This window comes from Lissotriton helveticus, chromosome 9, assembly GCF_964261635.1.
Source record: "Lissotriton helveticus chromosome 9, aLisHel1.1, whole genome shotgun sequence".
Taxonomy (NCBI): Eukaryota; Metazoa; Chordata; class Amphibia; order Caudata; family Salamandridae; genus Lissotriton; species Lissotriton helveticus.
In genome coordinates, this window is record NC_136070.1 from 1,226,060,203 (window position 1) to 1,226,121,150 (window position 60,948).

A 60,948-nucleotide genomic window follows, 5' to 3' on the forward strand; every position below is an offset into this window, starting at 1 on the left:
AGTGTTTCCAGTGCCACTGTATAAAGTGGGTGTTCCCATTTGACTTAACTGTAATGGAAGAGGAATAGCCTCTAGTGGCTCCTCCCCTAGCATCCAAAAATGGTCCACCATAAGTAAATTTGTGTGACTGTTCTTACTGTCCTGCTGGCATCGTTTTAAAGTAATGTTCTGTCTGTACTCTGATAAAGGGTATTCCCATTTCGCCTGAGAGCATTGATAAGGATCGCCACTGTCTCACCTGAGTATATAATAGTCACTGAAATGCATAGGAGCCCTGAAGGTGTTTACTAGATAATTTTAGGATTTGCTTTTGCTTAGGACTAGGAAAATGATAATTCTATAGTGGTCATTACTTTCTACTGCTATCTGAATGTTAATGATGACTAAATGCTCTGTTCCCCTTGTATTCCTGCTCATACAAGCTTAATTAAATGTTTAGAATGGAAAATGCCCACCTAGCAATGAATTAGGAAATTGATAATTGTATGAAAAATTAATGTACAAATATTTTCTATGTTCCTACTGGATCATGGGAATGTCTTCAGCTAATGCTAAAACGGTTGTCTGGCGTAAATTGACAGCAATGGGTTAGCATTTAGCTAAAGCCATCTTGTATTTAGAAGTTATCTTATCCGCTTTGTTGAAAGCCATTTTGTATTTCTGGCAGCCATTTTGTCTGCCATGTGCTCTGTCCTACCTTTCTGTTAACTGCTCTTGTAGTCTGCCTAGAGATAAACTATATTCAGCATCCTCCACTTCGCTCATGCCCAGAAGGGCCTAGCTAGTAGAATGCACCTGCTTCTCTAGTATAACTGCCAGGCTATTTTTGCTGCTGCATGGAGAAGTAACTCTCCTCCCACTTTGTTGAGCAAGTAGATCTTGTATGCCCAACTTAGTCATTTTGCATGCTTACATGAGCTGGACTGCCCCTTGCATTTATGCTTACTATGTAACTCTAAAGCATATATAAAGCCCCAGTTTTCTGTACTCTTTAGACTGCCTCATTCAGTTGCTAAGGCTTCTGTGTGACGTAGTCTCAACTCATTTGAGTTTAATAAAAATGATCTTTTATATTTCCGCTTCTGCGCCAATTTCTTCTTTGTTGGTTTAAAAGGACTAAGTATCAGTGAGACCTCTGAGAAGGATTTTGATTACTTCAGGACCATAACATTTTCTTACGTTCGCCATCAATATTTTTCCTGTTTCGATTAGCCATTTGCAACACACCCTTAATAATGCGGTTCACCCTTTCCACAGCACCATTACCCCAAGAGTGATAAAGTCCAGTGAATTTATGTGAAATCCCTGCAACCTCTAGGAATTCCTTAATTTCAACAGACTTGAATTAACCCCGTTGTCTGTAAGAATAGTTTTGGGGATACTTTCACACAGAAATACACTGTCTAGAAATGTGATGACACAGCTAGTGTCAACTTTATTGACAACCATAAGTTCAATCCACCTAGAAAATAAATCCACAAACACCAGAATATACTTTTTTTTTTTTTTTTTTAAAAACCTTTATTGTACAGAGAAGGCTCACAAATACGGGCCTACAACCCAGCGGGCCGGCCACCACAAATAAGGAACATAGTCAACAATACAGAAACGCATACAGAATATCACAACAAATCATACAGGAAATAAGGGCTAAAAGCCATATAGCAACCAGCAGAGACAGGATACGAGAAGGTTGATTTTCTAATATATAGAAACGGGTACAACAGGATAATAAACAGGTAGGAAGTCTCGGAGGGCCGTGGTGGGCCGCGAACAGCCACGGTAAAAGATACAGGAGAACTCCATAATGACAAACACCTATCGGTAAGGGCAGAATATGAGTCGCACCAGAAAAACAGTGACAACCGCCGTTCAACGCCACCCACCACAATAAGAACGTATCATATCAAACTGAGTCGAAAAAAGTTTATCAAATAAAGCCCTCCGTCACACAACCCAGGGAATAAGGAAAAAACCCCCCCACGAGAGGGGGGAGGAAGGGAGGAAAAAGAGGGAAAAGGGGACAAAAAGCGAAAGGAAGAACGCCACCTCAAGCACGCGCCCCATGGCAAACGAGGCCAGAAACCACAAATCGGTATACAGAACCGGTAGTAACCAGAGCAAAATTAAATAGTGAGCCAAAGTCACAGTAAGACCAAATGGCCAGCGCATCAATAACAACCCACCCAGGGGGACACATGCTGAGACCGCGTCCCGAAAAAGAGGACACACAAGAGCCATAGAACCAAAAAATAAGAAAAAGGAGGGGAGAAAAAACCCCCAAAGAAATGACAGACCCCCCCCCACCCCGCAAGCCCACCCTGCACCCCTGCAGAAGGCTATGGCCCACCCCCCAGCAGCGTGCCTGTCGCCCTAATCAGAACCCGAAATATAGAAGAGCTAAAGCAAGATAGAACGATAAAGACAAAACAAGGGGGGGAAAAGAAGGAATAAGGGAGAAAAGAACACGGGAGAGGGCCATATAACAGAATCATCGGCTCCCACCCTCCCGTCCGAAACATCAGTGTCCACGGGAAGACGAAGAATTGAAGGATACAGACCAGGAATACGACAAAAATCCGACATGGTCATACCGTACTAATCGATCATCAAACCATTGCAAGACACCAGTCCACAAATGCAAGATCGTCTCATCCCTGTCCTTTTCTTTCCAAATCTGTAGCAGTCCGCCTCACGAAGAACCAGACCACAAGGAACAGGAGGCAGAGAACAGGGAGGTCAAACTTCAATCCGCATAAGATGTTCCGTGCACCACTCGAATGATCCGGAGCAGTCAGAAACCATTGTACACAAGGCAGGCACAGTTCCGAAGATGATCTGAGGAAAGTCGACCCAGCGGAGTCAGCACAGGATCTACGATCGGCCATTCGAGGAGATGAAGAACAGGAAGAACCACCAAGACCGGCCCGGACAGGACCCGGCCCACCGACCCACAGCACAGGAGAGGACACATCACGATGGAGGGCAGCGGAACTCCGCACATCAGCAGAAACGGCAGCCACCGGGTCCATAATTTCCAGGATAGAACCAGCCGCACCTAGCAGCGACGTAGCCGCACACGCCAGGGGGGGCTCAAACGGTCCAGCGAAACGAGCCTCCTCCAGGTTAACAGCGGGTGCGGCCACAGGAGTACCCCAGGAGCGCAGGGCGGCGAGGATGTACGCAAGTGTAGGAACACCTTTACAGTATCCGGTTTCTGTGCCACATCGTGGACCACCGCCGCCCATCTCGGCCCGGCTGAGATATACAGGGTCGGCCGCCATCTTGGAAGCCCGGCGGGGTCGCAGCGATCCCCGACCCCCGACCGGGCCACAGCAAGGCAAGCGGAATTCAGTCAACCACCAGCAGAGGCACGTCCAGGGCAGGAAGGGGGGCCACCAGAAGAAGGAGGATCGCGGCCCCCCCAATGCCGCCGGCCCCGTTCTCCGAGTCCGGGCGGAGGCACTCAAAATGGCCGGACCGGAGAACAAAGGGGGGGACAAGCCACAATTACGGTCAGTCCCGTCAACAGAAGGCAGCGCCTCCACCCCAGGCCGCGGGACCGCCTGATCAAACCAGAAAGCCGCGACCGGCCTCTCTGCACAACCGCCTCGTCGGTCGAGTCCACTGCGCCATCAAGGGCAGGCCATAGCGTAGCGCCCCGTCCGGGCGCCGCCAAGGAGACTCAGGCCAGTCCGCTCCGGAGGTCCCGAAGCGAGCGAAGGCACAGTTCCGGAACCACGGCACCCTGAGACAACCGGAACAGACGGTAAGTGTCTATAAATCGCCGTAGATCCACAGCGTAGCAGAAATTGTCTTCCCGGGGCAGGATAAAGGCAGGATTTATGTTTCGAACAGGAAAGTTGACGGAGCCGAGCTAAAGCGCGGCCATCTCGGACGCGAGCTTGGCTCCTCCCCCTCCAGAATATACTTTTTTGAGACTCATCAGACCATATGATAGGACCCATAATGTCCAAAGCAACATCATCCCAAGGTAGAGAAGGGCAACCTAAGACACAAAGAAGGGTTGAAGGTTTTCTGAGATTTATCAGAACTCTCACATTCCATGCACAATCTCACAAATCTTTATTTCAATATCCATTTTAGGCCACCAATACAATGAGTTAATGTTCTTCTTAGTACATGCGATACCTATGTAGCCCTATTGACAAAGAGAAATAATTATACTGCTCAAGCAACCTGGAGGAACCATCCGCACCTAGCTCATTTCTAACTTCCCAAAATGCATTTAACTCACCAAGCAGTTTAGATTTAATACAACTCCAATCACACAGAATTTTGTCTTTGACCAAGTTAAGAATTTTATCTTACTCGTGAGCCTTTTCCCACTCCTCTTTTTTTAAACTGTTTATCATTATTCGAAAAAATACTCGTGATACAAACATCATTCTAAGGACTGGCACCTACTTGTGTCAGGGGAAGAGACATTTTACTTAAAAAATCAACAGTGACATTCTTTTTCCCTGAAACATACTGTACATTGTAAATAAAATATTTTAAGTGCATAGAGAGTCTAGCAATTCTAGCAGACGCCCTTGATAACCCATCAGTAGTAAGTAAATTGGCTAACGGTTTATGATCAGTACGAACAGTAAACCTCCTTTCCCACAAGACTTCCAAAAGTGTTCTAAAGCCCAAACACAGGCCAATGTTTCTCTTTCAATACCAGAGTACTTCTGTTCAGTGGGAGAAAGTGACCTAGAGATAAACGCTATGACAATTTCGCCGCCATGGTCATCAATTTGAGTGAGTACATTGCCCAAACCCTTGCCACTTGCATCAGTGGTGGTAAAGATTGTTGCAGAAGGATTAAAAGCTTGTAACGTAGGAGCTTCACTAATGGCACTCAATGTTGAGAAAAGCATTTTGATATAAGTTAAAACATTCAAACTTGGACTTGTTCTTTAACAAAGAACGCATTTCATAAGTTCGTTCTGAAAAATTATCAACAAATTTCTAGTTAAATTCTACCAAGCCAAGGAATAAGCATAGCTCATACCTGGGAGAAAGAGCCTTGTTGATTGCTTCAACAAGTTTCTCCTTGGATTTTATACCTTCCTCACTGATCTCATGATCCAGGTAAGTAACTTTTTTACAGCAAACTTACAATTAGTCATTTCAGCAGTTAAACACTTTGTACAAAGAATGTTAAGAACCTCCCTCAAAATTTCATTGTGATGTTTAGTTTTACCCATAATCAAGATGTTATCTTGAAGAAATGTTACCACTTAAGTCACCAAATAAATCAAACAAAAGCCTTTGGAAGACGACAGCGGCAGAAGCTAAACCATGCAGCATAGGCTTGAACTGGAAGCAACCAAAAGGTGTGCAAAAGGCCGTAAGATGTTTACATTTTTTTAATCAACACAACCGGATGATAAGCAGCAAACAAGTCTAAGATGGAGAACCATTTTGCGTTTCTAGTCAAAGTAAGCATCTCGTTGATGCGTGGAAGAGGAAATTGATCTACGATGATGTTTTCATTAGGACCTCTGAAATCCACACAGACGCACCTTGCCATTGGCACGTCTAGCCACCACTAAAGGAAAAACCCATTCAGAGGCTTCTAGGGGCTCAATAATACCAGCTTCCAACAATTTGTTTAATTCTAACTTAACTTCATCTCTGACAATGAAGGGAATGTTGCGTGCTTTGTGAATTTTTGGAGTGATGACCTGTTTTACCCTAATAACATGGGCAAACCCCTTCAATTTACCGATTTTACCATTGAAGACATCTGGGACTTTTTGTAAATCCAGTTCTTAGTATTTTCTACTTCACAAGCTACTAAAAAACTTGCTCTGTGCTGTTGGGGTCTAGGATATCCTTAAGCTTTTTCTGATCCTTCCATCCCAAAACTGAGGGTCCTTCTTTAGCTACATACAACTTACATAAAGCATGTCTTCCCTTAAATCTAAAAACAAGTTGCCCAAAACCAATGACATCAATCTTCTTCCCAGTGATTTTCTCTGGGCAATGTCTGGAAGTTCTAACTGATCCCTCACCACATCCACAAAATGTTTAAGCCAAATCATCTCTGCAAATATTGTGTAGGGAGAGCCAGAATCTGCAGCCACCTGTAGAGAAACACCACCGAAGGAGACTCAACGAAAAGGTTTGCTTCTACTTTGACTAGCGATGTTTAAAATTGTCTTTTTCTTGTTATACTTAGTGTTGCTCTCATCAATACTTTCTTCAGAACTAGAATGCTCATCATCACTCTCTTTAACCACTTGGCTGCTAAGGGTGTTCGATGAGCTCCATTGACTTTCCATTGAAATCAATGGAAAGTCCATGACGAGTTACCCTTGTCATTAGCGCTGAAGGGGTTAATGCATGCAACTTTGCCTTTACGTTTCTTTTTCCCTTTGCGCATGCATGCTCTAGCAAAATGCCCTATTAGACCGCATTCAATACATTTGGCATACGTAGCAGGGTATTTGTCGAAATGAGCAGAATGAGCAGAGCTCCCACATCTTTAACATGCATAGTTTGGGTTCCTGGCGTGGTCCATGTGAACAGACTTTTTAAAATCCTTCTTGCTGTTACGTTGCACAGGGTTAAAGGAATTCTGTTGTGACCCGAATGTAGAATTGTATCACGACACCAGAGATAAGTCCAAGTATTTATTTGTGGGAACAACGAGCCACCGCTCCTCTCACAACGGGCAAGAGGCACCAACTGACATGAATAGAAACCCCCACACACCAGTACTATAGCAACACATGGGGTTCTAGGTAAAACCATAAGAAGCACTTGTAAGTATAACAAATTCTTTTTTTTTCTTCAGAAATTTTATTGACAGAATACGCATCTCAGTTTTTTCATGACCTAACCTTGGCACAAAGTTCAGACAACTTTGCTTTTTTCACGATAGCCATAATGTCTTTTTGACTTGAATCACCACCTACCCATGACCGGTCTTGGATATACCTGTTCTTGGTATACATTATAATTTGGTTTAACACAAAACCTTCATGAAGGTTAAAAAATGTAAAAGTAGGGGGGCGTGGCCTGACGGCGGCTAAGATGGCCGCGTAGTCCCGAAGCTCGTCCGAGGGTCGACAAAAGGCCCCAGAAATCCAGCTATTATCCTGCTACCTCTCCTTCCTCTTCGCAGGTCCCAACGGCGGAGGAGCTCTGGAGCCAGTAGAGACCACTCAAGTCTCCCTCCGCCCCGGAATACCGTAGCGACGAGGCCCGGCGGACGGGGCCTTGCAGGGGCGTAGAACCGGCCGGAAACACGAGAACAGCCCCGGCCTTGCGTGTCGGCGGGACCGGGTCAGAGGCGAGCGCGTCGGCGACGCGCAGAAGAGATAGCCGGCGGCCCGAGAGAAACGCAGAAAGGAGGCCCCCCTGGGTCCGGGCCCGCCGCCTCCCGCTGGGGCCCTGGTGAATCACCTGACATCGTGGGGGATCCCGCTGTGTGTGAAGCGGAGAAAGAGCGGCTCGAGGAACCGGTGGGTCCCGGCTGGGCCCCCGGGGGCGGGGAGCAGCGTGTGACAGCCTAAAGGTACAGGTGGCGGTCTGCAGTGGGGGAACGGTGGGGGAAGGTGAGAGATTGATCCTTGGTGAGGCCCCCCTCGATGACGCTGGTGGCGGCCCCCCGCGCCTAGCACACAAGTGGAAGAGAGCACATGGGTGGACCTTGGCCGGTGGAGACGGTGAGAGAGGGCGGCGAGCACCCTGAGGGCCCGACATAATCCTGGAAGAGGTACCGGCCGGCTGAGGGGACTGGATCCTGGTGCTGGGACCTGCCGGAGCTGCTTAGATCCTGGAACAGAAGTCAGTGGACGTTGGAACGGGGGAGGACACGGGGCCCCACGGGCAGATGGCTGCGACAGATAGGGCTGTAGGGCCCTAGGAGTGATACGCAGCAGAACTCCCAGTGTGGTGCTACAAATCAGCGGCAGGGCCCCGGAACCTTGGCACCGGGAGCGTGGAGCCGGATTAGTGGAAGCAAGATCGAGGGCTCCGGAATACGGGGCTGCACAGCTGACGCCCCTGGGCCCAAATTCAAAAACTTCGTCAAATCCAAATCCTCCACCGCCACCCAGGGCAACACCATTGACAAGTATTTATTTATTTATGGGCTTGTATCGCGCTAGAATCCACTCCCGAAGGAGGTACGGCCCCGACGGGCGGAGGGGGTGACACCCTTGCCGGGAAGGTAGCTGAGGGGTCGGAGCTGTCCTTGACCGCTATTATGCAGGCCATACAGACTTTGGGCACAATGCTGGAGTCCAAAATTGACAAGGTGGCCATCGAGTTGGAACTACAGCAGGCGGACCTAAATATGACGTCGGAGAAAGCCACTCGGAATGCCACAGACATTGCACCACCAAACAGCTGCAGCAGCAGGTCCAGCATCTGACCCACCAGCAGAAGCTGACAACGGCTCGGCTGGAGGACCAGGAAGGAAGGGCCCGAAGGAACAATATGCGGGTGGTAGGCGTCCCAGAGAAAATGGAAGGGCCAAGCGTGGATCTATTCTTGGAGTACCTCATCCTAAAACATCTTCAACCAAAGCGACTCTCCAAGTTCTTTGTCATCGAGCGTGCGCACCGAGCACCGGTCCAACCCCCCCCCCCTCCCCCCCAAGGACTATCATCGCCCGGATCCTCAACTTCCGAGATAGGGACGCCATTTTGCAGGCGGCACGCCAACATGGAGACCTTCAGATCGATAATGCAGTGATCCGGTTCTTTCCTGATTTCACTTTCAAGGTCCAGCAGGAGCGCCGCTCGTTTGCAGGAGTTAAAAAGGAGCTCCGAGCACGTGGCCTCAAATACATGATGTTCTTCCCAGCATGCCTCAAGATCTTGGCCAATGGCAAATCCTTCTTCTTTACATCCCCGGAGGAAGCCATGACATGAATCGAAGAAACTGAGCAACCCTCGAATGGCCCGCGGCAGGAGGGAGGATGGAGAAACACGGGGGCTCAGTCCCCAGCATCGCCGCTGGTTTCAGTGGGAGGCGAACTTCGGGCGCATGGTGTTCCCCGAACGCCGGACAGGGATGGAACACGCAGCTTGTCGGGCTCGCCGGACATGGGTTGATTCGGATGGGTGAGGCCTAACGAGAGAGTATAGTAGGTCAACACGCCTGTTTGATGGACTCCTATACGGGACTGATAGCTGCTACACAATGGACATGCAGGGACTTGCCGCGATCATGGACTGAGAGGGGGGGGCGCCATGCCCATGGCGGCTATGTGGTAAAGTGCTGGGGGTGTGGTGGGGAGGGGCTTCCGTTGGTGGGAACTGCATATTGTATCATGTTTGCATCTGAACACGCAGGTATGGGAGGGTCTGACCCTAAATATTTGTTCACTCTATGTTCCACCGAGGTTACATGGCACCACCCTTCCTGATATTGGGAAACTGCTCCTAGATATACCGACTGGTATCCTGCTCCTATGGGGTGACATGAATGATGTTATGGTAGAGGACATCGATAGGTAACCGGGTCCGTCACCCAGGGGGAGGGTGAGCCACCTCAGAGATTTTGTGCAGGCGATGGGTTTGGTAGACCTCTGGAGGGCACACAACCCCCACACTCTACAATATACACATATCTGCGGCACAAGGGTCGGGATCCAGACTAGATTATTTATTCAAACAGGTAGGGGGCATGAACTCCTTCTACGGTGGGTGCCATAAGGCTAGAGGCATCTCGGACCATTCAGTGCAGTTACATGGCCCTGGGAGAAATTGGAGTGCTCCCCTCAGACTGGATACTTTCTTGTTCAGAGACCAAGAGTTTCAGGCACAGTTCCGCGAGCGGGTGGACCAATACTTTACGGACAACGTCGGCTCAGTTCAGTCGCACAGCATAGTCTGGGAGGCCTACAAGACTGTAGTCAGGGACTTCGTGCAAACGGTGGAAGGAGAAAAGTGCGCAGATCGATAGACTGGATTTGGAGTATCAGGAATTAGAGAAGGAAAGGGAGGAAACGCGAGAGTAACAGCAGGATAGGCGACATAAATTGTGACTCCTGGAGAAAGAAAAAATGATGTGCTGGCTGATCAGGCGAGATCGCGAGCACTAGCTACCCAGCGGCGGGTGTATGATCTAGGGGACAAGGCCAATAAAATGATAGCCTGGCTGGAGAGGAGTGACAGGGAGCGAAACTGGGTACCTGGCATTCGAACACAAACTGGGAGGATACAGTCCACGAGTGTGGGCATAGCGGAAGAGTTCGCTTGCTATTACTAAACACTCTATCGGTCCCACATTCAGCGGACTGAACGGGAATGTGAGGATTTTCTGGCCCCCTTGCAGATGCCCACATTGGAGCCAGCAGACAGGGACATTCTAGACTCCGACATCACAGTGGCAGAAATAGAAAATGCCATGGGTGACTTACAGGCGGAGGCGTTTAAATGTGTTTCTAGCAAAATCGCGCCCCATATGCTGTGCATATATAATGAAGCCCAACAGGAGGGACGGCTGACAAAGGATCTCAGATCAGCTACAATTGTAGTGATCCACAAATCCGGTAAGCCACAGGACTTGTGCAGCTCTTACAGGCCCATATCTCTGCTCAATTTTGAAACGAAACTCCTGGGCAAGATTCTAGCCACCAGGCTGGGGGCGGTGGTACAATCCCTGATTCACCCGGACCAGTCGGGCTTTATGCCACACAGAAGCACGCGGCTCAATTTGTGATGTCTGTATGGGGTGATACAGATGACATCGGCCAGACCAAACAAACCGGCGGCCCTACTATCGCTAGATGCCCATATGGCCTTCGATAGCATGGAATGGCATTACATCAACGCAGTCTTGGCCAGGATGGGGTTTGGAGACAAATTCCGAGCATGGGTAAGACTGCTATACACCGAACCACTGGTGAGGGTCAGAGTTAACGGTGCCTTGTCCAGGGAGTTTCAACTAGAGCGAGGAACGAGGCAGGGCTTCCCACTCTCCCCAACCCTCTTCGCCTTGGCCCTGGAGCCATTGGCAACATGGGTGCGAACGGACCCACTAGTGTGTGGCATAGATCTGGGGGAAGCTGGGAGGAGCGTTTTTCATTATATGCTGACGATGTTCTACTGTACGTCCAACAACCAGAGGCTTCCATCCAGAGATTGTTGGAGATTCTCCATAGGTTTGGCACCTTCTCAGGTTATCGAATCAACTGGGATAAGTCCCTGGGCCATGTGTTGGCAGGCACAACGCCGAGCTTGGCGAATGAGTGCGGAGGAGTTCTTTCGGTACCTGGGGATCTGGATAACTAAGACAGAGTATATGCGTCTGAACGTAACGGTTCAGTTGGAGCGACTGCTTGGCGATGTCGTACACTGGAGACCCTCCCACTTTCCCTAATGGGCCATGCGGTCTTATTTAAGATGATGGCCCTCCCCCGTCTGCTTTATGCGCTGCAAAGCGCGCCATTCATGATACCGGAGCAGTTCTTTCGAGCGGTTGAATCGGAGCAGATCTCTTTGTTATGGAGTGGGGGTTGTCCGAGGATAGCTCAAGAAGCTACAGAGAGGGGTGTACGAGGGCGGGCTCGCAGTCCCGGATGTTCGCCTGTATTATTGGGCGACCCAGCTAGTCAATGTTAATGGGTGGGTGTTCGCTCCTGTGGAGGAGCCGGCGTACCGGGTGGACCGCATGGTCTTCGGGGATGAGACCTACCTGGCTGCCCTCTACAACAGAGGCAGACGCCTCAAACGACTGTAGTGGTGGGGGTGTGGAAAAGAGCAACGAAATTGCTGGGATGGGGGACGAAGTTCACAGCCCAGACCCCCTTATGGGCCGGGAACTTTCTTCCGGCGGTGGCCAAGTTGCAAGGCCTTCGTGCATGGAACCTTATAGGTATAGATAGACTGGGGGACCTCTGGAAGAGAGGAGACATGGTGGAATTCGCATCCCTACAGGCGGAATTTCAGATGAGGAACGGAGCGTTCCTACACTATCGACAGCTTCGTCATGCCATCTATGAACATTTGAAGACGGGGGAACAACTACCGGACTATGCCCCACTTGAGGACAGGTTGTTGATGGACCCAATGATAGATAAAGCAATCTCCCTCACGTACAAAAAACTTATCAATAATCTGACTGATCCCCTGGGTCCTCTAAGGGAGAAATGGGAGACGATGACTGGAGGGAGGCACTGCAAGGCCCACAGGAGGTGGCGATTCGAGCTAGGTTCAGGCTAATCCAACTTCACATTTTACATCGCTCTTACACCCCGCGCACAACACAATATCGGATAGGTTACGTAGATTCAAAATTTTGCTTGAGGGGGTGTGGGGAAGAGGGCTCGTTTTTCCACATATTGTGGGATTGCACCATGATTAGGGCCTATTGGTCCAGATTGTCTGATATCATGGCGGAGGTGGTGTGGGCAGGGGTCCCGCTAGATGCTCGATGGCATATCCTAGGGGTTACGAGTGATATTACATGGCCGAAAGGTGATAAGATTTGGTTGGCACTAGCAAGCATGGTTGCAAAACGAAATATAGCAAGACTCTGGGGGAGTGAGGTTGTGCCCACAGTGGAGGAATGGGAACGGGACCTTGATTGGTGCCAAAGGGCTGAGAGAGTCATTTATAAGAGTAGAGGGTGCCCTGCATGGAGACAGTACAGAGGGGAATCAGTGGACACCCTGGCAGTGTCTGAGTTAGATTAGCAGTTGAAATATGCCCGGATACATGTTCTCTACTTGAGGGGGAGGGGGGATTGATGGGCTGTGCGGTGGGGGGAGGACAGGTATGGGTGGGGTGTTGTAAATCTGCTCGCCAGGATATCCATTCAATAAAGTCTCACCGGCGAAGAACCCAGAGGTATCATTGTTAGCGTTGGGAGGTATACAGGGGGTTTGATATTTCTATGCAGGCCGTATTGTTGACATGTAAACGTAAATTGTGGTGTCTTTTATGTATCAATGTCTTACTGCTGCTGACCACTGTGCGATTTTCTAGAGCATGTTTTTACAATAAAAAGATTTTTCTTTTTTTTTTAAATGTACAAGTAATGGCAAATTTTGTGCGGAGATATAATCTTCAATGGATTCATGTTTTTCTTGCTTCCTTTGAAATAAAGCATATCTTATAACAGCTTCACAAACAGTAGGAGAAAAACACTCATCCAAGTCCATTAAAGTGAATTTAAATACATCCAAATCACCAGGTCTATCACGTTTCTGAAGTGGATTGCAAATTCTTAAACCTTCTGGGCCCAAGCACTACATTAAAATCCCTTTTTTCATTTCTGGTGAAAAAGAACCACTGCAATCCTCCAGGTTAGCAAGTGTAATTTAAAAAATACTCTTTCCATTCAAGCTATATTGGGATTACTAGGTGATGAAAAAAATTCTTTGGGTGAGTTAAGATTGAATGCTGAATTATTTCTGTGTGGTTCTTCCGGTGTGGACATATTGTTATTGGGATATTTTCAATACAACGCAAACAAAAATTATTAATGAATAAATATAGAACTTACACAATATCATGTAAGAGCACTGTGTTGTATCCGGAAACGATCGTTATCACCCAGAATCTATATCTTCCTAGTACTAGTTTGATGCCGGAAGCAATCGTCATCGCTAAGATTTACAATTGTTTTATTTTATTAAAAATTATCTCAAACGAACAAACTTGCCAATTGCTGAGAGCGTTGGTGAAAATTGACCGTGGAGATCCAAGATGGCGACACATCGAAGTCACGCTCTGCTTGCCTACGTATACGTGCAGCCGTTGATGCGGAATGACGAGAGGAATCAGTGTTCCGTATGTGTGCGTAGGGGCTCACCAGGAACGTCGAATGCAGCTCCACGAGGATGATTCTGAGGAATCCTCGCGGGTGAGCGTTGACAGCATGGCGCGAGCAGGAAAGTTTAAATAACTTATCTCAACAGTCCTCATGTCTGATCCTTGAAATAGATGAACATGTAGAAACGCACCAGGTTGTCGCAGGATTCACGGGGTACCTCGTAACAGCGTAGTATGTTGTCTAGCTTAAACTGTTTCAGCAATAAAGGCACAATTTCGAACAGGTGTTCACAGTGTTGATGCACCAACAACAAAGTGCATGAAAATACAAATGGCCACTCAGTGGGTTCACGAGGTTGCCAAGCTCATTGTCCAAATTTTCTTAGTAAATAATCCAGGAGTCGCAAAGTAGTTCTACATTTCTTCTTTAATTGGCAACCCCGAGCAAGGCCCAGGCAACCAGCACCAGCGAATCTCACAACATGCTAATACCAATAAATAAATACAGAGAACATTCTAATTGTTCAGAATCTTAATTCCACAGAATCAGGACAATTCTCAAAGATACACAACAACAATAAAACCCCAATACTACAAAGCCATTCTGTTTTTTGTGCACCAACTTATTTACCAATAGGTCAGTTCTCAAAAACCTGATTCGTAGTGGGTCGCAATTCAACCTACCTCATGAATAATAATAATGTAGGTCGCAAACTGCGACCACTTTGATTTGCAGCCATCAAAGGGAAGGTGGTCTGCGGAGGTTAGCAGACTACCATGTGTTTAATTGCTTTTAAATAAGGCATTTTGTTTTAATGCAACCGGATTTCCTTAAAGGAAAACAGGAATTTAACAACAACAACAAAAAAAGGAAAAGTTTCAGTAACCCAGAGACTACTTTTTTTTGTAAATGGGCTACCACATGTGTAGTTGGTAAAATATTAATGATTTACAAAACATTAATACACCCCAATCCAAATCTGTAGTTGGAAGGAAGGCCCTACACATAAGCTCCAAATACAGATTTGGTATGTAGTCAAACCCAAATTTCAATTAGTTAAGTGTTACAAAATTGCAATTTGGGTTTCATACATAACAAGAAGCCTTTTTGCGGTCTCAAACCTCCCAATTCTGGAAACTGAGGGCCATATGTATCAAGGAACCATTTTGCGATTCTGTAATAGCGATTTATAAGAAATCGCTATTTCAGAATCGCAAAATGGTATGTATCAAGAAAAACACAATTTTTTAGCGATTTCTTGATATTCCTTAATTGCGAATTTGCAAATTGCGAATTCGCAATTAAGGAATACTTTCCCATTCATTTCTATGGGCCAGGAGGCCCATAGGAAGGAATGGGAATTTTCTCTCAATTTGCGATTCGCAATTTGCTAATCGCAAATTGAGAATAATTTCAAGGGTGCAGGGGTGTCCACAGGACACCCTGTTGCACCCCTGAAATAAGCATAGGTGCACATGTGGTGCACATACATGCCCTAAGGGCATGTATGTGCGTCACATGGCACTTTGAAAAATGCAAAAATGTCAATTTTTCAAGGAATTTGCAACTTACCATCAACTAGAAGTTGGTGGTAATTTGCGATTCCTTAAGGCCATTTAGCAAATTTTTTTGGCTTCTTACATTGCATTTAAGGAATCGCAAAATTTGCGATTCTTTAAATGCAATCGCAAAATAAGGAATCGCAAATTTTGCGATTCCTTATTTTGGATCGGGATTTCCTTCATACATATCATTTCGCGAATTTGCATTCACAAAAGCCAAAATTCTGCGAATTTCGGCCTTTGCGAATGCGAATTTCAATGATACATATGGCCCTGAATCTTTTGCAAACACAAACAACCTTTGCACATCTAGCCCTTAAAGACTATGAATTTGGCACAGGCTTCTACCCTCAGATCAAGCATGGATCTGGAAGTGTTTCTTTGCAATGGTTCCCTGTGTACCTTTATGCTGCCTGGCATGCAAAATGGCAATGAAGGCTGGTGGGCTCTGTTTCATTCATCTAGACCCAGCAATTGATAGAGTCTACTGGACTAAATTATAGTCAAGGGAGTCGATGCAGATATTGATTTTATCTTGTTGAAAGTCACAGTAAAGTTAGTTACTCGCCCAACTTACTAGACACCTCCACAAACTCAGAATCAGACTCAGGCCATACAGAGGTGCTAGAACGTCATATCGTGGACTACCGTGGGGTCTTTCTCCACACGAATTGTAGACTGGGCACTATTCAATTGCAAAATAACATTAACACGTGGACATATTTTAAAAGATTAGTCTGGGCTTACATACACAGGTGTATGCTAAAAACAGTCCCATAAAAATAAAAGGAGATGAAGTGTTTTCCACTCAAAGCAGATGGGAGAACTGGAAACCTGTGTTAGGGGCCAGTTTGCTACACCATTCACCAGCCAGTGAACATTATCTGAAGGGGATGCTTCAGAGCACAGTTCCCCTAAATAGCTGTAGAGTTGTTTGCACTCATTTACTCAATAAAACATGGTAATGGTCAGGGCACGAGTCGGGATCCGTGCGGGTGGACGGTGTCCACCCACTTTTTTCACAGGGTGTAAGCCGTCCACCCTGCCAAGAATTTGGGCCCCACTGAATAATGTGCTGAACTCGTCCCGGTGTAACTTCCAAACACTGAGACACTTTTAGCAGCGACTGCACGTTGTATGCTTTCCATCTGCAACAAGCAACAACGTGCAGGGGGAGGGGGCTTTGTTATTTAAGACTCCTACTTGGACCATAACAAAGGCCGAATATCAGGGGTCATCAGTGGTGGAGTGGTGTGGCTCACTGGTTAGAGGCGGCAGACCCGGAAGCAGGAGTCGGCCCGGGACCAGGGTTCAATTCCCGACGCGGCAGGGTCGTGGACCAGGGTCAGCGGACTCGATAATTCTCGTCTCGGTGCGTACTCTAACCAGGGGTCCCACTCGGCAACTCTGGGCATTAGCTTGCCTAATCTCCACAACGGCCCCATCAATGCCGGGGATGCCTGGCTTCACCTTGGGGACTCCCAGTAGGGACCATCCCACAGGGAAAGCCAGGACGGGTTCCCCAGCGGTATACCGCGCCAGGATACTCCGGTAGTAATTGAGCGCGTTACAAAACAGCTTATAACATAACATATATATAACATAACATCAGGCCTCCTTTTGTTCGAGTCTCTTGGCTGGGAGCAGTCAGGAGCCTCATACCTGATGCAAATGAAGCAGAGGGGAAACAAAAGCTCACACCTGGTTAGCACTTCACACATAATTAAGAGAGACAGCTTTTCACTTTGTTCAGTCCCCGCTTAGGAGATATGCATGCACTGTAAGAATATCAGATGTGTTTGTCTTACCCAGTATTTACACAAAGCAAATTGCATTGATATAGAGCTTACTTCCCCTGAGGAGGCGTTGAAATAATTTACGTACCACTATTTTATCTTGTATAGCCCTACTCATTCCAATGCAGGGTGTCGGAGCGCTTTTCATCAACATGTGCATATTACCCGTACAATAAATGATATAAGTTTGTAAATGAATGTACAGAATGTGTTACATAAAACGGGGGGATTGCAAGGTATAGAAGTCACGTACCATCTTCTATAGCGCACTGTGCTATTATCCTCGCAATGCGTTCCAATGTACACATGATAGACCTGCTAAACATATATGTGAGGGCTTTGGATCTGATGGCACTTCTTGTGATGCCACTGCCTGTAAAGTCGTGGCTTGTGATGCCACTTTCTATGATGTCAATTCCTGTGATGCTATGTGTGATTTTGTGCGTTGTGATGTTGTGCGCCGCGTCATGATGTCACTTGCGTACTGTCAAACTAGGACAGTCCCCCTACTTCTTTTTTCAGGACTTGTGCCCTGGTACTGGTATTATGATGTTTTCTGGGAGGCTCTTAACTTATACATAAGACTCCCAGTTTTCAGTTTTTACTGATTTTAAAGGTGCGTTTAGCCAAAAAGACACAAGCTGTTTTCCTGACTTTTTATTTTTAAACATGAAAAATACAGAAAATAGGTTTTCTTTTGGACGATTCTCATTAATGTCAATCATGCGTGATGGGTCAATAGCTGTGCAGAGACACAGGTGGGACACAAAACAGGAAAAAGATTTCCTAATAAAGTTTAAATAACTGCAGCAGTACCCCCGTTTAAGGTGTTCTACAATGCAACTGATATCAGATGACTACTGTACGGTAATTGGCTAAGACACACTGGGCGTTCAAACATGAGTAAACCTTTCTCGGTTAAATGTACGTGGAAATGTTTCTTTTTCTTTTTTTTAAGCAATAAGCACAAACTAAATGTGGATAAACACAGATAAAATTAGCAACAACAAAAAAAGAAGTCTAGACAAATACAGACGGAAATTTCCAAAAAATGGGGAGCCCTACTTTTAGGCCAGCTCCGATAAGGATTGCAAAACTTTCAAAATGCAACTGGATGAATGAACTAGAATATAGCAAGGAGCTAGCATCAATGGTGCATGTAGAAACTAGAGGGGATTGTGAATAGATACACCTGAACAAATAAAGGAGAGAATTTATGAATTCCCACAGAATTTCATCTAAACTGAGACCGAGTACAAAATTTGATCCAGAGGTGTGCGCTGGGATGTAACTTCTCCCGGGCCAAAATACCTCAACTACAGAATCAACTCACACAGGCCCTGGGATGGGAAGTTCCACATGATCTGCTACGTTTGCTGCTGGGGGTGTTTGATGGCCTGGATGGCTCCAGGGTGGACAAACGCCTGTTGGGGACAGCCTTGGAGGTGGCCAAGAGAGATATAGCGGTGGACTGGTCCCAGGTTAAGGCGCCTACTGTAAAAGGTTGGAGGAGAGGAGTGGACTGGTGTGGGACCCAGGAGGAGGCCCTATTCGAACCACGGGGGTGCCCTGATTTTTTCAGTAAAGTGAGGGGTAAATGGTTCAATATGCTTCCACCCTGATGTGCTGCCTGTCTTTTCTTCTCTCATATATGTACCTCTGCCTATCGTATTGACTGCCGCAGTATACCCCGATAGATCGTCCTTTTCTGTCAACTGTATGTACTGTCATGCTTCCCTGATGAATATTGAACTGCAACCAATGAAATTGTCCGATGTGAAAAATTTTAATAAAATTGATTATCAAAAAAATAAACATAAGACAGAAAGAGGAACAGTGGAACCCATCAGACAACCCTCTTGTCAAAACAGCAATAGGGTAATGAAATTAAGAGGACATAGTTGAGAAGTGGGGAGGAATGTCAAATCTTTTTTGATAATGCAGAACTAGAAAGTGGCTAACCAGAAATCTAGGAGTGTGGCAGAGACGTAGGTTTTCGCCGGATTCTCCAAGTGCAACCTGAGAAAGATTGTGTTGCATGTTTTTCTTCATATTGCTGAGCATCTCTAAAGTGTCCGTAAGCGCCGTAATATATCAATAGACGTCCAGTTTCTGTGCTAGACGAATGAGGCAGGAGTCTGTTCACTTTCAGGTGGTGTGTTACTAAAAAGTGGATTTGCCAACTATTGAGGAGCCTGTCGAGTGCCGCAGCGTTTAGTCTGTATATAGGAAATATGAGACACCCAATCGGCCATGTCATAAATAGGTTTTAGAGAAAGATTAAAGAGCATGGACGAAAGTATGGAATAGGGGGGTATACTTTGCATGAGGGACCATGGTGAAAGATAGATTCTTCTGTCTTTTCCAGCTGTGCTTGGTTGGACACATGGTGTGAGAAGCAGCACATTTTTAAATACTGTATTTAATTCACAAACAGATATACATAAATCAAAATTTTTAAAAGGGAAGGTTGAAGCTCTAGTTCTAAAAGACCAAGTGATTTGCTAGACTCTAGTTAATCCCTGCATTTTCTTTTTCTCCTAGCTAGCATACACATTTTTTTAAACAAAATAAAGTTATTATTTTTTAAATCGACATATACCTGTGATTCAATTGAGGTCACTAATCGACTATTTTTGCTTGCAGCACCTGTGCTGCTCCCTTATATCAAGGTAAGGGCAACACACCTTACTTTTTGCTCTCAATTTTAAATTCTTTCAGTTATAATACAACTTATAATTTTCAATTTTAAACAGTTGCGGACCCCCTGAGCAGGTGTTGCGGAAACTTAGTGGTTCAGGGACCCCGGGTTGAGACTCGCTGTACTAAAATACACCACAGAAATCCATTAGATGATTTTACAAACTCTTCCATAAAAACATTTCTTAGGAGTCAGGATGTGATGTATTCCTATAGGTTCTGAATCGATCCCCCTATTCCTGACCCTATTCTGGTTAAACAAACCAACAAGTTAACTAGCAGTCAGCCCATGAGGCAGAAAACCCCCATGATGCAGATACCGTTATCTGACGCAGTCACACTACGGCAAAGGAACGTGTTATCTGATTAGGTCATAACGCTTGCGATCTAATTAGACAAGCGATATTCCTCCAGCCCCTGATAAGGCATACGGAGTTCTCATAACAAATCAAACCTATGACAACCTGGGCAAAACCCTGCGGCCATTGTTTTGATTTCACCGAGAACTTCAGTAAAAGAATGTGCTAACGAGCAAGTCGTATGACATCCTTATTGACGTATCTATGTCCATCCTTACGTCAATCTCGGCACCGTAAAGGTATAAATATTACCGATATTGCCCTATGCAAACACACGCGTGGTGACGAGACGGAGCAGCCATACTTGCCGAAGCGAAGAGCAGAGCAGACCCCGCTGGCGCAGCCCCGCCTTCCTGACGCGCTGAGAACGAGACGCGCTGATTTCTCCTGCCGAGAGATCCAGCACCGGCGCTTTCGGGTAGCCCTCGCAGGCAGCCTGGAAGAGAGATACCATCCCTCATTCAACCTAGATTCCAGGTACAGAACTGAATAACCCCTCACAGAGAATTCTTTAGTTATTCACTTGGCAAAAACAAACTTAACTTAAACTGTAACTTTCTATTCCCGCCCACGTATTAGACTTAGGTCAGGTACACGGGGTAGGCGTATTTAGAAACACCAGTTGAGTACGTTTAGTCAAATGTATATGTGTATGTAATATATTTTATTCATTTTAAACATCTTATGGCTTAGAAACCATATCAATGTTTTTACAGTATTATTTTATACTATTGCTTTTAATGTATGCACTTTACTTAACTATAAGTATTGCAATAATATCGATCCATTTCTCTTGTATGAGAAAAGAGACTGATCAATAAATAACACCTTTTTATTGAACACGCCCGTCTCTTCCTTTTCTCTACAATCTGATGAGACTAAGAATGCACGTACTGACTGAGTAAAATAAATTGCCTTTTGTTCACACGACTCTCGAGATATACTCTTGATTAGGGGAGAGCAAAGTTGTCATGTTCTATGGTTGTCAGAAACTAAATCCCTTCTTGTCTAATCAGGGAAGTTAAGTCCTCCTTGAACATTCGAGAAAGTTTCTAGTGAACTCTGAGCTACGCTGGCAAACCCAAAACTTTAAGTCTAGTATCGACAGTAGTAGACCTAGTTAACGTCTGGTCTAGCCCTTTACTGCTGTAGGTATTATTCCAATGCGCAGAGCCTATTGGGATGATAGGAACTACACTACATGGCGCCCAACGCGTTTGGAAAGGGCAATAAAACTAACGTAAGACATTTAGAGTAACTCAGTCGTGCTTTCTCATTCAGACCCCTTTTCCCAAATACTCCAAAGACGTCTGGAGTGGGTGAAAGGTTATATCCGCCAGACCTCGCAGGAGGGAACTCCTATGTATGGTTCTTGGTACAAGTCAACGTTGAAGGATACACGGTTCCAAAATATTGTGCATCTAATCTTTGTTTCCATAAGAAACCTGATCTGCAAACAAACAAAATAACCTTTTGGACAGTAAAATGTCAGACAATGAGGATGAAAGAGGCAGTTAGATTAGCAACTGAACTCGCAGCAGCTGATGCTACCATGCAAGACGCAGACCCGGATATAATACTCATCCCGGTCATCAAAAGGAAATCTATAACCATAAAACTTATAGAAAATGGACTGACACCTAGAGGCGGTACAGTCATATTCGTAATTGAGGCACACGAATATCGGCAGACAGAGGTATACTATTCATGGATAAATTTTCCAGCAGCAAATACTGTAACAAAGTACTTCCACTATTACAAAATAGAGGAACGTCCTGAAAATTACACTCTTTTCGAGGAGGTGGAAGTACCACTCAAATTTCAAGAGCATTTGCTCTTATTTGATGGCGCCCTAAAACATAACAATCACATCACCAGGCTCGGTCCTTTAGGTAGACCAGGAGCAACGTGGCCGGTCCTAGCCGGATACACACCACATCCAGACATCTATGGGATGTCTGCAGCAGAGCTGTTAACACAGCTAAAACAACTAATAAAAATACACAGACAATTAGTCCAATATGTGATGCGGACTTCAACAATTCAGCCAGCGATTAAACTCCCACAGCTGACCCCTCACCAGGGGAACACAAATAAAATGACACCACAGAACATCCAGTCCTGCCTAGGTAAAGTACCGGCTAAACGGGAACAAATACCATTCTGGCTAGCGCAGAAAATCACCCAAATAGAGGCGGTGTTTCCAGACACCACCCTGCTAGAAAAGCACAGGATTCTGACTATCTGTCTTCCAATGGGAATCGCACCACACATTGAGGACTGTGACACTTGGGGTACAGTCTTTGCTTCCATCTACACAAAAACGCACGGTGTTCCATCCATTTCGGTAATACCAGATGTGCTAAAACAAATTCAAGACGAATACGGTCCTGAACCCGCTTTAACTCTTGGTATGAAATTACTAAAAGACTTCAAGCAGGTCTCGGCTATACTATTAGCCAACATAAAAGGAGAAGCAGCAAACGTGGCGATCCGCCAGAGGTTAAAAGAGACAGATATAGCAGACCAACCAGCTGAAATTGCCAGAATCATAGAAAAATCCTATGAGGAACTAGGTAGAGATAGTTTAGGTGGAATACCAGTAAAACCGCAACTAATTGAAAGTCCTGAAAAAATATTTTTTAATAATAATTCTACATCACCAAAAAAGAACTGGGATGGAAACAAACAATCCAATCCTAAAGAAAAGAAATTCCAGTCCCGAGGAAGGTCTCCTAGGCGAAGAGAAAAATCTCCGAACCAAAGACACAGGTCAACTCAGAGTGACCCCTCTGGGAAAAGATATAACCTTAGAAATAGGGATAATATTAAAAAGCCTGATAGATATCAAGACATTGATACACGTCCCTCTCAATCTTTTCAGACTTCCTCGCAGAAATCGGAAAGAAGAGGACGATCAGAACAAAGAGAAGAGCACACCAAGTCCAAAGACAAGGAACCTGCTCAGCTAAAAAAGAAATTACAATTTCCAAAAAAGAAGGTAGCCAGTATCAAGGTAGTTAACAATGCCGAGAATACTGAGGACACAACTGAAAAACGGAGAATGGGCTCAGACAATGCTAGACAGCGCAGCAGAAGTGAGCATAGCTCGCAAAGTCCTTATGAATCATCTGGAGACAGTGGACACGAATGAATATCTTCAAGTGGAAACTGCGGACACCAGAATTAGCAAACCTCACAAAATATACGAAATAACATTGCGTATAGAGGGAGATAAGACTAGGAAAATAAGGGGACTATTTTGGGATAATCTCTCCAAGGGCTATGATATCCTTCTAGCTGAAAAAGACTGGCCACCAGAGTTTGTCAGGGAGTGCCCTCATGGCGAAGAAGTAATTATGCCTGCCTTCTCAAATCATATCCCAATTCATAAAAAATACACACTTGCCAGAAAGTGGGCAGTAGCTCTAGCTCCTGCTTTATATAAAAATCACGTGGGATGGGATGAGGACTCTCCTCCTCACAAAATCCAGTTAAAATCACAACCTACTGCACAAAGGCAGTACCCAATTAAGCAAGAAGTTAAAAAACAGGTAAATGAAATACTAGATCAGCTAGAATACCAGGGGGTGATTGAAACTTGCACCTCACAAATGAACAACCCTTTGTTTCCGGTCTCCAAACCAGACAATTCATATCGTCTAGTTTTGGATTACCGACACCTTAACACATGTTGCAAAACTTTTGCAGTGCAAAACTCACATAGTGCTGCACTAATGAATAACATAGTGCGCAAAAAATATAAAACAACATTAGACATCTCTAATGGATTCTTTTGTCAAAACATAGCACCAGAGGGCAGATATTTAACTGCATTTTCAATAAATGGCACTCAAAAACAATTCTGTCGGTTAGCCCAGGGGTACAAGAACAGCCCGGGAGTATTCTCAGCGAGAGTAACAGAATTACTACAACTATATGATGATGAAGCATTATCTTATGTCGATGACATTTACTTAACAGATGATGACTTGGAGACTCACATGAAAAGAGTGAACACCATAATACTTGGGTTCGCTGCAGAGGGTTACAAATTCAACTTTAAAAAATCCAGAATCGCCCATCTGACAGTCCTGTTCTTAGGATATGAATTATCAAGTGAAGGCAAAAGCCTGGCTGACAATTTCCTAGAGAAATGTGCCGTAATCCAAGCACCTAGAACACTAAAAAACTTACAGTCAATTCTAGGCTTCCTAAATTTCGGAAGAACATGCATTGCAAATTACGCAGAAAGGGTCAAACCCCTTTATGATCTGATAAAACCAGATTTTAAAAGATCCAATTGGACTCAAATACACACAGAAATTTTGAGATCCCTACAAACAGACATGCTAATTAACACAAAATTAGAAACACGTGATAACACACGCAATCTTGTGATTCGAGTCATCCCTGGGAGATGCGGATTCACATACCTGACCTCTAATGAGGGAGAAAAGCTACCAATTGCATTCAAATCACACTTGTACACAGAAGCTGAACAGAAATTCAGCAACAAAGAAAAAATTGTTCATGCAGTTCAAACCGCAATAGCTAGAGAAAAAGATCAAGCTGACGGAAGACATATCACAGTCAGAACAGCAGAATCAGCCTTTGAGGCACTAACAACACCGTGTAATTTACCAACAACAACATTGAATCCGGAATGGATACAATGGGTGAATTCAATCACAACGGACAAAGTGTACTACTACTTTGATCCAGAACTAGAAGAATTAAAAAATCTAGAATATGAAAAAACATATCCTCTGCCAATCGACATTCTGCCTTTACGACATTACGCCTGTGTAATTTATACAGACGGGCATGCTCAACCCCCCGTTTGGGGCGAACAGGCATACAACCCCACATGTGGGATTACAAAAGAAGTGTGGCGCGGAGGTAAACTAAAACCTCTATTAAAAAAAACACACTCAGTAGAAACTAATTCAGAACAACAAACTGAAATATTAGGTTTGAAAATGGCGCTAGATAATGCGGATCGCGAATTCCCGACACTTATAGTGTCAGATTCATATTACTGCGTCAAATCATATAACAAGGATTTGCAGACATGGATTCGAAACGGTTACAAAGATGACACAGATGCACCAATAAAGCAGAAAATGCTCTGGGAACAAGTAGTTCTTTTACAAAAAGAACTACCAAAGACTCACGTGATACATACGCTGAGTCATCAGCGGGATGGCGTTCACGCTGCAGGGAATTCATTGGCTGAAACAGCCACAGCGGCAGCCACAAAATCGGCTCCCGTAGTTCGAAAAAAGCGTACATTAAAATACATTGACGGTGAAACAGTGCTGGCAGTGAAAACGTCATCAAAAGGCGACTGCTCAGCGTTACCGATCAACTATCCACTCAATTATACATACATAATCGATGCAAACTCCGTCCCTTTTGCTCGAATCCCTGGAGTGGGGGATAGGGTGATTCCAAACATGGACAGGAGAAACTTGTTAATCGCAGACGCACATATGGGCGAGGGTCTCAGACACCTCAAACTAAAAGATTCTCTGGAAGAATTACAATCACGGTACTGGTGGCCAGGCATGAGCCTGCGTCACACCATGTTTGTAAAAAACTGCCCAAACTGCAACAGAGATCGCAGTGGGGAGAAAAACAGTTTAATACCTCGTCGGTTTACTCCAGGAAAAATCAGGAGTAAAAGGAAGGGTTGCGATTAACATATACAGGCTAGTTCCACTTATAATGTAGATCACCAGCACTCGGCTGACGTCTGGACTGTTATACAAAGATTTGCGAGTCTAAATGGCATATACGCTAAGAGCATGCTACGTTTGACCATTGTCTTCACTCTAGCCCAACAGCCTGAGGGGAAACATGACCAAATGAGCATAGCCCAGCGGGAATCTTCTCACTTCCTTACTGAGGGTACGGGATGGTGTAAAGAAAAAACCAAGGCATAAAGCAATCTATAGCGGAAAGGATATTAGGTTCGGGAGCTGGGTGGGTCAAACATCTAATAAGTGTCCAACGTAGTCTAAATAACTTGCCAAGAAATTCTCTGAAGGGATTCAGTGCGTACGAATTATTATTTGGAACTAGGATGTTGATCTCTGACATTGATAGTCAGACTTCAGTGGTGAAAGAAAAAAGCTTTGATATCAAAGACCGTTTGGCTATTTTGCAGGACTTAAACAAAACAAGAAAAGACCTGAGCAACATAAAGTTGAAACAACAGCCAACAACCACTGAAGAACCACCACCTGTCCCAGCAAGACCTGTCTGGATTCCAAAAGTCGGGGATCTAGTCAGGGAAAAGATCGCGGTAAAGAAGGCATTTGGGCCTTCTTACAGAAAAGCAGTTCCTGTCTTGTCTGTCAACGGGACAAGATCAGTTGTACTACCGCCACTTGCTGGAAAAAAGGAGAACCGAGTTGTATCCATACACCTGGTAAAACCACAACATGTGGCCGATAACAAACAGTAGGCCAAGTGGACTCCCAATAAGTAGCAGAACACCAAGGTTTGCTACCAGTACAGAGGTCCTAACGAAGAGGCTCATCACATTCGAAACGCCTACAGAAGAACAACAAGGACTATGCAACAATGCAATAGAACTCAGACCTCTGAAAACCCAAATAAAAACATTTAGCAGAGACACACCAATCTATAATGAAGTACCAAGTGAAAATGCAAGAAACAGTAATCCTGAAGCAATTGGAACAATTGACAGAACAGCATCTGGCTACTTCATAAACTTCGATGATTCCTCTGAAGGCTTCAGTGAATCAAAGACACAGCCATCATCAAAAAGCTTTAAAGATAAAGCTAAAGAACTTTTGAAACAACTGAAAGAAACATATCTGATTTCCCCATGGATTGAATTTTGGGTGGGTTTTGGTGCATTTATCCTCATACTTTGGCTCATCATGATACTAACTTTGGGAAGCTTCATTGAGGGAAAATATGCAAAAATGGACACAGCAAGTCAGAAAATCAACTTGATCCTCAAACCACACACATCTTCACACATCGAGAAAAGAGAACTTTCTTCAGTCAACTTCACAGCCAATCCGATACCGGGTGGGGTAGCCTGGGACAACACTGACTATTAAATTTATGGTCCGGTCGAAATCCTGAAATATCCACACCAAATTAAGATCTCCTTGAGTGACTTTGCAAAACCAAGCTCATTTGCTGATGATTGGGACTTCGAAAGCATTAATAATATGATGTCTGACTTAGTAATGTCTGCTAAATTTACCAAACATGATTATTTGCAGGGTTCTACAAATGATAGTATGTACTGTTATAACCACTATGGTAACCATTTTTTACATAGATCTGCACAACCTAGAAATGTTTTAAATTATAATCAATGGGAACATTGTGCAACCCCTCCAAAAGGAAGCTCAAGGACCTTCTATGACAAATATTCATACTTTTCAGGTTTTAACACAAGTAATGCTGAAGCATTCTATTTTAAATTGTCAAACAAGACAGGGACAAAGACCATGATAACCAACACAAAATTGATATATTCAGACTCATTTTTTGAACAAATGAATACTTTTGGTTTTGATTATTGGGACAAAAATGTTGAATTGAAAAGTGTTTGGGGTACAAAAGAATGGCAAATGCAGGGTATAGAATCTTTGTTTAGAGCCTGCATGATCCCAGAACAAATGATATTTTTAAATGACACTGTTCAACAAACTACCTGTCTTGGCCTAGCCAAAATCAAAGACTTAAATAAACCGTCTATTCCAAAGCCAACAATGCTCAGCAATAGCTCTACAGATGAAGAGATAGACGTAAATTATGTATTAAACCAAAACAGAACACATCCTGATTGGAAACAATGGTTGATCTGGCCCACAGATACTAATAACTGTCAAGACAGATTCCTGAACAAAACACAGGGGTTCAAAATGACCAGGCCAGACCCTAGATATCCCCAAAGACATCACCCAGGGATAATAACAACCTACAGTGTGGGCAAATTATGCCTTCAATGGCTACAAACTTCCACACTGGCAGAAATTAAACAACACCTGACTTTACTTACTGATGGTGCTGACTTGCGTGATTTCATTATGGGACCGCGCAAACAGCGTCAAAAACGTTTCATAGCAGCCTCTGTATATGCAGCATACAATGAGGCCTGGAAGGTTACTCAAATTGAAACAGCAGAGAGAATACGGGAAATTGACCGTATTAATTTGGAAAAATCACTTTCTGTAGTGGACAATGGGTTAATGACTCTGTCCTCCAGAATTTTTTCTTTGGACAGCATTGTGTCTTCAGCAATCGACATATTGTCGCAAGACTTACTGTTATTACAACACGGTCAGTCACAATTGCGCTCTATTGTACAGCTTGGCTGGACGTTACAAAATCTACGTTCAGGCTATGTGCCTTGGCGTTTAATCAACACAACGTCACTATTCCAAATCTTTAACCTTACTGATAGACAAATCAGTATGGCGCAAAAGGGTGCGGATTATACAATCTTGAGCATTGAAAAACTCGAAAGATTACCAGTGACAATGTCAGAACGACCTGTCAGTGAATGGATAATACATGGGATAATAAATATTCCAATCTCAACCTTCAGGTTTCAATACTGCCAAAAATATATACAGGCTGGCATGTACGAGAAATTGGGAAAGGGGTACCTTAAAACAACATGGAACCTGCCCTATTCACATGCATGTGTCAGTAATAAAGGACAGAAAGTGTTTCTTAGTGGCAACAATTGTGCGATGTCACTAAGTGGCACACTTCTGTGTAACGGAATTAGTTTGCATGGAACCTGTGAAGGGAATTCATACAACCTTTCATGTCACCAGCAAGGCACACCTGCAACAGAAATAGAACCATTCTTTCAAAGACTCTATAATGGGAGTTACATTCTAATTGTAGATCGCAGATGTTGTAGTCTTATGCCCGGGACTCCTTATCTAGTAACTACGACTGCGAAGGTCAAGTGCTGTGGACGCTCATTGTTCCCCAGCTCCTTTCCAGACAGGGAGGCAAGGGCATGGCCCAATTTCAAAATTACTTCTATTCGAATAGATACTTTAAGCAGAATGAAAACAGTGCTTCTTCAGACGCCTACAAGGCTCACGTCATCAAAAGAAACGTATGATCTACAAGTCGCAAGGACGACTGCAGAGATACATTCATTGTTATCAACTAATTCCCCCATACATTTCGCGGAAATTCTGAACGAAATCTTAAATATTTCTGATACCAATGGGGTCTCAAAGGTATTTAAGACAGTATTTTCGATGGCATTAACACCATTCAAAGCCATACTGGGTATTTTTCCAGATTTCGTCCATTCGATTTTTGGCGGACTTCCCCTGATCTTGGGACTAATTGCAGGAATCCTATTCTTAGTCCTTATTTTTCGTTATGGCAACCCATGTCACAGACAAAACTCTTGCGACAAGGGAAGAAACAATCCTAGCCATTGGATACCGGGACCGGATATCAAAAATCCTGGGACTCTCCCGGCTTAGAGACCTGAACATGACTTGGTTTCTATCATTTCGACCAATGTGGCAAAGATGTGTTTTACCTGTATTAAGGTGTCTGCTATGCGGAGAAGAATGCGTGTTAGACACCTGTCTGACGCTACAATCGGATGCGCCAATGGATGCAGAAACATTGTTGAGCCCGATCAAGGTTCATGCTTTGTGCTGCCCTCAAAGGCTACCAATCCTGATGACGGCATTCGTGGAAGCTTCACCACTACGATTGATGGGTAGTGAAGTTCAAGATGAAAGCAGCATCGATCAGGTACGACCTTCTGTCAGCAATGCGAATCAGAATGTCAATGGAGACAATCATGCGCACGAATGCATGATTACACCTATTTCCGAGTTAGTGGAACTTTCCCAGGAAGCTGTTGACAGTTTTTTCGAAAGCCTAAATGATATGATGTTCTCGCCAGAACAGAAAGAGACTTTTGAACAAGCTCGCACACGGCGTTCCCTGAATTCGGCCTTCAACTTTAAAAATAAAGTCACATGAACAATTTTCCCTCCAGTTCACGGACAGCAATTTTTCAGCAGCCCCAAAATATTTTTGCATATTTTTCGGGACACTATCTTCTGCTTAAAGTAAGAACTATTCTTAAAGAACTAAGGTTTCTAAATTTTAGATAGCTTATAGACATAGCTTATAGACATGAGCTGCCCGCTGGTATGTTCATAAATATTTTATTCTGTGATGGAATGGTCTCGAACTTTTTTTCTGTATTAAGAGCCATTTCATGTGTAATTCTCATATACGAAATAGCAATAATGTATACAAATGCGATTACTTTGGCATTTTTCTACAGCTTGAGTGCATACAATACATATGACTGCAATTTTTCCGTATATTTGAAAATTTCAAAATGCATTTATGTATTTTGGGGTGGTAAGGTATACACTATACTCTATAGTATGTTGTACTATGTTATACTATGCATAGATTAGTAAATATGACCATAGTTAGCGTGGAGTGGGTGTGATGTATTCCTATAGGTTCTGAATCGATCCCCCTATTCCTGACCCTATTCTGGTTAAACAAACCAACAAGTTAACTAGCAGTCAGCCCATGAGGCAGAAAACCCCCATGATGCAGATACCGTTATCTGACGCAGTCACACTACGGCACAGGAACGTGTTATCTGATTAGGTCATAACGCTTGCGATCTAATTAGACAAGCGATATTCCTCCAGCCCCTGATAAGGCATACGGAGTTCTCATAACAAATCAAACCTATGACAACCTGGGCAAAACCCTGCGGCCATTGTTTTGATTTCACCGAGAACTTCAGTAAAAGAATGTGCTAACGAGCAAGTCGTATGACATCCTTATTGACGTATCTATGTCCATCCTTACGTCAATCTCGGCACCGTAAAGGTATAAATATTACCGATATTGCCCTATGCAAACACACGCGTGGTGACGAGACGGAGCAGCCATACTTGCCGAAGCGAAGAGCAGAGCAGACCCCGCTGGCGCAGCCCCGCCTTCCTGACGCGCTGAGAACGAGACGCGCTGATTTCTCCTGCCGAGAGATCCAGCACCGGCGCTTTCGGGTAGCCCTCGCAGGCAGCCTGGAATATCGAGACCAGAGAGAGAGAGATACCATCCCTCATTCAACCTAGATTCCAGGTACAGAACTGAATAACCCCTCACAGAGAATTCTTTAGTTATTCACTTGGCAAAAACAAACTTAACTTAAACTGTAACTTTCTATTCCCGCCCACGTATTAGACTTAGGTCAGGTACACGGGGTAGGCGTATTTAGAAACACCAGTTGAGTACGTTTAGTCAAATGTATATGTGTATGTAATATATTTTATTCATTTTAAACATCTTATGGCTTAGAAACCATATCAATGTTTTTACAGTATTATTTTATACTATTGCTTTTAATGTATGCACTTTACTTAACTATAAGTATTGCAATAATATCGATCCATTTCTCTTGTATGAGAAAAGAGACTGATCAATAAATAACACCTTTTTATTGAACACGCCCGTCTCTTCCTTTTCTCTACAATCTGATGAGACTAAGAATGCACGTACTGACTGAGTAAAATAAATTGCCTTTTGTTCACACGACTCTCGAGATATACTCTTGATTAGGGGAGAGCAAAGTTGTCATGTTCTATGGTTGTCAGAAACTAAATCCCTTCTTGTCTAATCAGGGAAGTTAAGTCCTCCTTGAACATTCGAGAAAGTTTCTAGTGAACAATGAGCTACGCTGGCAAACCCAAAACTTTAAGTCTAGTATCGACAGTAGTAGACCTAGTTAACGTCTGGTCTAGGCCTTTACTGCTGTAGGTATTATTCCAATGCGCAGAGCCTATTGGGATGATAGGAACTACACTACAAGGAAGTTTCAGAACTAAATTTGAACATACTTTACGATTTAATATGAACAAAGAGGAAGAAAAAAGAGACTGGAAAATAAGTGAAAGCCAATAGTTTTATTTACATTTAGCAAGGGCTGGCTTATTTAAATTAAAACATGACAGACCTTTCAGAATTATCGATAGGAATAAAAAAAAAAAAAAGCTCTCCTATTTGGTTTCTATCTTTCTCCATACTACAATGCAAGCACATTTGAACAAATTCCAAATTTAAAAAACAAATAAACCCAAAACAAAGCAACCAGCCCATTTGGATTCATGAAGACCTATAAAAATAAGAGCAGTATACTTGAACATAAGAGTAAACTGGATCATTTATAGAAGACAGTACATTGAAGCATCAGCCGACCCTCAGAGGTGGAGCAACGAGTACAACACCATCACCTCGTACAAATAACATGGGTATGTTGCGCTTTGTAGACTGAAAGAAAACAAAGGGAAAACTTAGAAAAATTCCATTGACATCCAGGGAAACAAATAATTTACAAACAGCATTCTTTAGGGGCGTCTAAAATGTGCACTCTGCAATGAGTCGTGCAAAATTATAAATTAAGAGGAATTATTTCAAATGGAGGCGCACTGCTAATTAAAAGATTTGTTACAGCTATGGTTGAGGTGTTTGCAAGATATGGATGGGATGGAGAAAGAGGTGAAGAAATGCTGAAAGGAAAAAACTTTCAGAATAAAGGGAATACATTTCACATTAAGCACCTTTACCTTTAAGTATCATCAAATGTAGCTTATTTTCAGTTTTAAATACTACACTTTAATCCGTACATCCATTTTTAAAAAATCCTATAAATCATAAACCGACATTCACTAATACACAATGAGGTAAAGATCCATCAAATAACCCAAATCACATTTCATTATTTAATGGACATATGCTTAACTCAAGCTTGTGTCAATTTAAAATAAAAAAACAACAAAAAAAACAATGACTCTAAAGACATATCTATATGTTGATCTCGCTCTTCCCCACATCTGTCAAAAGTGGACGTCCATTTGCACACTGTAAGGTTTATCGCTTGTCTCACATGAACAGGTTTATTGAACGTTTGTGACAAAAATAACTGAACATGCAAACTTTAGAAGCAATGGAAATTCAACATATACCAAGAATGTCTCCCGTGTGTAGTTCGAGTGTAATACATTGGACGACTTTCATAAGCATTCCTTAAGAAGGTGAAACACTTAAATACTGATAATCTGGTTTTACCATGTATTCAATGTGTTAATGAAAAAAGATGTATGAAGAGATTTTACAAGACTTTCCTCTGACAAATAGAAACATAAAATAATGAGGATCTTACCTTATATATCTCTTCATAGGTTTCTTCATCGATCTCTATTGTGGTTACGGTCTCCTCAACATCTCCCAAAATCATGTTCAAATGCTGATCATAAGCCTACGAATAAGCAAAAAACAGTTCATTTTCAACAATGTGAAATATGCAAGAACCATTAAGAAGGTCTTACGAACTAGCTGAAGTTGTCTATACCAACTGTTCTTTATTACGTAACCCCACGTTTGTTTAAATGTTGCACAAAGCCCAACTGTATCTGCCATGTAACTTAGTCAAGAAAAGCTGAGCTTCATTCAGTGGACTAATTAAACCTTGGTAGAAAATCTATAGCATAGCAAGGCAATGTGTGTCAACTTTACATTTAACTGACAGTTACAAACATGGCAGAGAGAAGAGATTGCAGGAGTGTTCTAAAGTAAGTAAGCAATATTCCAGAAAAGGTAGAGTACGTCACCTCCCCAAAAGATTACAACTTTAACCTTCATGCCGTTATATGAATATGGTTGATTATATGAATTTTGTCAGAACGAGAAAAAAACTTTGAATGTCTTGTTGCTGGGAGAGTCGTTTGTGCACCTCAGCAGAAGCTGGACTATTTGGCATGCAAAAATGTAATGCACATATTATTGTCCCGGGATGCAAAAGTGAGTCTGTAATGTGACTGACATTATCATACTCATGTGCACCTTGAAAGCACACACTGCTGCAGGAATATGTGTTCATTGTATAATAGAAAGGAAAAAGGAAAAAACATGATTCAACAGTATAGGCTCTGATCCACTGTTGGAGACGAAATTGAATCTGGTCAGATTTTCAAAGACAATGCTTGACCTAGCCCATTAACAATACTGCTGAATAAAGTTATGTCGAAGGGGCAGGCCTTAAAGACAAAAAGGTTACAGCAAATGAATGGAATTATTTCTCAATGACACAAGGAGTGCACTCATCTGAGTAAGATTTACTCTATTAAATTCTACAAATATAACTATATAGAAGAAAAAAAGAGCACATCTAAAGAACACAGCAAAACTCATATACCACAATGCCTGTTTACACACAGACATGCACTGTTTAAAATCAATGCATTTCTAAATTTAGAGAGGATAAACATAAAAACGCAAGTGAGTTTTTGAAAACAAGAAAATACATGCCAACCTCAACTACTGAGGTCGGTACATGAAATAAACAAAAAGAATAATCAAAAATACAAATCAACAATATTCAAGTATATGAATATTTGTCAATGAAAGGCGATCATCAAAAACCCTCAGTTGACTGTTCCTTCAGTGCATTTATTAAGAATGTATGCTACTAGGAAGACAAACTTGCCGAAAAGTATTAGGGAGTATTAGTGAGGATACAAGTTTTTGTTGAGGTGCTTTTAAGGGAGATATATAATTCATTTGCCTCCCATTTTCTCGACTGCAAAGTCTTTCTAGGTGTCTCCTTGTCTGCCACTTCATCAAGGAGGCATACCTTTATTTTTGTCATTTTGTCTTGTACACCGCTTAATGCCTTACATTTTTTAGAGATTAATTTTAAAGTAAGGTTATGTAATTCTTTACTAACCTCTTACTACTAAACTCTTTAGTTTGTTAAATATTGGTGTGTGTGATTGTATTTTACATTAATTAAATAAGCGTATCTAATTTTATCCATAACAATAAGCCTAATAGTATTGCCATCATTCACAAGGCAGCCCTAATCCAGATTCCGATATAAACAGTAGGTTATACCCCAAAACACTTAACTAGGTGTGCCCACACTTTGTAGACCTGGTAGTATTTTCACTAGGTAAAACCTGGGGAAACATTGTGAGCTGGAAAAAATACAACATTCTGAGATTTGCACCTCAGTATTCAACAAAGAAATGAAGCACCACTACATTATCCCCATTCCAATCTAAGGAACTTAATGGTGCAGTGACACTACTCCAGGGAAAAACCAAAAACCTGTTGTAGCGGCGATTTCCAGCCCAGTATTCACTTATTTTACCAGAAACTCAGAAAAAAACCTTGGTGTTACTTTTAAATACATGTACTTTTATTTCCATTGTGCATCGTCAGACAGGTGGACTCAATACTTCTCCCCTAAGGTCTAACACTTGAAGACACGCTGGATTTCCACTATTCCAATTTGTAATGAGCACAAGCTTGTAGCATACACCTTTTATGTGATGCAATATACACACAGTATGCTATACATCAATTTTATGTTTTAAGAATTCAACATAGGTTTATAAAAACTATTTGTGCAACCTATGCAGTTAATTGTAAAAATGTATTTCCTCAAGAGTGTTGTGTGTGGCTGGAACTCGGAAGCACTAGTATAACTGGATGTTTGAAAATGTTAACACTAACCACTATTTCCTTACTATAGTAAAGCATACAGATAATATTGTATTTAGAGTTGAGCGTAACACTTAAACATTCAAGAAGTAAATATGTTCAACTGGAACACCGGTCACTTGAAGTTTTTAGTTATAAATCCATTTCTGACTTGTGTGTTTCAAATTTTGATAAGCAACCGAGATAAGCATTTCGACATCGAAGATACCGCACTACTTTGAAATATTGACTCTCATGAAGCGCCAGCTTGTAATTTCAACCCCCCCCAAAAAAAAACTCAACCTTTCATTCAACTGCATCTAATTGAGTTATTGAAATTCTGTGAATGCATAACTTTATTTAGATGATTTGAAAATAAATGATAAGTGTTTAAATATGAATATAGTACAAATTGGAGGCATTTGAGGCTTTAGAAGTGGATATATCTATATTTGCAACTCTATAAAAGGTGGTAGCATGACTGTAATTAAGGATTATGAGAACAAGCCAACTAAGTGATAGGAGCACCTGCATTCTTTAGATTGAAGAGAGCTGGTGCAAAACGTGGCTAGATTCTTCAATACAGTCTGATCATTCCAAATTCATGAAAATAGACCACTTACTTGCTGCTGCTCCATTATATCAGGGATTAATTCACTAACTGAAAACATATCTGATTTTGTGGGGTCTACTAAATTTTGTGCTGTAGGCCTTATATTTTAGTTACCATGGGTGTACTTAATTTATATACTATAATAGATCACGAGCAAGGTTAGCAGATGATGAGAAAATATCTAGAGACAATACCAGCTACCTATTTGAATCATACTAATATGATTCTGGGAATGATCAACTATAACATGTACAGTATTTTTTCTATTTCAGTATCAGTTATACAAGCAACGCAAAGGGTTTAAAATAGCATACCTTCATATCCAAATCTCTTCTTTGGTGCCTTTGAACACGATATCCTTAGGAATATAAACCTATGTCTTGTTGCTTCATAGATTATATAATGGTAACCTGGAAAGGCATTTATTAAAGCTTGATAGAATTCGATATTCTTTTGAATCAAAATGACCAATATTAGTCTTACTACAGAATAAAGTAATAAGATAATATTTTTGGATGTAGATATCTTTATACATGGAGGGAAACAGAAAAGCAGCCTGTGCAGAAAACTGCCCTCTACTGACTGTACCTTTCATGTTATGTCTAATCATCCTTACAAACGAAAATAAAATATGGCTTTTGGGAAAATGCGGAGAGCTAGGAGACTATGTTGTAGGGAATCTGACTTTGAGCAGGAATTATAAAAAATGAAAAACAAATTAGACGAAACCGGATATAATTCTAGACCATTAGACAAAACAATTTCTATTGCAAGGTCTCACAAGGAAAATGTTAAATAAAACAATCACTAGACCTCTGAATAAATAATATGAAACATGATTAATAACCAATTACAATCCGGGAAGTAATGTGACCTTTTAAATATTAAACAGACATTGGCATCTCCCTAAACTAGATCCAGATATTTCTGCCCCAATCTCAGATTAACCTACTATAACCTCAGAAAATTCAAACTCTTAAGAATATATTGGGTATGAGTGATGCTGTGAGTTGCCAAAATGTAAAAGAACCACCATCATTAATACCTAGTAAACCAAAAGATTTCTATAAATGTGGTAATTGTGCTTAGTTTTTATAACACAACTACCAGCTTTAGAGATCTTATTTTTAAGAATACTAAATTTCACAGCTTATTTGTAAAATCATGTATTGTGTATATACTATCGGATGTGTATGTGAGCAAATATGGTGATTCTTCCATTACATTGCTAAAAATAATCACAGTAGAATCACAAAGCGATAACAATTAAGGATAAAAGATACCTCTTAGTAGTTCATGTTAATGAGACTCGCCTATTAGGGAATATTAATAGCTAAAATGTGTAGGAATTTAATATATACCACTTCAAAGAAGGAGAGAGATTGTGATGTTAAAACAAAGGTTGGGCTAGGCAGACTCCAAAGTATCACTCATGGTTTCAATGTTGAAAATGAATATCCTAATTTCTTATAAAGTACAGGACCTCTGTATCAATATTTGAAACATATTCTATTGATAAATTAATTGTCAGAGTATTTCTATACGTAGAACAGAACACAGATGTTTGTTAAATTATATACTCAAATCTATATAGAACACAATCAACTTGCTTTAATATGGTAATCAAATAGTGTACGGTTAGAGTGATGACACTGTCAAACATTTAAATTATTCTAGTGCTCTGGGGGTTCAATCTACACTCAATACACTTGAGAAAATAATTGTTGCTGTTAACTGCATAGACTGAGGAAATTGTTAAACATATTTTGGATTCTTGCAAGATAGAAAGTTGTATATTGCCGTATAACGTAAACGTTTATATTGCATCACATAAAATAATGTGGGCTACAAGCCTGCAATCATCTCGAAATGGGACTGCAGAAATTCAAAATGGAGCCTAGTTCTAAACTTTAGGGGAGAAGTATTAAGCACACCAGAGTGCTAACACACAATGAAGATTGAGACGTTGGTTGTTCAAAAAAAATTAATATGGCAAGTGAAGGAAGCTGGCTCTTTATATACCAGACCAAAAAGGAGGTACACTGTGTAAAGAGTCCAAGCACACCCCAGAGGAATTACGGAGGCAAAAATCACACTCCAAATGCTCTCTTATGTGGTAGTGTAGGCGAGCAGTTAGACATATCAGAGGATAGTGCTAAGCATTTATTACACACACAAAGGCAGTAAGTGAGACCACACTCAAAGAAACCAGACACAAATTTATGAAAATAGCAAGTACTTTTATATAAATTTAAATACCAAGATCATCGGAATCGGGCAAGGACTTTGAGATATTAATTTTTACAGTTTTCAAAAGTGGACGCAGTGCATTTTCTGATTGGTACGGTTATTCTAAGGAAGAAAAACAAGTATTACATCCGGGCACTTGTCAGCGACTTACGGGACTGATCTTCTGGGCTTAAATGTGAGTTTGGGGCAAGGTCCAAGGCCACATCAACAGGTCGCCTCGGGAGGCTCTGGTGCATCCAGGTGCAGAGGTATATCACGGCCTTGGGTGTCCCATTCACTTCAATTGCAGACTGACCCGGTTCAAAGAAGCTGCTAGCTGGAAATGGGGGACCAGTCCGTGGGAACCCACAAGGGTGATCGACCCTTGTGATCCTCGGGCACACAGGGACATCCTCAGTCCACTTCTCCTCAGGCTGTGGGGCTCGGGTGCCGTGACACCGTCACCTCCCTTAGACGCGGACACATGGATACATAGGTGCGTTAAAGCATCAGCGATCACAGACTCACTTCTTTGTCTCCGGCAGGAGGAGCAAACAGGACAGCTGAGACGCTCACAATGTGGGTCTCAGTCAGTCCTTCGACATGCAGGTCGGTCTTCCTCAGAATCTGTGTCCAGACTGGACACAACAAGCCTTTGCTGCTGCAAGGGTCCGGTCATCTGGTATTGATCCTGAGTTGGTTCTGGTGTCCTCCCACTCAGTGGGGAGACAGACCTTACCTTCAGGAGCACAGGGTCCTTTTCCTGGGGAGCTGCTGCGTTGGGCTGACCTGGGAGTGACAACTTGGGGGACAGCACCTTGGGTCTTTGGTGCCTGAGGCTGCAGCAGACTAGCTCCTCTACTCTAAGGGAGTTTCTTCAGGCAATTAGCAAAGCAGTGGCAGCCCTTTGGGCTTCTTGGAGACTGCACAGTGGCAGGACAAGCTTACTTTTTTCACGACTGTTGGGGACAGCAGTCAGGCTGGCAGAGTTCGCGCTAAGTCAGTTGTTTCGCCTCAGTTCTTGTGACAGAACTCTTCCTTGTCCACTCCTCCTCTCATCGGAATCTGATGTTTTGGTATCTGGGGCCCCCTAAAAACTCAATTTAAGGGAGTGAGGAGCAGCAGCCAATGGGTTACTTAACCTAGGGTCACTACACCCCATAGAGGACCACTATAAGTGGAGAGTGGGCATCACCCTGTGCCATAAATCCTAATTCCACCCAGGCCAATATGGTGGAAGTTTCTAAAGTTGTGTTCATGTCAGACTGAGTCACCGTAGAGGTGGCTCAACCTGGCAGTGCAATACACTTCCTGCATAGTTATTTTTCCTGCCTGTCCAAGTGCCACAGGGTTCTGGACAACAGGGGTCTCCTGTGAGAGAAGCAATTTTTGTATTTAAAAGGCGGTGGGCTCTTTGAAGACCCCTCCCTTGAAATGCTACTTTACCAGCCTTTGAGCAGGTATTGTTCCCAACCTCCTGAGCGCGAAGATTCTCACCCCTTGGGGGTCAGAAACTCGTCTGTGGCAGCAGGCTGGACTGAAGCAGTCAGCTGGCACACTAGAGGGCTAGTAGGTTTCAGGGGGTACCCTCTTAATAAATCCATCACTGGAATCAGTGTGGGTTTATTAACATGAGGTGTCCGATACCAAACACCATATGTTTCAGTGAAGCTATTATGCAGCTCGGGAAATAGTTTTGATCAGTGCACAGTACATACCTTAAGAAGGCTTCCCTGCTCACTTGCAATACCTACCAAGAGACATGACCGGGCCATATCTTCTCATGCAGATTATGTCTGCACATAAAATATAATGCACCCTACCTTTGGGCTCGAGGCCTGCTGTAGAGGTGACTTACATATATTAGATGAAGTGACTTTGGCATGACACACACAGCTGTCTCATGTCGTGTTTCCACTCATGGTTTGCACCAAGTCACGCAGACTGTGTGGAATTTGTATGTGGGTCCTTTAGGGTGGCATAGGATATGCTGCAGCCCTTATGGACCCTCTTTTGCACCCCTGCCATAGGTACCTGGAGAACCATCTACTAGGGACTTACAGGGGTGCTAAAGTCCTTAACTTAATGTAGTACAAATAGACTTCACTTTGTTTCAGGGAATGAGCACTGAGGTCTAGTTAGCAGGCGTCAGTGCGCGGTCTGTCAAAAATCAGCACCTAGTCGCTTAAAAGGGAAAAAAATGTGGGGAGAGGGGGGTTAACTGCAACAAAAGCCAAGTTCCCTACAGTGAGAAAACCAACTTTTTGTCTAAGGGGATTGCAAGTGTGCTGGAAATGCAGACTTCTATTTTTCCAGATGTGAATAATAAAGCAGCAACTAAACAATGCTTGTATTTTAAGTGATCTGAATAGAAACTTATTCTTAAAAAATGATTATTAGGTAACCAGTAATATAGAGATAAGTACTAGTGGAGCGTTTTATTAACCAAATTTGGGGATATAAAAATATAAGAAAGAAAAAAATGAAGTTTTAAATTATTACACTCAATATTAAAGTAAGCTGCATTAAGTGCGAAGAAATCTCCCATTCATTAGAAGGAAGGAAACTATAATGAACAATCTCAATTGCTATACTCTATTGTGTCCCATAAATTTCCTAGAAAGCTGTTACTCATTTAAACTTTCTTAACTTAAGAAATATATTTAAAAAGTACAACTTATTATTTTGTAAATATTTACATATGGAAAGCTTACGGTAAACAAAAAGACTAGTGCCTTTGGGTAGGTTTCTAAAATTGAATAATATTTTACAATTCTGATTTTTAACAACCAAATAAGTCACACAACACATGCAGGCTGGATTGCAAAGTATATTTGTGTTATTAGAGAATTAAATTAAGGCAATGCCTGCTTTTCATATACGAATTATGCTTCCAAGCTGGTGGTTTTAGGTCTAAGCCTACCAGAAAGAGCAGCTGTCTGGGTTCCTACAGACATCTTGGGGACATTTAAAAAAGCTTCCTGGGAATGCATTGCTTACCATCGGCTTTGTGTTTTGTAACTCATATTTTCCATCTTTCCATTTGCTGGCTTTATTTGTTTAAGGCTGTCCAGCTTGAGCTCGTCCCTTTCGTTGCCCAAACCCACTTTCTGTATTCTTGCCCCAGTACTGGATTTCTATAAACGGGCCTTTAAATCTTGTTCTTATTTGGTCAAATCTACTGTGCGTTCCAAGACAGAGGTTAGATGTCATGATCTGTCTTCCAGAGAGCTTGGTATTTACTTTTCGTCCTCTGAGGGGATTTTTGTGACAATCATGCTGGCTAATGCTGAGCGTAACGCTTGAGGAAGGCTGTACGATTTATTTATTTTTTCTAGTGCACAACAAAATGTAAATGTCTGTAAATGAACTATGCAGATACTTCAGAAAATATCAGAATTAGGACAGCACAAATGCAGCACATGTTTTGGTAATTCTGAAGTCAGGTGGAGACAAATATTTAACCGCTTCGCTGCGGCGGCTTTTCCCGCGGTATGCGGCATTTTCGTAAATACCCCGTTACATGACGAGCTCAGCTCGTCATCAGCTCACGGCAGGTAACGCGGATGACGAGCTGAGCTCGTCATCAGCATCGAAGGGGTTAATACAATCAAAACAAAATCAATAGACTAAGTGATAACATTTCTAAACATTATCGTTTGTGCCCTGTATACTTTTATCAGTAAAACTGTATCTCTGAGCAAATGTAATATTAATTTCAATTAAAGACGAGTTGTGGGTACTCTACTCTGCGCCATTCCATGCCTCTCTACTCTTCAGTAATCTACTCTATGTGAATGCACTATATACCATACTATGCACCACTGCACTCTTCGCCACTCAATTCTGTTACACTCCACTCTACGCCACTCTACTATGCCACTGCACTCTACTCTGTACCACTCCACTCTACACCAGTGCACCCTAATAATCTACTCTGCACCAGTGACCTGGACTCTACGTGCACTGCTCCACTCTACTACAAAACAATCTACTCTACACCACTGCACCGTACGGCACTGCACCATACGCCACCGCACCGTATGCCACTCTACGCCACGGGCTGGACTGTTCCCATGACGCACAGGGTCAGACTGATTTGCATATGGCCATGTCCGAACTGGGGTGGCAGAGTAGGCTAAAGAACTGTGATGGATTAAACCCAGATCTGTTGACTGGGTGTGAGTGTTTGATTGGTTCAGATGCTCCGTCCATCACCACCCCATTTTGTACCACTCTACGCCACCGCACTGTACGCCACTCTACACAACCGCACAACAGTCTACTCTGCCAATGCACTCCACTCGGCGCCACTCCCCTTTACTCTGTGCCACTCTACGTCAATGTGCTGTACACCACTACATACCACGCCATTCTACGTCACTGAACTCTACGTCAATCTATTATAAACCACTGTAATCTATCTGAACCACTGCACTCTACACCACTCTGCGCCATTCCACTCCATCCTGCGCCACTCAAGCCCTCTATTCTTTGCCACTTCACAACTCTACTGTATGCTCTCTATGTCACTACACTCTATGTCACACTTATCTACTGTGCACCATAGTACTCTGTGGCACTACACTCTATACTCTACAGCACTCTACGCCATTCCACTCTCCTACACTACTCCACTCTACGGCAATCTACTCAACTCTACGTATCACCCTCTATGCCACTCTGTTCTACATCACTCAATGAAACTACATTCCACTCCACTCTATGACACTCTACTCAACTCTGCCACTTAACTCTACACCCTACCACTCTAGGACATTTCACTCCTTCCACAACACTTTACACCCCTCCGCTCTACGCTACTCCATAACACTTCACTCAACACCACTCCATGCAACTATGCCACTCCACAACACTTCACGGTACTCCCTTTACCCCATGAACTTTTAGCCATGCTGAACAGGAGCCACACTGGTGAACAACATGGCTAAAACATATTGGCAAAGCCAAAAGTTCTTGCATAGGCGCAACCTATTGGCCTTGCCAATACTTTGTCTTTATATTCACCCTCGAGGGACCAGATTGCATATTTTGTGGATGCACCAGATTCATCAATAGGTGCTGCGATTTATATTCCATAAAGGCCTTCTCTTTTCCCAACATTAATCAAGCTGTTTTTTTTAAAACATTTAATTATGTTTAATTAAGGGCTGTTTAACTTCGTCTTAACTATTAACCTAAGTTTAGTTTGCTCATTTTAACTATTTTCAATGTTGATAGTACACGGAGTGGGGCTCTGCTGTATTCCCTCCCCCCCCCACACTTTTCTAATAACTTTAATAAGGGAAGGTAATTCAGTAGTTATGGGCTTGAGTTCAATTTAGAAACAAATTCACCTGCTTAGTGCTCTCAACTTGCCACTTGTCGAATATGAGTAGCTCATTTAATTTGAGTTTTTAATTTACATTCAGGTATAGCTTTTCATAATATAAATGCAAGACTACAAATGCGAGAATGGACAGGGAACACATGGACTGGACGGAATATTCTTGCCTACCATGGGCAACACAAGGTATATACAATAGTTAATTGAGGTTTATTCGGATGAAAGTTACATTGTAAAAGATGGAGAAGCATATCAAAATGTTTAACGGAGTACAGCATATTGCGGTGGCATAGGAGGTGGAACATGCATACTAGTCAAATGGAACCATCATGTCCTGAGTGACAATTTTAGCTAGCTGTGGTGTTTGAGCCTGTAGCACTTTGCATACTGGTATTTTTAGGTCAAAGCCTACCCTACGGGACACAGATGTCTTGTTGTTAAAGGTTTCTTGGGGACATTCTAAAAACTGAACAAAGAATGCATTCCGCCCATTGCTTACTATTGTCTTTGTGGTTTGTAACTCATATGTGATTGGCTTTTATTTACTGGCTTTATTTGTTTTAGGCTGCCAGCATGTCCCTTCCGTGGAACAAAGCCGGTTTACTGTATTCTTCCACAAGTGCTCACTTTTGTAAGAAGGCCTTTCAAGTTTGTTCTTATCGTGCCACACTTGCTGTGCATTCAAAGACAGAGGTCAAATGTCAGGCTCTGTCTTTCGGGGCAGCTTAATGTTTACTTTTCTTTGTCGGACTTCAAAGTGAGAGGATTAATCTGATAATCTGGGTATGTGAAAGCTATGGCTTGTTTGTAGCACACAACACAATTTAAATGTCTGTAAATTAACTGTGCAAATATTTCAGAATATATTTGAAATAGAAAGCCCAAATGAAGCAAATGTTTTTGTAATTCAGAAGTGTGGTGGAAACAAATAATGTATTTTGATCAAAACAAAGTCAATACGCTAGGTGACACCATTTCCACACATTATCGTTTGTGCTTTATATAGTTTTATCAGTAAAACTGTCTGTGCAAATGTAATGGTCATTTCAATTGAAAATGTGTTATCTGTAATGGCAGTGCACTACCACACCACGCATACTCCATGCCAATCTGCACCGCTGTATCCTAGGCCACTACACTCCATTCTAGGCCACTCCATGGCATTCTCCTCCACGACACAATACTCTATGCCACCCAATTCTATTATTCGTAATGCCAACCAAATTTACTATACTCTATGCCAGTCCACGACACAACATGACACTCCGCTAACTTTTAGACATGCTGAACAGCAGCCACACTGGTGTACATCAAGGCTAAAAATATTGACAAAGCCAAAAGCTCTTGATTCAGATGAAAGAAAAAACAAACATTCAAGACATACAGCAGCTTAAGACTTGATGCACAAAGGGCTGTAATTTATATACTATTGCATTCTCAAACCTGTACTCAACATGGGTTAATAAAAAATAATTCTTAGGAGTAAGCTAACCTACACAACAAGATGCAAGAGAGGTATTTACACTGCAAGCCTTTTCATGGAGTCTGTGAGCTAGTCAGTGTCAGGGAAATGGCAAGGCAAGGTTGGCATTATCAAGTGTAATTGTCAAAAGTAGGTGTCCATAATCATACACAGATTAACATACTGCAAGTGGAAACACACTTTTACCAACAGACACACATGGGCTGACATACACACGAATAATCTTCTAACACTAATACATGCAGACATCTGCACATACATAGTATGCATCCCTATTCACATGCAGGCCCAAGGCAAAACACCAACCATCCCACTATGGCTTCCTATAACCATCACACATGATATGACACAAAACAGTAGTCCATGCTAGGGCTCAGGTAACACAGAAGAGTGAGCAAAGAAAACCCCACTAAGGACGTGCGACAATACCAAACATGCTTGAACGCCCAGTTCTACCGATAAGGCAGATGATTGTAGAGTTATGGTATCACTTGTCACTTACATTTAATCTGCCCCGAAGTTCTCTGTCATTTCTCATTTTCACGTAGATTCGCTCATCTAAACTGAGCCTGATAAGATCAAGAGGCTCTTCTACTGTATTTGTTGCTTGTTGCTAAAAAAATAAAAAGACATCTAATTATAAAAGAAACTGCATGATTTCAAGTACAAAGAACATACAACAAAAAAGACATTTTATACAGCTCGGGCAAATTCAAATAATTTACCAGCCTGAGCTTTGTTTTGTTCATTTTTTTGATCTGGTAATTCTGGTTGGCAAAGTTTGATATCAGCCAATGGAACTAGTTACCTACCAGATGTTTAGTCCAACTGGTAGAGAACTAGCCCCACTGCAATCAACATGCTTGGAATGAATAAACCACTTTCAGAAAGAGAAAAACATGGCAGCACTTTTCAACACTTCATAGGTTTATAATAGTCACACAGATAGGCTTCACATATTTACAAATCGATTGATGGAGCAGACACAAGATATACTTTTTCAAGTAGTCTTCATAAGGGTAAGAAATACTGAAGATTAATATAAGCTAAACTGCTTTGGTAGAAAATAAAGAAAGGTATACAGCCAGGGTGATCCCATGTTCCAAAGAGATCCATGTTCTATAGACAATCTTGACAGGAATGGAAACCAAGACTATGTGCAGTATAGATATCATTTGTAACAGTTTGGGTATAATTTACACTCGATCATAAGAGAGTGTTCTGACATCAAAAGCAGGGCTGGAATCAGGAATTTTTGAAGAAAAGAAAACACCTGCTCAAGCTCTAAGTAAGCCGATTTAATTAACAAGCACTGGCGAAAATTCAAAAAATGGCCACTGGTATGTGATAATGTACGCAGGTACATGGGCAGCCATTTTGAAATGGGCTTTTGAATAAAGAAAAGCAAATGAGAATGGTGCAGATGCATGTGCATACGTCATAATGCACATAAAGCCATTTTTGGCATTTTTAATATAACGTTCAAATATGAAAGATTGCCATTTTAGATTGATAAATTATAACAAGCATTGGCAAAGAAACTGGCCTTGCTTTAAAGTTCTAATGCATTTAAGCAGAGGAACAGGAAAAAATTAGGGCAAAGTAAATAAGAGGCACAGAAAGAGGCAGGATGCATATGGCACAAACATGTTTTGCACATGCCATTATGTGCATACAGCAGTACATCAGAGTTGACTTTGTCAGTACTTGCTTTAGAGTTTTATGGGGGTGAACCTCCACATCAACTCCTGAAAGGCAGGCTCACTTGCTTCACTCATTCAGTATAATACAGAGGCAACTTTCTGTGTTCACAGCCAACAATAAAAAAAAGGTAAAGCTGGAAAGAAGAGAGGACAACACAGTATCACCAAACAAGGGGAGGATACAGAAGCATAGTAACCAAATAGGAAGAAATAAGAGCAGGGGTGTTGAATTTCATAACATTCAAGGAATCTATTTGTCCTGTAAAATAAAAATAAAACACTTCTCCATTTTGGTGTCATACAGAGATTAACCTAGTTATGACAGCATTCCAATTATCATATTCACAACAAGGAGTGAGATGCCAGACTCTGTTCCTTCCTCCTAAAAGATAACATACAAATCACAAACACGAGTAGTGAAATAACAGTAGCTAATAATTTTAGGCTGCTTTATCTTTGTAAAGGAGCTCCTTTTTGGAAAAAGAAGCCCTCGCCCACATTTTGAGGCTAGCTTCATTATGAGGCCTTTCCTTTATCCTCGAAGTGCCATTACTTTAAAGTGGACACAACCGCAAAGGGGGAGCTCAGGATTTATAATTGGGGATCAGTTTTCTTTGAAGACACAAAATGAGATTAAAACTGCCTGGGGCATTAGCCAAATAAATGAGTTCACTGTCGGATGCCCGGGCAAGATTATGTAGTAGGATTGTACTATGGTTACATCGACTCTCAATCCATCAGCATTAGACTGTCAATATGTTTCGAGCAATTGTGGATGCTCAACCTAAGGTCAGCGACCTTCGTCAGAACTTTGAGATCCCTGCATGAGGTCCTGTCCCTACTTTAAGTCAGTCAAATACATGGATGAACATACAAACATATACACAACAATGGAGAGAAATGAAGGCGCAATGGGCATATGTAAAACCTTTCCATGACGACTGTGTGATCACAGGGAGATGTTCCCCTATTTATAAAATTCCGCCAAAAACCCATGACAGTTCCTCTGACAGAGATACATGTGAATATCACACACACACACACACACACGCGCGCACACACACACACACACACACGCGCGCGCACACACACACACACACACGCACCGGACTCTGCGCTCATCTGGGGCCTGCCGTTTAGCTTACCCAGGTACATCTCTAAATCTAAAGAGGGTAGAGCGTTCTCAGTTTCCCTCCTGCAAATCTGGAATGATTTACCCAAGCACCTACACAGGGAACTGGTTCTTCTCACCTTTAGGGAACATTTTAAAACGTTCCTATTTAGAGAGGTGTTAACAACTGCGTAACTTCTGCCACCGCTGCTGCTATTCCATTCTGCTCTGGTTTCTTTGTTTGCTGTTCGTGTTTAGAGTGTGTGTTTTACAACTTTTATTTCATCTTGTGTCTATCAACGCTAAGCACTCTTTGAGAGTGCCTGTTTTACAACTTTCATATCCGGTTTACTCCAGCCTGCAACAGCGCATGTTTTCTTTCACACTGTTACTGCGTTAAGTCCCACCAACACTATATTTTTTTACAGGTACTTATTAGCTGAAACTTCGTCTGTCGATTTATCTTCCTGTGGCTCCCCTTCACCTTTCCTCAGGGTTCGAGTCGGGGTACCATGCGGGTGGACGACGTCCCCCTACTTATTTTACCGGGAGCTCAATAACTGGAGGAAATGGAGCCACACTGTCACTCTTTGGCCTCTCTGGGGCGAGATCGGAGCTAATTCAGAATGCTGCTCACGCGCTGGCTTCTGTGATGCAATCATATCTAAGGGGTGAGCGAGGGGAGGCAATGAGTCCGATGGTGCCAGCCACCTGTCGTGACGTCAGCGTCCCCCCCACTTCTTTTTAGGTCTCGTCCTTTTCCATTGCGAAGCAATGGGAAATGGGGGAGAATTCAAGTGCTCCATCGGATAGTCAAACCACCGCTTTTTTCCGTGGCGTTTTCTTCGAGTGCACGTACAGGCACGCGCATTTGGCCCATACACTTTCATGGCCATCTGTTCCTGTTCCTAATGGCCCTCCCCAGCACAGAGCGCGCATCGCGGCCGCACAGCACATCAAAGGGCTTCTCCCAGCGTGTGCTGTGCGGCTTCTCCTCTCCTAATTATGTGGCCGGCCGTACTTGTGTTTCCTGGCCGCTTCCCGGCCGATCAACTTGTATCAGTTTGCTTACATTACCATGGTTTAAGGCACACATAATTTCCTGTATCATGCCTTGCACTCCCTACCTTCTCGGGACATTCTTTGCACTTGTAATCATAGCAAACAAGGCAACTTTCGGATCAGCTACGGTCAGACAGCTATCTTGTTCGCTGTCCTTGTTTTCGACGTTTTATGTTCTCTTCCTAAGCCTTACATCAGTGACGGCCCTTCGCTAGCCTTGCACACCAAAGGCTGTGATGTCACTTATATCACAGTTGCTTGAACTAGATTACCTACCCATGCCACCTGAATTTGGCACACATTTTATATTCTCTTGCTGGACATCTCATGCCGTATCGTTATTTTTACTCCTCAATTTCCACACCTGGCATTAGTTTCTTTTCATGCCTTGCACCATTTTGTCATGCTTTACTCTACTCATGCCTTGCAAGCCCTGAACTAATTATCTTCCCTACCCAATCTTTCCACCTGATATCTTCACATGCCATATACCTGTATTCTCCTCCTATGCATATGCACCCGTTATCGTCTCTCACATCAGGAAGGTTTTGTTTCCCATGCCTGCTCCTTGAATCAATCTCATGCTCTGCACCTGAAATGTCACATCAAAGGCTCTGTGCCACTTTCACCCACACAGCAACACTTACAGACACACAACGCCACTCACACCCACGCAAACCCACTATCATCCACGCAACACCACACTCACCCACGCAACGCCACTCACCCAAGCAACACCACTCACACACGCAACGCCACTCATCCACGCAACCCCACTCATACTCATCCACGCAACCCCACTCATCCACGCAACGCCACTCACCCACGCAACGCCACTCACACGCGCAACGCCACTCACACGCGCAACGCCACTCACACGCGCAACGCCACTCACACGCGCAACGCCACTCACACGCGCAACGCCACTCACACGCGCAACGCCACTCACACGCGCAACGCCACTCACACACGCAACGCCACTCACACACGCAACGCCACTCACACACGCAACGCCACTCACACACGCAACGCCACTCACACACGGGTGCAGATTGTGGGTGCAGATTCAGAGAAAACTCAGCAGCACCACCACCATTGCAATGCAATAGGTCTCGTTTTAACGCAAATTTAAGCTATAGGCCTTGTAAATGGCTAAGCCTTTTATTTATGTTCCAAAAACCAGAACGCAAAAATAAAGGGCATAATCATTTACAATGCTAATAGTTCAGACTCGCGTTATTGCGAGACCTATTGCATTTTCAATGCTTGTTTAGGTCGTGACATGATCCAGCACCTGCGCTGGATGGCGAGACATTTAGTAGCTGCTTGAAAAGTGCTACCAAAGCGGCGACCAGCTTGCTATCATGCGCACAAGAGCGCGTGTGACATGCACAGCTGCCATTTGCCACTCGCTAGTATGCGCGCGCCGTCCCTTTCAGAGCCCCAACATCCCGCCCCAGCAGAACACTAAGTAACAATAGCTGCCGCACGGGTATGCGCAGCTTGCAAAATCCTTGCTGCTTTGTCGTGTATTAGCAACTCAGTGCGGCGCCGCTTAATGGATGTCGCGCTATAACTTATTTATGCATGCAGACCTCTGCGTTTTCTCCCTTTTAAATTAACAGAAGTAGTGCACAGTCAACACTGGTGCCCGCGACCCCGCCCACCCCCAGGCGCCACGCTTTAGGCTTCAGCACATCACCCGCTTTTACATTAATATAAGCAAACAGTCAACAATGGCGCCTGCAGCCTGCCTTCCGGCCGCCTTGAGCCTATCTATAGGCCACCTCGCTGTATTGCGCTCCATGTCCTGCTATTACTTTACCAGTGGCCGTGCCCCGTTCTTTAGCCGAACTACATGTAAAGAAAGGGGCGTGGCCGCCATTTAAGTATAAGCGCACATGTGGTGCTTTTTCTTGTAAAAGTGCCACATGCCGAACTTTTATTTTAATGGCTGCCACGCTCCTTTTACATGCAGCTCTTCTTAAGAATGGCGCACAGCCGCCAGTAAAGTAAAAGCAGGACATGAAGCGCAATACAGCGAGCTCGGTACACTCACTCGGCTCAGTTCTTCTCTCACCCCACACTATTTACGCGTTAATGAAGGCTGCTCTTGATGCACTTAATTCGATGGCAGTCCCTATCCCACGCGCCTCTATCCTGTGTCCTCCCTCATTTTGCTCTCTTTATCATACCGTCTCTCCAGTTCCTAGCAAGCATCGCACTTGCTGAGCGGCTACCATTGAGCCAGTCTCTTCTGCTTATTTTTGCGTACTTATTGTGCGTCTCACCTGACGTTTTCACCCTGTACAATCTCAATCCTCACTGTGCTGTTGTGTGCGCCTGCTGTCACGTTCAACACTTGTCTCCTCTCTAATCTTTCTGTGTTTTTATTGTGCATTTCTCAGATTCCCGCTTTACTACGGTCCACGGTCCCTTCACCGTTTATTCAACAACTCTTTAAAGCAGTCTGCGCCCTCTTTCTGATTAAGTTTCACTTCTGTTGGCCATGGAAGCGTCACCCCTTGCCTATTAAAAATTTAAAGAGACCTTTCTTCCGGCACGTCTTTGACTGGCAGCTCCACACAAAGGGTCTTAATCCTACGAAAAAGTAGTTTTGCTTGTAGTTCCTACATTGTGCTAAGGTAGACATACTTCCAGCCTGATGAGAGGGCATGGCTGTCACCTCAGAGGTGATCTACACGCGTCCAATACGTGCATTGACAGTCTTCATTAAGGTCAAGCTAAAGAACCTCAGTCATGAACCATATTTTCGAAATATTTCCTAAAGGTAGAGGATTCAAATACCACAATTAAACTTTGTTTATCCCTCGGATGTTGATTATTGTGTGATTGGTTCAGTGACCCAGGAGACTTTTCTTTATTTTTTATTGCTGCTTCGTGACAGCTGTGCTCCCTGCAGCTCGCCACAACATTAAACAAGCATTGGCATAGCCAATAGGTCTCTATTTTGGGACCTTATAAGTGTTTAGCCAAGCAACAGTTGGTGTTGTGGCACCAAGGATATTGTGCTGCATAACTCATAACTTATAAGGTCCCAAAACCGAGACCTATTGGCTATGCCAATGCTTGTTTAGGACTTGTGCCCTGCCCTTCCCACAACACTGCTTGCAAGCCCCTTGCCTTCCTTAATCTCCCGTGCACCCCCCTCACCTCTCCCACAACACCACACCTCCAAGGCTAACTGTCCTGTTTACATATGGTGTTTATGTTGTGAAGGGTCGGGGCCTCTCCTCTTTCCCTGAATATCTTCTATGCTGTCCATGACTGCCTCTTGCCTGGCCCTTCACCTCCATTCGGGAGCCAATTACTGCTTTTGCTATAACGTAATGAGAGGTACTCTCTAATTCTAATAGGCAACATCTGTGATTTTAAAGAAAAAATATTTAAGATTGTTTCATTTACTGTGCTCACACCGGGTCACCAGTTTTAAAGGATGGCTAAATTGGGTTTTGTGACATTGTGTTGTTAAAAACCTGGGCTTGTCAGTTCTTTGGCACAAGTTAAAAATCTGTAACATCGCATGAAACCGATAGTATATTTTCGCATGTGCATCTTTTTTGTGTAAAATCTGAGACTGCGTTCATGTACATTTAACTTGCTTTTGCAGACAGTTGTCCTAATATATAACGTCAGCTGCAGCCATTTTGATTTTCGACAAAGTGCGTGGATGGTGTTAAATTTGGATGTTTCAGTGTGTGCATCCGATGTGTTTGTAAAAGCATGTGCATTTTGTCTCCATGCTGTGCGTGCAACCAGCGTTTCTTTGTATTGGACTCTTATGTGTATGTTCCCTAGGTGTTACCATCTTACATTGAATGCGTTAGTGTTCATCGTACGTGTACATAATGAGAATACTGTGCACTCTGTGTATGCGCCACGTGCGTGTGTCACTATCATCACCTTTTGTGTGGCACTGTCAATACCTTCTGTGTGTCATTATAATGGCTATGTTTGCAACAAGTTCTCCAATCATGTATTTTCCTTTAACCATCAATTTATTTCAGGTATGTTACCTTAGTTGGGGTATTCGGGTCAAAAACAATCTCCCAGCCACAATGCACCAATCTGATTAAATAAATCACTGTACTGAAAACCTTTCGTTCAGGTGGCATCGATTCTTCTGGTCTGCCAAATCTTGATATCGTACCATGTCTTTGGCAGTATGGGCATGCAAACTGAGGCTCTCTGCACATATTGTTTAGCCGTATGTGTAATTGCTGTGCAGTTTATGGCTTTGCTATTCTTCAATCAGTGAGATGTTTTGTATATCATTATATACACCGTGTGTTACTTGTTATAAATGTAGTTTTAATGTATGCTCCCATTTGCGTGTCATTGTCTTTATTCTCTGTGTGTTACTATTTTCACCCTGTGTGTCACAATCACTAGCCAGTGTGTCAGTGTTCCTTTTCAGTTTCTCTGTTTCCAGTCTCAACTGAGAGCGTGCATCTTCTGCAGTCTTGGTGTAAGACAATCTTTGCATCCTTTGCGTGTCACTGCATGCAGCCTGAGTGTCACTGTCCGCTTTCTGTTTCATTATCTTCTTAATTAGTGTTTTTTTGTATTTTATTGTTGTGTGTCAGTTGTGCATGTTGTGTGTCACTGTCTGCGTTATGTTACTATGTTGTACTTTCTATGTGTCTGCTGTACTCTGTGGGATCCTATCATTTTATACAGGCTATGTGTCAATTTGTTTGTGCTCTTTGTGTCTGCTGTGCACCCTGAGTGTATTTGTGTATTTGTTGTATATGTTTTTATGTATTTATTAATGAAGAATCTCTACTGGAAACACTGTGCCCTCTAACATGATGGTACGTTATAACTCGTCACAAGAAATTGTTGGTACATAGGCAGTGAAAGTGACTGGCTGTGAATGTGATGGTACATTGAAAGTGTAGTATGTAAAAACAAGCATTTACAATGCAATGGTTTTGCCTTTGTTAAAGTTAGAGCTATTGGCATTGCTCTTGACATTATTTTTATTTATGTTTTTTTTAACATAAATAAATGGCATTGTCATTTACAATGCCACTAGCTTGATCTCTCGCAAATGACACACACAAACACACACAGAGCCCCCACACACACACACCGAGCCCCCCCCACACACAGCCCCCCACACACACAGCCACAAAGAGCCACACAAAGCCCCCCACACACACAGCCACACAAAGCCCCCCACACAGAGCCTTCCACACACACCCACACAGCACAAGCAGGCAACAGGGGCACACGGAGGCACAAGCAGGCAACAGGGGCACACTGAGGCACAAGCAGGCAACAGGGGCACACGGAAGCACAAGCAGGCAACAGGGGCACGAAAACTGAGGCACAAGCAGGCAACAGGGGCACACGGAGGCACAAGCAGGCAACAGGGGCACACGGAGGTACAAGCAGGCAACAGGGGCACACGGAGGTACAAGCAGGCAACAGGGGCACACGGAGGCACAAGCAGGCAACAGGGGCACGAAAACTGAGGCACAAGCAGGCAACAGGGGCACACGGAGGCACAAGCAGGCAACAGGGGCACACGGAGGTACAAGCAGGCAACAGGGGCACACGGAGGTACAAGCAGGCAACAGGGGCACACAGAGGTACAAGCAGGCAACAGGGGCACACAGAGGTACAAGCAGGCAACAGGGGCACACAGAGGTACAAGCAGGCAACAGGGGCACACAGAGGTACAAGCAGGCAACAGGGGCACACGGAGGCACAAGCAGGCAACAGGGGCACACGGAAGCACAAGCAGGCAACAGGGGCACGAAAACTGAGGCACAAGCAGGTAACAGGGGCACGAAAACTGAGGCACAAGCAGGCAACAGGGGCACGAAAACTGAGGCACAAGCAGGCAACAGGGGCACGAAAACTGAGGCACAAGCAGGCGACAGGGGCACGAAAACTGAGGCACAAGCAGGCGACAGGGGCACGAAAACGGAGGCACAAGCAGGCAACAGGGGCACGAAAACGGAGGCACAAGCAGGCAACAGGGGCACGAAAACGGAGGCACAAGCAGGCAACAGGGGCACACGGAGGCACAAGCAGGCAACAGGGTCACGAAAACAAGCACAAGCAGGCAAAAGGGTCACAAGCAGGAATTGTAATGTAGACGGGGCTGAAGTGGAGAACGGTCAGTAGGGAAGTAGTGCGGCTGGTGCAGTGGTACCAGGCCGAAAGGTGAGAGGGGCTGTCTGCACCCCAGTTTGGACAGTTTCCACTACCTAACAGGGATTGGTGGGAGGGGGGCGTACTTCTTGCTTGCTTTAGGGCTGTTACTTCGGGGACGCAGTGCACGCTCTTGCCTGCTGCCTGCTGCCACCGGGACACGACAACAGGCAGGGAGAGGACAGAGAAGCCAGAGGAACATGTGTAGACTCAAAAAACAATGCACCAGGCTTATAAGACGGCAGAGCAGCATGTGTGGCATCAAAAAACAATGCAGCAGTCTTACAAGACAGCAGAGCAGCCAGAGGAACACGAGTAGCCTCTAAAACAATGCACCAGAGCAGCCACAGGAACATGTGTGCCTCAAACACAAAGGGCTTATTGTCACTAATTACAAACATTTTAATGAAAGATTTTGGCAGTATGGATGCAACAAATAAATAAACAAAAACTTCGTTTTAGACAGACATCAGATCAAGCGGTGGGTCAAAGAATTTGCTTTACAAACTACTATTGTACAGTAGGATCCGCAGGTCTGCGCACATTCACTACAATTATCACGTAGTCCAAGTGGCCCTGACCCGGAGTCAACTGAATTTCTTGAAGTTAAAAAAATCTCAATACTTGAATCACCCACTATTGGAATGTACAAATAACTGTTTACTTTTGTGCAACAATATATTCAATGCAACTCAAAGATCACCATATTTGCAGCATCTATTGTATTTTTAACTCTTGCCAATCACTTAAGCTAGTACATAATGTGTATTTGCAGCTCTTAAGCACTGGCAAAATCAATATGCCTCGGCTCTGTGACTGAGATCCATCAGCTTGGTCACTGGCTTTTTGTAATGCCGTACAGTGGGGTAATTTCCCCTCAATGCTGTGCAATATGGTTACAAAACAATAAGTGTGATGACACGACTGACATGTCATTCTGGTGATATGTGTATCACGACCCATGCAGGTACCTTGTCAAAGCATAGAGATTCGGCTTTAGGCAGACTCCTATTGTTGTGTTCTATGTCTGGAAGGAATAACAGAAAACGCACACAGGTACCTAAATACTGGTCAGGTCATGTCACATGATGGGTGAGGCCTACAATATTAGTTTACATGTTTTAAGCCACCCTTAATTACATAGGCCATGCCTCTTGGATAGGATTCCTTGCAGGTCACCCAAAGCACTGCTCAAAAGAGTGACCGAGGGCTTACCTGACCAGGCCTCCATGTTGCTGCATGTAGATGCTTTCCTTGCCTTCACCCGCACAGATCTCCGAAGCAGAGGTATCCACAGTGCAAAGAACCAGACACAAGTCTGAGGAGGTTGATGGCACCGGATCCACACCATAAATGTACACACAACCTCTCCTGACGTCCTCCAGTAACCAGTCTCCGGCCGACCTAATCAGCGGGAGGAGGGCGGGAACAAACACGGACAGCGGGAATGCCCTCATTTCCGTGGGTACTGAAGGGGCCATGAAGCTGCCTTCTGTGCTTACCACCGCTTGGAAAAAAGTTTTAAAAAACCAGCCACATATACACAACTACGCAGACACAAAAACTACTCGCCGAATCAACATACATGCACCTACAGAACTATACGAACACAACTACGTAGGTGCAAAACCTACACACGGGAATCAAGTCAACATACATACATGCACCTATACACACACGCACAACTATATACACACAACTACGAAGACACGAAAACCACACGCGGAATCAACATACATGCACCTACACAACTATACACACACAACTACGCAAGTACGCATGCACAAAACTACACACGGGAATCAAAACCCACACACTTGAATCAACATACATACACCTATACAACTACGCAAACACACACAATTACGAACATTCACATACACGGGAACACAGACACTTACACAAACGCACAATACTACAGCCGGTTCAGAAGGCACAGATACTTCGAGGGGTAGTGAACCAGCTGCACTCCATATCACTACAGATTAGTCAGGTTGTAATGCAGGGCTGTCTTTGGACTGCGTGTGTTGTACAACTCGCCCGTTTGTTTCTGTGCATTAATCCAACTAGGATTTCTTGTGTGACTAACTGCAAACGCAGTGATGGGGCCTGCAAGGGACCACATACCTGCCTGTGTAAACGCAGTGTGCCAGTACTGTAAAGGCAGTTAACACCTTGGAAAAATTACATGGGGGTAGCAATCAGCATCCATGGGATGGCTGCCTTCTCCCGGTCATGCCGAGAGAGCGGTCATTCAATGCCTCGCAACCAGCGAAGTGGTGGAAACCCACTGAGATAGCGGCCCCTCGCATGGGCACCGCTCCGAGGCAAGGGCCTTGGGTACTTCTCAGGAGGCGCCGAGGCGGTGAACCTACTCTCCTATAACCACAATTCTGACTGAGCAGCCCTCGGTGGCCGCGTGCAAGAGCTTGCAGGGAGCCGGCCCCGGCTCTCAGATGCAAATATGCGGCGGAGAGGAAGGAAGCCGTCGCACCTCTAACAGACTGAACGCACTCGCCGCATTACTCAGTCTGTGATTTACTCCTCGGGCCGTCTGGCTTCCAGGGTGGGGTGAGGGATGCCTGCCAGTCACACCTCGGATGCCCTACCTTCGGCACACTGGATTACAGCGAGCGCTATCACTCCGGCCGTGCCTGGTTCAGTGAGGCGGTCTGACTCAGCGTGAGGCGGGAAGGGCGCAGAGCCCAGCGGAGCCGGCGGCCCCCTCTGAGTCAGGGGCACCTGTATAAGAGCGGGGCTCGGGGCGCAGGGACGAGGTTTGAGAATATTCAAGCTGTCAGAGGTGAGGATGGGGATCCCAAGGCCGGTGCACGTCAGGATCTACGCGGGATGTCTTTTGCTTTTACTGGCCCTGGGGCAGAGCGTGGCCCTGGAGGACATGCAGCAGAGACTGGCATTCCCACGGCTGCTGGGGCAGCCGAACAACCTGGACTTCAGCCTCAACCAGGTAACGCTATCACGCTTCGCCTGCTCCTATTATGTGCGGCTTTAGCAGTGCTGCATAGACAACGCTGTCACTGTTACTTCACTCTGAACACCCACCTGCTGCAGTGCGCCGCTGTCCTCTGCAGTGACTGATGCAAGGCACACTCAGCCTTCCATCCCTCCAATGACGGTAAAGTGAGAGACCACATTGCATTGGACAATAGTAACATGAGGTTAGAGTTAGCTATATTGGTGCCGCGTAAAAGTTGCTATGTAAAGCGCGTTGGAGCACCTGGAGCAGGATTTGAAGCGCTAATAACTGAACATAATATAGTACTAAAATTAATGTGCTACAATGTCCGTGCTTTTGCGGTCAGACGAACGCCATTACTTCCGCTTGGATATTAGCTATTCTGAGCGTGGTGTCGCTTGGGGGGGTGCGGGGGGGGGGCGGGAAAAAGACCACAGCAGGGAAAGAAAACAACGGCCGACCTAATCAGCGGGAGGGGGGCGGGAACAAACACGGACAGTGGGAGGGGGGCGGGAAAAAGACCACGGCAGGGAAAGAAAACAACGGCTGACCTAATCCTAACCGGATGACGTGGCGGAGGCTCGGCCGGCTGGGCCAATCCCAGCGCGGCCCTGGCTGGAGGCACACGGCTGCTTCCTTCGGGCCGGATGTCGCTGCGGGCAGCATCTCCGGTCTCCCTCACAACACGGGAGACCGGCAAGGCAGGAAATGGCTTCCCCAAGGAAGGGGGAAGCGAAACCACGTCCCCCCGGCCCCGCCCACAACCAGGCGGCAGGCCGGACATCTTCTTCCGGTGTTTCTAATGCCGGACCAGATTCGGGGGCGTTCCCGGCTTTTGGCTGACTTAGCGTGACGTAGCCAAAGTGGAAAAATTCTCGGGAACGCCCCCGAATCTCGTCCGGGATTGACGGACAGAGCCGTCTACCAATGGCCTCCATTTATGGAGCTAGCCAATGGGAGGAGGGGGCGGATACCCGACCCCACATAGAAATATCATTAGATTTTGCTAGCGCATGCGTACTTCGTACGCATTGCCAAGCAAAACCTAAAAAGTACTCTGCACTCATTTCATTTAATAATTTCGCAGTGTTACTGGCATCTCCATTCGTAGAAGTCCGCGTGCTCTCAGTTTCACTGTCTGGACTGTGATTGGTGTGTGGACCCTGTCTACTATCTGTGTTATAAGAGTTGTTATGTTGCTAGTACTCTTATAGTGTGTGTGTTGCCATTGCTATGGCCTCATAGCACTGACATTGTCTTCTTCTTTACAAACCTGTAACGAAACTCTCAAAACCAGATCAGTCTTTTCACAGTGCCCCTTGCAACTGCTTCTAACTTCTATTCTTAAAGGATAATAAAATACATTCAAGATAGCCTTTACACACACACGCATTCATCAATGCCACCATAAAATCACTGTCACATAGCAACAATTCAACAGCACACCACATAATTAAACTCCATGACATACCACACCACAAAATACAAATCCACATATTTACACTCCATTACACTCAATCCCACTCTACATAATTCCAGTACACTCAATACCACATCACTATCCATCTAATTCCGCTGCACACCACATAATTCCACTACACAAATCCGCTACACACCACATTATTCTACGACACACAATTCCACAACTAATAATTTCAATCAAACTCACATCATTCAACTCCACACCACATACATGCACACCATAAACATAAGTAAAAGACATTGTCTTTTTGACAATTGCGAGACCAATTGCATTGCAGATGCGTGTTATAGGACTTGTGCCTCCGATATCAGCCACTATTCATTTGAATACAGAAACTGCAACTTATTCTCATGCAATGTAAGGGCAACACGGTGGTCGCAGTGAGAGTTACTCTGCATAAACACACAACTCACTTTCTACACTCCATGTCCAGCCACCAACAAGAAGCACAGTAAGCTGGATAAAAAGGCCAACCATGCTCTACTCCGCTACCAAATAAAGCACCAAGAGACGTTACTCTAATTTTATACTATCGAATGGCCTCTCACTTTAGTTGCCCCCACATTCCGCCGCGGCACCCCTCACCTGGTCTATTTCGTCAGCCATCTTTCAAAAGCAGCGCTTTCACCAACGCAGGACTCGAACCAGCAACGCTATGCTAGCGGAGAAGTGCAAGAGTGTCTTCTCTGCCGAATCGTGGAAACAGACGAAGGACAAAGATGAAGCGGGATACTGCATACTTGGTAGTAAAAGGAAGCGGCCATTTTGTAAAAGAGCTTTTTTTGTTGGGCCTCTAAGAAATCAAGACTAAAAGAATACAAAGACTACACTTGCCAAGAAAGGTTATAAATAACGAAAGCTAATCTACATGGCTTCCTATTCTTTCTATGTTTCTCATTAAAGAATTAACGTTTATAATGTAAATCGTGTGATATTTTGGTGAAAACTCCTCGACATGTAGAAATATCCCGTGCCTAAGTAATTTCCCCCTATTATCAGTGTTAATATGATTTTCATCATGGGCTCCAAG

General features: G+C 43.7%; 1 protein-coding gene across 1 annotated transcript; it reads right to left on the bottom strand.

Annotated features, from left to right (window-relative positions):
• Positions 1 to 32,132: 32,132 nt before the first annotated feature.
• LSM3 (LSM3 homolog, U6 small nuclear RNA and mRNA degradation associated) lies at positions 32,133 to 60,623 on the bottom strand. Its single transcript, XM_078662425.1, has 4 exons — positions 60,504 to 60,623; positions 45,899 to 46,009; positions 33,404 to 33,499; positions 32,133 to 32,511 (listed from the first exon to the last, which is right to left on the bottom strand). Exons 1-4 carry the CDS (start codon positions 60,522 to 60,524, stop codon positions 32,431 to 32,433), a joined length of 309 nt encoding a protein of 102 aa, XP_078518551.1. The 5' UTR covers positions 60,525 to 60,623; the 3' UTR covers positions 32,133 to 32,430.
• Between the last annotated feature and the right edge of the window lie 325 nt (positions 60,624 to 60,948).

Excerpts from the sequence above, each read along its gene's own strand:
- LSM3 (XM_078662425.1), bottom strand. The coding sequence starts at position 60,524 with ATGGCTGACGAAATAGACCAG. Across the intron at positions 46,010-60,503 it reads TGGCTGACGAAATAGACCAG|CAACAAGCAACAAATACAGT; the intron begins GTGAGGGGTGCC and ends TTATTTTTTTAG. Across the intron at positions 33,500-45,898 it reads AACTTCGGGGCAGATTAAAT|GCTTATGATCAGCATTTGAA; the intron begins GTAAGTGACAAG and ends GCTTATTCGTAG.